Raw genomic sequence first — 63,974 nt, 5'->3', positions numbered from 1 at the left:
CTTTGGGGTGTTTTATTGATTCAAATTTGGGAAGGGTTTGTAGGGCTGCAGACCCCTCTATGCTCTCCTATTTAACTAGAGAATGAGAAACTGTTCATGGGTTTAGTTTACCTGCAGGCAAGAGCATTTGAAGTGGATGCCCACCCCAAGCACATCACTAAGAATGAAAGTTGTCTGCCACCTCCAGGGGCTCCAGGTTTGGCACTGGAGGTTTTTCAACCCCCTCGGCCAGGGCAGCGTTGTCGCCCCGTGTAGCACTGAGAGCAGACCCTGCAGTTACCACCATGGGGAGGATGTAGCTCCGCCACCCTCTCAGAGCAGCTTAAGCACCGTTTTCCTCTGCGGTGCGGCCGCTGCAGACTAACCGTGGCGCTACGTGCAGAACAGCCTGGGATGCTGCAGAGGCAGCAGGTGGAAATGCTTGTGGTGGGGAAACACCATGAGAATTGCTTTGCTTTCAGTTTGCAAGATGACTCAGGCTGGAGTGAGCAGCTGTGATGGAAAAATGAAGTACGTTTGAGAGCGATTCAGACAAATAAATTGAGGGTCTCTTCCTCCTGCATAAGGGCTGGTTTCCTGTCCCACATGCTCTTCTGCCCGTAATCAGGTCTCAGTCGCAGACTTCAGCATTACCTGCCCCTGGCAGGGAACAGCTTCGTGTCTGGTATTTCCTATATTTACGACGAATGTCTGGGGCTGTTATGTGGCAGGTGGGGATCTGTGCTAGTTTTCCAAAGGGAAATGTGACTTCAGACTTGCACTTGGCCAGCCACAACCTCTTAAACATGCTTACCCGGTAACTTTGCTATCTGGTATTGTCTCCGAGTGCTTTGTGCTTTCTGCTGTTGTTAAGGTTCCTTAACTATTTAATTAACCTCTGGCATGTCTGTCTCCTCTCTCAATGCTATAGCAAAGTCTCCCACAGAGATTATCATATCTTTTTTATATTAGCTTGTACTACATCTCACTGTGTTTTTCCTCGTCAAGGAAGCAGGTGTGACATTTGGCAAGTGTATCCTTTTCTCAGGTTTGTACTCATGGGTGCCAGGGGTTGCTGAGCCAACTACCATAGTTTTACTGTGGCTATAAAGGAAAAAGTGTTTTTCTAGAGAAGCTTAATGTAGATGGCAGCTTTCTCCTAGAAAGCAATAGCTGGATGCTGACAGGTCAGTGTTTAAATAAACCAGCGTTTATTCCTCTGCTGTTCTGGGCCATTTAGGCACCTCTGGGGCTGAAGCAGGGACTGAACAACAGCCAGAGTCAGATGGGGCTGATGCCACTGCAGACACGCAGGTGAGCCGCAAAATCGTATACACGTGGCTTTCCCCCACAGGCTTTGCTGTGCGTCTGATTCCAAGCTGGATGAAACTAGAGGCATCCCCATTCTTATTTTGCGTGTATCTTGTTACAAATACTACCCACAGACTTTAAAATAGGCAGCCGTGGAAATTCCTGTCTCTGAACATGATGTGTGTCAGCCAGGAATTATAAACAGGGAGAAGATAGGGTACTGAGTGAGAATGGTGAAATTATTTATATTCTACAAGCCTTTTAGCTACTGAATCCTGCTTTTTGGACAACATAGATAGAAAAAGAGCTAAAGATGTCTTAGTATTATTCCTGATGTTTTCTAAATGTGGTGTTAATTGTTCTATGGGTGGGAGAGAACAGGCAAAAGATGAGTCTGGGACCCTCCACTTAATAGAGAGTAAAATTTGAGATCCTTAGATCCTTTCTCATACCTTTAAACAGAGAAACTGCAGCAAAGTACTTGCTTTGTATTTTTCTCCCTGTCACCATCAGCCCCAGAGAGGCAGAAAACCATGGTGGCACATAGGAAAGGGCGCAGATGCGGGAACTGCTGCGGTCTCACTGCTGCTCTGGCTTGAAATCTGCCTGTCCTCCCTGCCTCATTTTTGGAAGTAGCCAGATGTGGTTGAACTTGTTGCACTTTCCCTTGTTGTGAAGAGCCAGAAGCCCCAGAGCTTGTATAAAGTGCTATATTACTCACTGACCATGTGTACAACACCCCCTTATTTAGGTGTAAGCTTTCCCTTAGCACCTTGCGCCAAGAGCAGCATCTGAGTTTAACGTGAACCACTCCACTCCCTGCTACGTCCCCTTTGCTCCAGGAAGGGCTGGTGGATCTGCCTCTCACCCTGTAGCGCTCCACGAGTTTGAAGCCCACAACGTGCTGCAGCTTCCGAAGGCAGATGGGACACGGCTCCAGGGGCCGCAGCAGAGCTTCCTCCAGGCTCAGGGCCCCCTGCATGATGCACTGCAGCCAGCGGCAGGTCCCCAGCCCCATCAGGTGGCAGATCTCATGACAGGTCACCTTCAGGAAAGCAAAAATTAAGGGTAAACCATTAGTCCTGTTTCCACTGCCCCCTCCTCTGCTGTTCCACATGCCCCACTGCTGAAAAGTCTAACCAGCTCATTGCTCAAACCTGGCAGTTTTCCAGCCTAGGCTTTTCCGAGTTGAAAAGGGAATGTGACTCCCTTCTTCCCAGGTACCCCAACATCCATTTTTGTTCGGTGGAGGAGTGTGTTGTTTTTTAGAAGGAGCTGTGGGAAGGCCCTGTAGACAGCATGATCAGGGTTCTAGGGCAGTGCTGTGATCGCTCTCTTCCCCTAGGACAGCGTTGTGCTTTTTTTAAGGGGAAGACGAGTCCAATGGAGGCTTGAAAAGGGCAGCACGGTCCATGTGAGAAATCTGTAAGAAGCTATTGGCAATAACAGGTCTGTGTCTTTCCAAAGCAGATGCTCTAAACATTTGTGCCAAAGCAAAAACTAAGCAGGAGTCAGATGGCCAAGCGTGATTGTGTTAGGAACTGGCATCTGTGGGAAGGCTGAGGATGGAGGATTTTCCCTCCCTCTCCCATTGCCACCTAACATCATTTGAAATTACTCCAGGAAGAGACCTCACACTAGAAAATCCCAAGCAAATAGCTGGGGAGGCAGACAGAAATGGCTCGACATGGGCTGGCTGTGGGAGAAACGCTCCAAGTAGAGCTGGCAAGAGAGGGGATGCTGGGAGGAGGGAGGGCAGCACTCATGAACTGGCTGTGTTGGAGATGGATGGGGTTTAGGGCATCTGTGTATAAATGTACACACAAACTTGTCGAAGGTATTTTTCACGTTCATCCATGTAAGCAGATCTGGCAAGCAGTCCTCACCCTGTATGGATACTGAAGTCTGAAGAAGACACAAGTACCCCTTCCCTTCTATCGGTTACCACACAACTCTGTGTTGTAAGTACACGATCAGCTAACAGGTTGCTCTGCCCACGCGCTGTCTGAACAGCAAAATACTGGGATGTCCAAAGCATGAGCATGGGAGAGCTGGGCAGGGGTTTTGTCTCAGTTTTCCTGCGTGGCATAAGGCAAATCCTGTAGCCTCACTATACAGGTGGTACTACAGCTCCCTCAGGGGGCAAGGGGAGCAAGAGGTGTCCTATGCAGTGCACTAAAATATAAGCTTTTTAGGACTTTGTGTGGACTTACGTGTGACAGCCTGTGTTTTCTGGGCTCAGAGCCTCATGCCTGCTTCACTGGGCTAAGAGATGTTTTATACCAAAACCCTGAAGTATTTAACCCTATGTGGCAAGAAATATGGGTTTATTGGTCCTACCTTACAGCACTGGACCATCTCGTGGGCACTGAAGGGCATTGTCCGGTCTCTGCTTTCTCTGGTGACTTCACAGGCCCGTTCCGTCTGTGTGAGTGGATTCAAGCTGCTACAAGCAGCCTGAGGGAAATCCCCAGAAAACCTGGCAAAGCTGCAGACTCCCACTTCTGTAAAGAGAAGCACGTACACGTTGGGCATCAGCTCTCTTAGGCCTGTCTCTCAGCTTAGGCAGCATGAAAAGAAAGCTGTTGTAGCCCAGTCCAGCTGAGCACACAGGATGAGATGAGACACTTCCCAAAAGGTCTGTAGCACCTCAGGTACTTTGGTCCAGTTCAGGAGTCCTGACTCTCCTTATTTTAAACTGGGGACCCCTAGTTCCTTTTATCAGGGAGTGATTAAAATATTAAGGATAAAATTTGGCTATTCCAGTCTTCCAGAGAAGACCTTTTGGTGCAGCACTGCCTTATTTGCATCCTGTACAAGGAGATCATGGAATATCAATCCTACCTTGTCCTGGCAGGAATTTGCTGAATGTGAAGCTCCAAGTCTCACATGGGTAGAGGTCCAGCAGAGTGAGTCCAAGGACACACAGAGCATCCATGGGCTTGTTGTTCTTCAGGAAATTCAGGATCCCATCTGGACACATACGAGATGTTCATTAAAATGAAACATCCTTAGAAGGAATACAAGAGCCAGAATTTCTGGAGGAGGATGTAATCCAAGCCACACAGAGACAGAGCTACTGGATTCAGCATCTTGGGTGGAGAACTATGGCTGTGTAGCCCATCTCCTCAAATCAGAGTATGAGCAGACCTGGCTTTTTGAGGGGTGCTGAGTACAGAGTTCAAACAAAGCAGAGCATTTCAGCCCTGAGCTGGAGCAGCCACATCACTGCAGTGCTGGGTCTGTGCTGAGCACGTGCTGCCCACAGTACCTGCAAACAGCTTGTTCCTGATGGATGCTTGTGCAGCATGAGTTTGGCAGCAGACAAACCCATTTCCCTGGGGAGCTGTGTGACACTTGAACTCAAATTTCCTAACATGAAAGGCCCATGAATTCCCCATCTGCACCACCCAGGCCACTAATTTATTTTGGCTCTGGACAAGAGTTGGGAGAACTCGGACTCCACCAAATCTACAGTGTCTCCCCGCGGAGCTGATCTGATCTCTTTGCAGAGCTGGACCTAAACATAATAGCGCAGAAAAATACAAACAGTGGAGGAAAATATGATGAAAGTCACCGTGGGTTTTTTTTCCTGTTTCCAGGCTCAAAGTTCTGGGTTTTCCATGGGAACAGGATTTCTCCCTTTTCACTCCCTTCCTCATCCCCTCCCTGCTCAGGCAAAGAAGAGCTATTTCAGGCGTTTCCTAAGGGAGGGCTTGTGCCCGTGTGCCAAGCTGATGCGTCTCCAGGCTTCCTGTTCCCAGGTTCTCACCTGCATGAAGCTGCACCCTGTCTGTGTCCTGGCTGTGGCGGTAGCAGCAGTGAATGGAAGAGATGGGGATGGAGGGAAGGCACTTGACACGGAGACCCAGGAAGAAAGACTCAACACAGCTCTGGAGGGAATCCAGCAGCGAGAGCCCGGCAGGTCCTTCAATTAAGTCTAAGAAAAGAAACACTGTTATCAGTTCCTTAAAGCTAGGATGAACCATAAAGTCTGAAGGGGTTATGTGGGGCTGGCTACAGCAATCGGGAAGAGGAAGGCTGGTTCATTGTCAAGTTAATTGCTTACTCTGGGATGTGGCAGACACCTCTAGATGCTACTACAGATACAGAGGGGGCTCTTTCCGAGAGGAGGCTTGAGGCACTAGTACACTCTCTCATTAGCAGAGCAGATGTGCCAGGAAGGTTGTCTCCTATTTAGGTTGTATGGAAAGATTACTGTGGGAACGGGTGACTGTTTTTAATGAACCATCATGCATGAAACTCCAGAAATGCTGCTTTACCGAGGATTATTTTACATAACGATGCATATGTATGCATGCACTCATATATTCATAGCAAGTCTCACCCAGGGGCACACACGGCATTTACTTGAGAGTTGTAGTGATGGTTGTCATCACAGCATGTAACTCTGGACTGGGGGCATGGCAGAGCCTTCTGTATTACAGACTTATCTTTGCTATGATAGTTGCATTTTGCAGGTTAGTCCTTAGAAGGAGACGTTAGCGTTCAGCACCACCCGCCTCCCTCCCGTACCTTTCCGGGTGGCTTAGCAAAGGTGCCCACATTACCTATAGGTTGCAGGTAAATGTGCTTTCGATAGTTCTGCTTCCTCCGCAGCATGGCATGATAGAATGTCTCAAAGTCCTCGGGAGCATCGGGGTGGCTGAGGAGCCAGTCGAAAGCCGTCCGGATGAGCAGCGTGCAGAAAAGCGTTCTCTGCGGGTTGTAAGCCTCTGAGAGGAACAGCTTCTCTGCCCTGGAGAAAGCTTTGGCATAGAGCTCCTGCAGGGCTGGGTTGGTGGAGATGAGCGCATCCTTCAGAGCCCGGGGCCCGAAGCTGAATTCCTGAGCGTGTTTGCACTGCAGCATCGCGAGGAGACCCACCAGCTGTGGCACTGCCTGCAGGAGGGGACACAACCATCAGCGCGTGGCCTCGCGAGGGACCCAGAAACTTTCTCAGGCTTTGCTCTTGGAGCAGTTTGCCCTAAGACCCAGCTGTAAGGTTTGACTGCAAGCTTATAAACGTTGTGCCTACTACTGGCCGGGAGCGTTTACAGGGGAGTAGCTGTTATAGGGTGCTCTACATCTGCGTGTATGTCACTGGTTTATGGACAATGTACCAGTAGATGGTGCTCAAGAATGTATAGCCCCATTATTGCTATCAGATATCTAGATTAAATCAGATGGTTTGATTTTTTTATTTTTTTTCTCGTGCTCCTCCAGGGATGGGGCAGCCACAGCTTCCCTGGGCAACCTGTGCCAGTGTCTCACTACTGTCATGGTGAAGGAATTCCTTCTTATGTCCAGTCTAAATCTGCCCCTCTCCAGTTTATACCCATTGCCCCTCGTCCTGTCACCACAAGCCTTTGTGCACAGTCCCTCCCCAGCTCTCTTGTAGCCCCCTCAGGTACTGGAAGCTGCTCTAGCGTCTCCTCGGAGCCTTCTCTTCTCCAGACTGAACAAGCCCAACTCTCTCAGCCTGTCCTCGTATGGAAAGTGCTCCAGCCCTCTGATCATCTTTGCAGCCCTCCTCTGGACTCATTCCAAAAGCTCCATCTCCTTCTTATGCTGAGGATTCTAGAACTGGACTGTCAGGTAAGTGACATTCAGTAGCCCTTGAGGACGGCAATATAACAAGAAAATTCAGTATTTAAACAACAGTGAGCCAAAGTCTTTCCTCAGTTATGCAGCAAAGGCTCTGGTACTTTGCACCGTAAGGGAAATGTGGTAGCCCATTAAAATTAACATTGAATTTCTTTACATCTAACCCTTGGGAAGATATGTGTACGTATAAGCAGTCCTTAAAAAGATTCAGTTTATATGATCTTTCTCAGCCCTAAGGGTACAGCCTAGGAGAGGGAGCGGGTAAGCAGTTTTCTTTTATTTTTGCAAGCTTTGTGTTTCACTAGCATTAAAGGCTGACAGCAGACAGCACGGTGGGATCTGAAGTGGTACAAGGGCTCTAATGCAATGATAGTTTAGAAAAAAAATTTGCAATGCTTCCTCAGCCACCTGCTTTTATTGCCCAAAAATGCACAAATCACTTCTGCTGTTTTTTACAAGTAGCAACAAGAGTTTGTGTGAGGTTTTTCTGTGCTTTGTCACCCAAATCTCTACACTGCTGACTCGCTTCCAGATTTGGGAGGATGAAGTGAGAGTTTGTCTCTATGGAGGTCACCAGGAATTTTGCCTTGGGCTGGGGCCAAGATTTCACTTGTTCTGCACAAACTTTAGATACAGGCATCGTTTTTCTTCAAAACTTACACTTGGAAACTACTAAGAATATTAAAATGACTGAGCATGTGATCCTGTGAGCTACTACTCCCAAGGAAATCAAGGAGAGACTTGGTTCAGGTTGAGAGTGATCTTGTCAAAAAAGGTTTCTGAGAAGCACAAGCCTTTTCCCACAGCGCTTCCTGGCAATAAACGGAGCGTGGGTCTGGGGGAGGAGCGGCTGGGTAGAAAGTGAATGGATTTTTCTTTTCTTACTATGAAGTAGCAAAGAGTGGATGTATGCGACAGCAGATACAATGAGCGCACAGTCTCGTAGTGTGTCCCCCCCCAGGGCCCTCTCATGGAATACAGTGTGTACCCAAAGCTATGGGATATACATTGTTCCCCAAGGCTTCCTAAAAGGGGACATTCACCCAGCTCCAGACATTCCCAGCCATGACCACGGGTGTTTTGCGATGTCCATCATGCCCAAGGATGTCCATGATTATGCTTTAGTGGTTTGAAAGCTCAAGCACAGGCATTCACTCACAACACACAGTCTGGAGCACCGCGTGCCTCCATCTCCTGGAGACTCTAGTTTTGTTTCTGATAGAATAGCAGCTACCCATTACAACCTCCTAATCCAACACAATTACTTCTCTTTACCAAGCTTTTCTAAAATATTGCACTAGACAAAACTAATGCTTCAGAATTTTTTTATGGACAATTTTAGCAGTTTAAAAAAAAAAAAAACCAAACCAAAAGCATTTTAGAACATTAACTATAGTGGATGTTATTTGTGCTGGATCTAATACATGGATATAGCGTTTCATTAACTGAAGTAGTGCAGAAGGGGTTTGTAATTTAAGCTCTTGTGTCAAGGGTGCCTTGTATAACTCCCCGATCCAGTGCTTCAGGAGGGAATGGCTCTTGAGCTTGGGATTGGTTTTTTCCCCTCAGTTTTTAAGATGCTGATATGGTAATGAAGAAGTGGAAGAACCGGTGCATCCTTCTGCCCTTCAGGTATGTAGGCAGGAGACATCATGACTTTAAGGCAAAAAAGGAGCTAATTTGGCTCTTTGTTTAATGACAAGCTATAGGACTTGACTAGCAAGTCCTGAGGAGGAGAAAGTCTGTTTATTTCAGCTCTGTTTATTTAAAACTTGTAGTTGCACTTGAGGAAATGCTTTAAGCAAAATAACCATTTAAAGATCTGCTGCAAGTGGAGACACTTACCACATCCACTGATGTGCCATTCTCTACTTTAACCATCAGAAAAAAATAAGCATCCTATTCCCAATCTGAATTTTGTCATTCCATCTTGCAGCTATTTGCTCATGTTGTATTTTTTCCAAAACAAGGAACACCCAGATTGGATTGTACGAAGGAGCAATACCTGTCTGTGCAGTAGAAAACATGAGCCTATGCACGTAACCCAAAGGTTTTGTCACATTGCTCCTTCCCTGCTGTTGGGGATGGCATTTTCCAATGATGAAACTGGACATCAGAAAAAAAACTGGATATCAGAAAAAAATTTTTCACAGAAAGGGACATTGGGCACTGGAACAGGCTGCCCAGGGAGGTGAGTCCCCATCCCTGGAGGGGTTTAAAAGAGGAGTGGATGAGGTGCTCAGGGACATGGTTTAGTGGTTGGTAGGAATGGTTGGACTCGATGATCCAAGAGGTCTTTCCAACTTAGTGGTTCTGTGATGCTATAGGAACCCGGTTGTGACCTTTCTTCTCGTGGTACATGATGTGAAGTAGGACAACGTGGGCCGTACCCCTGGCTTTTGGTTTCATGCAGACGTTTCAGATCCAATTGGGCATATCGTACAAATCTTCTTGCTATGGAATTGGATGGATTTTTTCATGATGGGCGTTTTCACAAGAAATGCCACCAAACCCTTGTCTCAGCACGTGACAGCTGAGCAGTCAGTACACTCCCTGTCTTACAGTAACCTGTAATGAGCTTTATATGCAGTTCAGGTTACACATAAATTATTCTCTTTGCAAATCAGACACTTATAAATTATTCTCTGTAATTGAAAATTACCTATGAATTATTCTTTTTGTAATTCACAGATATGTCATTTATCCTCTATTATATTGACATTGCTTTCTTGGATAGGAAAGCCTGGGGCTGACGGTAACTGTAATTCTCAAAAGCCAAGGCAATATCATAGAATGCGAGGTCATTTGGGATATTCTGACAAGATAGACATGGTCTTGTGTGCAGAAAATCTCTGTTGTATGCATCCAGAGAAGGGCACTCAGGAGATAATGGATTTATCTGGTATTTTATGGAGTTTGGTCCTAACATTGTACAGATGGTACTTTTATAGACATACCTATTTTTTGACTTTTTTTTAAAGCTGGTCATTCCAAGTTGTTTATTTTATAAGTTAACTCGTGAGTCATTTCTGCCTCTGACTCTCTTACATACACTGCAGCCTGCAGATGCACAGAAGGAGATTCATTCTGTCTCCTTCTCCCCACAGCTCTTGTTTAGTATTTAGAGGCAGACTCACTTATCTGGCCTCTTCGGATGTCAGAGGGACATTAGCAGAGCCTCTTAAAGCTGATTAATTGCTGATGGTAGGTGCTGCACTGTAAACAAGCAGCGATAGTGCAGAAAATTCATAGCCAGTCAACAGAAATTAAAAGCCCAGAGCAAACATAACAAGCATTACCTAATTATCAACACATGCTCTAGTTGCTCGATAGCTCTTTTCCTGAGATGTGCAGTTGATGTCTGCTATTGCTCCTCCAGGGTCAGCCTGTCCTTCCCAGTATCACACAGGTGACAGCTGAAATGCTGTCTCTGTTTATTTGTTGACACGTATAGCAAGAGATTTTTCTTGGCTGAACTCTCAGTGGGCAATAAAGTCCAGCGTGATGGGACAGAGAGAAGACACCAAGGTGTGAGAGCATTTAACTCTGGGCCAAATAAAATTCTCAATAGAATCATAGAATCATCAGGTTGGAAGAGACCCACCGGACCATCGAGTCCAACCATTCCTATCAAACACTAAACCATGCCCCTCAGCACCTCGTCCACCCATCCCTTAAACACCTCCAGGGAAGGGGACTCAACCACTCAACTAGTCCAGCTCTTTCCTTGCAGACCTCAACGCAGCCCCGTGCACAGAGCCAGGCTTCACCTGCTGGATAAGCTCAGCTGCTGGGGTCAAAGCCACCTGGCCGGGTTCAGACCTGAAATGGGGCAACTCCCAGGGGCTGCAGGGGAATTGGAGAACACTCAGCGCTTCTCAGAACTGATCTCCTCTGCTCATGGATAAAATACACTCTGGACCTGATCGTGTCCATATGTGTACCCACAGGGAACAGGGAGGATCTTCTCTTTACTCCACACTAAATGGTAACAAAACACTGATCTTTGTCTGTTCCAGAGCATAAAGTTAGATAAAACCTTCTGGCCTACTGCCAGATCCCAATAATATTTATATGTAATGTCTCTAGAATATGTTTGTGAAAAGGAAACAGATGCTTCATGTGGTCTCTCTGAAAATGAGTCATTCCTGGTGCTGTGGAAACCTTCAGGGATTCACACATACATTTACTGGGAGGAGAATCTACCTGTCGTACTGGAACTGGGATTGATAGGTTACTGCCGCAAGGCTCATTCCTCACATGAATCTTCCTCATTAATTTACTTGGACTGTTGGACAAGTCAGATGCACAACTCTGCTGGAGAAAGGTTTGCTGGATTAAAGACTAAATTTGTAAAGGTCATTAAATACTGAAGATGGAGACAGATTTTTTCCATCTGTCCTTATTTAGTTATTTAAGCGTTCTTAAGTATCTGAGAACACCTCCACATTCACGTTCCTCTTGATTTTGTTTTACATTAAAGCTTGCTCTCTTCGATACACTCTTCCTCATTTGAATATGTATTAAGGACATACATTATCCCTAGTTTCAATCTTCTAAGGGTTTTATTCATGCTATGCTCATACATAATGCTACCCTTTTTTAGTGCCTTCTGTTTGAGGCTCTCTACGTGTCATAGAAACATTCATAAACTTCTCTGTGCTGCCCTTCACAAAGCAAGCTGCCAGAATATGCCTCCCCCCGGCTCCCTTTCATCACCCATTTATTTATCATTTTAAGCACTTCCTCCGTTCCTTTTAGTCTGGTTGAACTCTCTGTGATGCTTCTCCCATGCACACGTGCGATGAAGGGCTGGAGCCTTCCTCCCTGGCTCTTGCAGGAGCCAAACCTCTACAACCTGCTGCCTGGTCCCTGCGCGTTTGCTAACCAGAGACCCCAAACCACCCCCCAGCAGAGCAACATCCTTCAGCGCCGTACAACGAACCTAACGCTGCAGAGATACTTGAGCTCTAATCATTCCCAGCTCCAGGCACTTTGCTCTTCATCATACTTGTCTAGACAGACTAAATGGTTTCTGCAAGACAATCCCAGTGTTAGCCAGGAAAGAGGCTGCATTTTCCATACAGATGAATGCCCGAACAGGTACGGCTACGCTTAGATATTTCCTCAAATACAGGCGTTATCAAAGGGTTCACCCCGCCGTATAAATGCACTGTAATGCTGAGCCTCCTCCCAAGAAATCGAGGGGTTTTTTTAAGTGATGCTGCCAGATAGGGAATGTTTACGTGCATTTTGCAGCCAAGGAGAAGGAAGGGGCTGCAAGGCGACACCAAACCAGGGCAGCCTGCGGAGAGACAAGGACAGACCCCAAGCCCAAGATGTCTAAGTGGGCAGCTGTAGCCTAACCCCAGCGAGCAAAAGGCTCCTTCTGGAAATGCTGCAGGAGCAGGTGCTGCTCCTGGGACACCTGCGCCCACCCAGCCTGCTGGTTTAGAGAAGGGGCAGTGGGAGCCGCTCCCTGGGATGGGGATGGCGGGGAAGGACGCCCCGGGAGCTCGGCATTCCTGAGGGGTGTCCCGGGGCTGGGAATGGGGCGGGGGGGATGCTCCCAGCCCCGCGGCGGGGGATGAGGGATGCGCCCAGCGCGGCGCAGGGGATGCCCTAAGCATCCCCCTCACCCGGGAGGCTGCCCCGAGCTCGCACTCCCCCGCCGCTTTGGGGAAATTGGGGGGGGGGGGCTCCCACCGCACCCCGAGGCCGGACGGACCCCCCGAACCCCGAGATGCCCGGGGAGGGACGCAGGACTCACCGCCCGCCGGGGCTGCGGAGACCGGGGAGGCGCTCGGGGCTGGCGAGGCGGAGCGGAGCCCGGTAGCGGCAGGAGGAGCACGAGGAGGAGGAGGAGGAAGAAAAAGGGGGAGCCAAAGAAGAGGGGGGGCGGGGGGGGGGGGGGGCTCGGCCCCTCCGTCGGGAGCCCGTGGGATTCGCCGAGCAGCCCAGAGCCGCCTCCTGCCGGTCCGAGGGGCAACCGCGAGGGGGCGCCCTGGAGCCGGGGACCCCACAACCTGGGGAGAGGGGGGAGAGGGGACCCCACAAACTGAGGAGATGGGGGAGAGCAGGGACCCTGCAAACTGGGGAGATGGGGAAAAATAGGGACCCCCACAAACTGGGGAGAGCAGGGACCCTGCAAACTGGGGAGATGGGGAAAAATAGGGACCCCACAAACTGGGGAGATGGGGAGGGGGGGACCCCACAAACTGGGGAGATGGGGGAGAGCAGGGACCCTGCAAACTGGGGAGACGGGGAACCCCACAAACTGGGGAGATGGGGAGAGGGGGGATCCCACAAACTGGGGAGATGGGGAAAAATAGGGGACCCCACAAACTGGGGTGATGGGAGAGAGCAGGGACCCCACAAACTGGGGAGATGGGGAGAGGGGACCCCACAAACTGGCGAGATGGGGAAAAATAGGGACCCCCACAAACTGGGGAGGTGGGGGAGAGCAGGGACCCTGCAAACTGGGGAGAGGGGGAACCCCACAAACTGGGGAGATGGGGAGAGGGGGGATCCCACAAACTGGGGAGATGGGGAAGGTCAGGGACCCTGCAAACTGGGGAAATGGAGAGAGAAGGGACCCCACAAACTGAGGTGATGGGGGAGAGAAGGGATCCCGCAAACTGGGGAGGGGGAAGGGGGTCTCTGGGAGCAGCAATGAGTCCCTCCCGGCTCAGTGGGGCCCAGGAGGGAGGAGTGAGGGCAGAGCGAGACCTCATTTTGGGAAGCACATTCCCAACAAGCTTGGGGCTGAGCCACCTGACAGCACTACAAGGATGGGAAACCCTTTAATCTCTGCTCTTAATAAGAAATGAAGGCAGGAGAGGGTGTCTGGAGAGCAGGGCACGGGTTCTGTGGGTCTGCCAGCGACTGATGGATGCCATCTCCTCCACGGGATCCGTGTTTGCATTTTCCTTGATGCCTCACTCAGATCTTTCCCACATGACGAGGATGCATTGCTGCATCCCAGGACGCCCTTTAATTTGGGAATATTATCTGTTCTTGGTAAGGTTAATTTTGTTAGGGGAGTGGATCTCTATTCCCATTTCTTCTTGGCTTCATTTCTTCTGGCTTTCATGTTCTGATCCCTTCAGCGCTTTGATCCTTCCTTTCTGCCTTCCCTAGATGGAATGAAAAAGGAATACCCTGCCTGGGACCCAAGCGTGTCCTTAAGTGGCATAAACTGAAATTAGGCAACAAAATGTGTTTTACAGCTGTAGTGGCCCTGGCAGCCCGAGTGCTGCCTGCGCTCCCAGCACCACCAAGGGCCTCGCGAGGGCCAGCAGACCAGCAGAAATTCCCCACGGGAGCCAAGGTGCCCGCGGGAGTGGACAAGTGACCGTGTGCCGTGCTGCGGGGTCAGCCAGCGCCAGAGCATCCCTGTGCGCTCAGCCTGCGGCCCCGGGGCCTGCGTGGCTCTTCAGGCACCCACAGCACCACTGGTGAAAACTTGCCCTAATTTGCTGCTATCATAATCAAGCTGAGAGGTGAAGCAGCAGCTTCTGGCAGCGGCGGCTGCTCGTGAAGCTTCTGTGGGAACCGTTCCCGAGATTCAGCCCGCGGGGAGGGCAGGAGGAAGCCCTAAGGCCTCGCAGCAGCCGCCTCTTCCACTTCAGCTGCTACCCCAAGCACAGGGGATGCCCTCTGTGCTGTTTTAATTGATTGCTGCTTGTAATTAGAGTTTATTTGTGTTAATTAACTGAAATTATCTATTTGTGAGCTGCTCAAAGTACACAATCACCACGCTCAGAGCCATACAGACCTCAAAGAGTCAGCTCCTGCTCTGAGGAAGCCACGAGCTTCATGGTGCAGCGTGCTACAAAAATGCTTTTCTTTTTTGGCTAAGAAACTTATTGCATTTCAATATAATAATTAACACTTTGCAAGCTGCCAAACTGCTGTCTGATCAGCACAGGTAACCAGGACTGGTGGTGTTACTGAATGTTCATGATGATGCGTTGACTGTGGGTAGGGCTGGGGATTCCTTGCCTTTATTATGGCCTCAAGCTCTGCCAGGGGAGATTTAGGCTGGACATTAGGAAAAAATTTTTCACAGAAAGGGTCATTGGGCACTGGAACAGGCTGCCCAGGGAGGGGGTTGAGTCGCCTTCCCTGGAGGGGTTTAAGGCACGGGTGGACGAGGTGCTGAGGGACATGGTTTAGTGTTTGATAGGAATGGTTGGACTCGATGATCCGATGGGTCTCTTCCAACCTGGTCATTCTATGATTCTATGATTAAGAGAAAATCAGTACAGTGGGAAGGGGAAAGGGAGGAGGAAGAGGTCAAACATCAGACGAGAAAAGGGCTAGGAGTTAGAGAGGGCAAACATGCAGATAATTGGAGAGACAGACTTAGGGCCGGGAAGGAGTAGAAGAGAACCGCGCTCAGCATTAGCTCAGCCGTGACTCGAGCCGGTCGCAGCAGAGACGTGATGCTCACCACAAGTGGCCTTTATCTGCAGTGAGCAGCAGCAATCATTATTCTGCTTCTAAACGCCATTGTTTATGCCAAGTTGCATTTCCTAAAGAGGCCACAAACCATTGCCTTCTTGTAGAAGGATGTAAAATACAGAGACATGTGCCTTGGGTAGATGAGTACAGGAAACTTCACGGAGCAGCGTATCCTCAGGGAAAGTTGAATGAAAAAATCCTTAAACCGACACCTAGGACTGGAACTTAAGCAACTGTAGTTGTTTAGCTAAAGAAAAATCTTAGAGTGATGCACAGATAGCTCCACGAGGAGAAAAGGCAGGTACTCAAGAGCTATTTAAGCCAGAGAGAAGAGACGTGGCCCAAACCCACAGCTGCAGGCTGAAGCCAGACAAAATGAGATGAGAAAATAGGCATTAATTTTTTTCAGAATGAAGTTGATTAGTTGCTGGAAGAAATTACTGGGGAAAGTGAAAGCCTTTCCATATGGTAGTGTTTTCCAATCAAGATAAGATGCCTTTCTACAAGATGAGCTTCAGCCAAGCATGTTTTTCTGGGTTGAGCAGAGCAAGGATGGGCTGAAACACAGTGATCTCTGTTTCCTGTGAAGAGGAAGCTTTGTGGTCCCACCTAGCCCTTAGGAAATTAATTGAAGGCTGTGCTCTTGGTGTGTATTTCTAAATCTCTCTTGGATAGCCACGACGGTGCTGCACTGGGTAGAAGGTAACAGCAACTGGGCAAGGGAGGCAGAGGATTGCTATTTAAAAGTCAGAGTGTTATTTTTGCATCTTTACAATCTCGAGGCACTTTTGAAAGGGCTAAGATGCCTTTTAATTTCAGTTTGTGGTGCCATCATAGAGATTAAATGCACATGGGCAAACTTTATCTTAAAGTTTGGCTATTAGTATCAGTTTAGAGCAAGCAATGTGGGTTCAGCCTTTGTTCTCTCTCTGCTTGGTGAACCACAGAGCACAGCCCAACATTTGGGCAGCACCACAGAGCTACCAGCAGCTGCTTTGCTGTTGGTCCTAGTTCTTTTGCAGCTCCTAGCTGTGCAAGGAGCCGTCTCGCCGTTGGACCGTGCTGTGCGCAAGGAGGAGAACTAGGGAACGCATGCAAAACAAGTAAGGATCTCGTCTTGTGTTGCTGCTTCTACAAAAATAAAGTGGCTGCAAACTTTGCTAGGAGGAATGAGCACAAAAGCCAAAGGGTGAGATCTGCTACGTATTAATGGTGATGGAAAAGTAGAGGAGAAACAGGGCTGACTGGTTTGTGGTGGAGACAGGGAGTTACCATCTGAGGAGTTGCTGGGAGGGTGTAGCATGAGGTGGCCTTGCTGGAGCTTCCTTTGCAGGCTAAAGGTCTGGTGGTCTGCTTCTGGTGGGTAGAGGGTCTGAAGCAGGAGATGATAAATTATTAACGTAGGATCTGATCTGGTGGGTCTTTTCCAACCTGGTGGTTCTATGATTCTATGATTTCACCTTGAATAGGAGAGTCTGAGGGACTATGTCCAACCGGACTACAGGAGCTTCGTGCTTTCTCGCTGCAACCAGTTGGTTTACCTCTCTGTGTACATCAGAGGACATGACTAATGCTCCTTGTCTCTTCTATTTGATACCCTAAAATGCAGTTTATTGTGCTGTTTTTGTGGAAGGCTCTTGCTTTGCCCTGCAGCTGGCCTGGGCAACACCCAAGCCATTTGTGTGCCAGGACGTCCCCCAGGATGCTGCCTCGTGCCTTGTTGCACCATTCCCTGAAGAGCCCTGTGGATCAGCCTCACAGGGATGTGGGTGAAGGACAACATGGGGGACAGTACTCTGGTTTCTCTGTGATTCCCTTGAAAAATCCACATGAAGCAGCTGAGATCAGCAGCAGTGATGGGCAGCTTCCCTCCCTCAGCAGGGAAGAAGAGAAGCAGAGAGCAGCAGGCACCTTCTGGTAGGTGATGGAGTGGAGGCTTTAGTGTCCCTAAGGCAACGCTTGTGCTCTGTCTGGAAAATGCACCAGACCAGCAAAATTGTCACTCTCTGCTGTGTCCTGGCACAGTCCGGGCTCTCTTGGCAAGCCTGGGAGGAACATTAATAAAAACAAGTGTTTGAATGGCGTTACTTTGTTATTTTGACTTTAAGAAACAAGCAAAAAGAACCCAACCCTACTCTGATGAGCAAGTGCAATCTGCTGTCACGGGCTGATGCTAGGGGGAAAGATAAGAGAGAGAAAAAGAGAACAGCTATGGAGAGAAGTGGAAAACACTGCAGGGGAATGAAGGGAAGACATTTATTTGCAAATAAGTTGCTAGATCATGCTTCCATGTGCATCTTGGGCAGCTTCTAATGCTATGGGTTTGTTCAGATTTACGGGTGTTAGAGACCCCTGAGAAGGGGTTGTTGACCCACAGATCTAGGTGATAGCTGGTTCAAATCTGTCTTTGTGCCAGTCTAAGGAAAATTTATTCTATCCCAAGCTGCGCCCATAGGCAGGGTCTTCTTCCCCTTCCACCACTGATTTCATGTTTGAAGTCTCCCTGCAGGAGGTCATTGTGGATGCTCCATGATTCATTCCCATGAGGAAGTGTGATTTCAGGGCCCTGTATGATCACAGAGGAAGGGGCAGGGATATATTTTTGCAGCAAGGAGAGCACAACTGCAGAGTACAACTGCAGAGTACAATTTTGGCCTGGCAGAGGGAACCTGGGGACTGCACAGTGTGGTTCTCCGTTATTATTTAGGTGGTTTTATTAAGTTTTCATGTCTACTTCCTCTTGGTTCCTGATTAGGATTTAGGAACAATGAGGAAGGAGGCTGCTGTCTGAGAAATCTCACCCAGGCTTTAAAGTCAGCCTGGTACCTGCTCTGTGTGTTCCCTGGGGCTCAGCAGAGTCCAGTGATTGAGGCCAGCAGGAATAGCATCTTGCTTCCTGGTTTCAGCTGAGGTGTTAAGTAGGACATAGTTAAATTTGGGATTATTTGTAAGAGGAGTAGCTGTTTCCTTTCTAATGTGTTAGATCTTTGGGCAGAGAGCTGTGAAGAGCTGCCTTTTGTAGAGGGTTAGAGGATTAGATGTTTGAAGTAAGGAAACTCTCTGGTGCAATTGGGCAGAAGTGGATGTCTGGGAGGGTTTCAAGTCGCTATAAATGCAGCCCTGACCGGCACTGGTCCTGCAGTGTTTCATCCCAAAGGGCCAGCAGCTTGTAAAGGGCTGGGGCATGTCCTTAGTCCAGAGGAATCTGGGCATCTCTGTGTGATAGCCCACACGGGAGGTGCTTTTTGATGGCATTACCACTGGAAGTTTTACTGGATTTCCCCTGACACAGGGATAGAGAGACATCAAGTTTCACATGGGCAATAATCTACTTGGAGACAGTCCCCTCTATAGAAACACATGCTCCATGTAGAAGAGCAGAGCCCTGCAATGAGTCTGTGTAATTAAAAAGCTGCAGTGAGGTGAAATACGAGATGGAGAGGAGAGATAGTTGGAGGCGCTGACAAACAGAAACACTTTCAAGTGTTTTACTGCAGAGATGATTGGAGAATTTGCCAGGGGCCTGATTTTCTCCTTGCACCGTCCTTCCTCAGGTGGATCACAGCGTGCAGCCTGGTGGATGCCGTCACTGACCCAGAAACCTCCAAACGCTGGTACCGGTGCAAGCGCTAAACTGGGTTTAGGCATAAAGCAGTGGAGAAGCACAGGGCTGCAGAGCTTTAAGCCAGAGCTAATGTCTATGTCTTGTTGGGCTGTTGCGTGGCTGTGATGCTTTTGCTCGTGGGTAAACTAGAGCCTGCTTTGCTCTGAGCCAGGCGATGATCCATTTGCACCCAGTGATGCTACAAAGGTGGCTAAAGGCTAAGTGCTGTCATTGGAAAACAGCTGAGAATTAATACATGGTGTGTGATTAATGTGCTTTTAAAATGCATTCATGTCCTGCCACACTGGCTGTGGCTCTTGTGTCGCATTCGGTGTTCTTAGAACATTTATTAGCCTTACAGATCCCTTGATTATTGCTTTCTCTTTTATAATTAAGCCATGAAACTCAGCATGGTGCAGCTTATGTGGTATTAATTCATGCTTGGCGTATTCTGCCTGTGCCCTAGGATAAGGCTAAACGCTGGCAGCTGGATTGCTCTCTACACAGTTGCTATTCTGGAATTTTTTAATATGATTATAAAAATCGCATTCTGTGTGCATATGGGCAACTCGGGGCTCACCACAGCCGTAAGCTGTATGTGTTCTGACTTCCAAAGGAGCAGGATCTGCCCCTGGCACTGCTGTGAGATGGGGCTTCTTGCTGCCCCAGGCGCTGGCTGATGCTCTCCAGGTCAGCGCTATTAGCTCTGCTTCAACACCAACACAGCCTCGTGTGCTCTCTGCTCCCTGCTGACCCTTCTTGGGACATGCCTGTGAAAATGTGAGTCTCACAACCGAGTTCTGTCTCACTCCTTTTTGTCCTGGCTTTTCTTCGTGTGAGCTTTAAGCTGAATCCAGGATTCCCTGCAAGGCTGCATCTCCACATCCACTCTCTGTTGGCAGCAGCTGCAGTGGCTCTTCAAGCAGTTTTCCTCCCGGCTGTCCCCAGTACAACAGTTTGCGTGGCCATGTGGTGAGTTGAACAGGGAATGAAAATATCAAACCATGTCTGGTTTTGCTTATTTATTTTTGTTTTTCTTCTCGTGGGAATTAGTTGTAGGAGTCACTGTACTGAAGAAAGTGGAGCTCAGCATTACTGGAAGGGAATGACCCAGCATCAGTGTCCCAGAGGTAACGGTTTGAAAGCAGGATTCATGAAGCCTTTGCTGGGCTGGGTGTTGGTGTTGAGCTGAATGGCTGTTTTTCATGGACCACAAATGCCATGATGTAACGGTGGTTCTGCTCTGCAGTGGGCACGTTTATTTATACACGTATGCATGCTGCTCGATTATTACTAATCAAACCATTTCTGTAAAGCACTGGATGCCGCTCATCTCAAAGCTTCTGTTTCAAAAAAAAACAGTGCCAAAACCTACGTGCGGTTTGTAAAACTGTAGTGCAGAAACCCTTTGAGCTCAGACGTTTCCATGGAGATGGATCTTTGATCTTGTTGTAATAAATAAAGGGTGGAGAAGATGCTCCCAAACTAAGGAGGAAGGCAAGGCTGATCCCTACGGGGCATAAGTTCTCAACGGGAATTAGAGAGATGGAGAGTCTCTTTTTTTTTTTTTCCCCTCCATGATGCTACGTCTGTAGTAACAGCGAGGTTGAGCTGCCTGCCCGCCAGCGCTGTGGCGTATGCAGAGGACGTGCCTTTCATCCATCCAGACAGATGGCGTGTTACACCTTTGAGCTGGCTAGTTTAATGCTGCTGAAAAGTCAGACCTTTGCACAGCAACATTCACCCTCCTATTCACCCAATATTCACTTGTGCTGTGGGATTTAGAGAGTGAGGACGTAGGGCTTTGATACCAGTATAAGAAGTGTTTGTTTTCTTGACTGTATCAAAGCAATCTGAGGAAGAAGAACAGCTAGGAAAAGTGCTGCATTCATGGATAAAATATAGAGGGGAAAAAAATAATCACATTTTACTCTGGCACAATGTGCAAAACATTGGTGTTGAATATGCTGATGTGGAGATAGTGACCAAAAGCAACAGTCAAGTTGGCTTTATCCACGCGGATAAGCTTTGACTGCCCTGGTGACTTGTGTGTTGTTAGAGCTGTTGGCAGGAGCAGGGCTGTTACTCCTGGCACTGAAAATCAAGGCTTGTGCGGATGGAGCCAGGAGAGAATTCATTAGGGAAGAGCATAATGAGCTTCAGTAGTCACCGAGAACTGCTTCTTGGAGCAAATGTGGCCACGTGCTGGCTGGTAGGATGTCTCACACCAAGATGCACTGCACCGGCAGCTGAGGATGCCCTTCGTGTCTGAGCTCCTGGGTATCACAGAATCATAGAATAACCAGGTTGGAAGAGACCCACTGGATCATCGAGTCCAACCATTCCTATCGAACACTAACCCATGCCCCTTAGCACCTCGTCCACCCGTGCCTTAAACACCTCCAGGGAAGGTGAATCAACCGTTGCGCTGCGGTCAGCACGTGTGTGAGCTGAGCTGCGTGCTCCTCTCTGTGCATTTCTCGCTCCGGTTGGCAGCCAGGTGGTGACTTTTCCTGGTCATTTCCAATCTGTTCACAGGACGTTGATAGATCTGTCCCTTTTCCCTCTGCTGCCAGCATGGCCTCAAGCAGGTTCTTCTGCAGCGGGTAGCAGTGCATAAGGTGAACGAGCTGTTGTGCACCACCTGTTGCAACAGGGCTGGGGTTTTTTTTTCCATTTTTTAAAAATGGATGCATAGAGCTGTTGGTTGTGCTAATTAGGATCTCTCTTCTTGAGGGTTTTGCAGGACTTGATCCAGGTAAAATGGTGCTTAAGCACCTCTTAAGGCTTCCCACCCCATCCTACCACTGCTTTCACTGGAGCAAGAGACCCCTTCGTGCCCTGCTGGATCCCAGATTCCTTAACAACTCAACCACCACTTTATGTATTTTCAAAGTTCCAGATTAAATACTTTATTTATAAAGATAAATGTTGTTTGCGGCTCTGAAAATGTTATCATCTCTTCCAGATATTGCAGAAGCCTTCGGTGTTGATCATAGGCCACAGGTTCACTGTAGAAGCCAACAGGTACATATTTTTTTGTTGATTTTGTTGGTGTTGTTTTGAATTACCTTTGCTGAAAGTATTGTCACTGAGCTCCTTGCTTTTCAGAAATACACAATATAGCCAAGAAAGCTGTGTTGTCATCTTATGTACTAGTTCACTGTGAGGAAAGACATTGAAAGAACATGCAATATTAAAGGTATTTTGAGTCAAACTCACTTCCAGTGGTTTCAGTGGAGGTTTTAGCCTTGTTTTTGTGGGCTGCTTTGTCAAAACCTAAAGCATAAAATACTCTGACGTGTCGAAGTTAAGGTTACAAGGTGGTAATAAAAAGAGCATTTTTATCCTCAGTTACATGGACAAGATGGGATTGCTGTTCATCTCGTGGCTGTGACAAGCCTGTATGGATGCTGTCACTTAGCAACCATTGCCATTTGTGTTTTAGCTGCATCTTTTTTTGTTGTTAGCACGTAATGATAGTTGTAATCACAAGATCACTCTCATCAAGGGTGTTTGCTTTTGAGAGCGATGGGCTCTGAGGCTTGCTTGTGCCCCTGCCCAGCCTGTGTGAGGGCTAAATCAGGAGGACTGTACGTGCAATGGCTAATGGGGTGTAACGTGGCTTTATTTTGGAGCTGGCTTGGCTGGGCCAAGTCGTGTTTCCAGATGTACAGCCTGGATTCACCACCTGCCAGGGCAGGCTGTGCAGCTCCTTCATGCTGGCTGGTTACAGCCCAGCCCAGAAGGTGGTTTGAGGCCAAAGCTCTGCGTGTGGCTGAAGCATCACCTCCCTGAGCAGGGCGGTGGTGGTAAGAGGCCAACTGAGGCAAACCTCAGTGTCCCTCTGCACAGCAGTGCAAGCTCCATGATCCTTTACTGACCCAGGAGGGAATGTGTGGACAGCAGAGTCTGGAAATTTGAGGACCAAGAGATAACGAAATGGTAGAACTGAAGGTGTGAAAACTTACCAGTTTCTTAAGGGTAATTTCCACCTATCTCACACTTGAATAGCAGTAAATAGTGGCAGTCCTACCATGGTTCAGGCCCTAATGCTCTACAGGACTGATTTTTAAGGTCATGGTTTTACTTTACACCTGACCTGGTCTAATCGGGCAACGTCCCTCAAGGAGTGGATTCACCTTCTGTCCCAGACATCAGGTTCCTGCCCTTGGATGGAGGTTTAACAACTGGGCAACTGCAGAACAAGCTGGGGAGTAACCTGATTTGGATGGGTTTGTTGTGGAGGCTGCCATGTGAAAGGCATCACGACGGCTCTGTTTTATGTGTACCATAAATACAGAACTTTAACATGTTCAGCCGCTGTGCTCTATGCAGAGACTTGGTGTTGATATTACAGGTAGAAATACTGTTTTCTTTAGTTTTATTCTGCTTTGACTGAAAGAGTTGCCTAATTGCACTTGCAGCACTGCAGGGGCTCTTGATGCCGACTCCTTGTTTCCCTTTCCATCTGGACAGGAGTAAGGAGTGTATCCATGCTGGGCATTTGCAGAGCCCTTGATGCTTTCTTTATAGCTGTACATCACCAGCTTTGTTCCACCTTTTTCAGACAGGTACACAGCTTCTTTGAAAGAAAGTCCTTCCATTTCTCTGTGTGCTGGCTTGCAAGTTTATAGGCAAGACCTGTCTTGTCTGTGGAGGAGAACATCTGATGCAGGCTGAGGTCTGGCCGTGTTAAGTGGTGCTTTATTTCTCAGCAGGGGACAAAACCCACTGCTCTAAAGGGAAATGATGCAGCAGACAGAAGTGTTGCTACTGACAGATTCTTTCCATTGTAAATTAGAACTTCTGCAGTGAAGTTGGTTGATGAGTTTCCTCGTAAACACGTGATGGTTTTTAGAAGCCTTGATGAATATGTATTGAAATATTAGAGACAAGTAAAAGAAATTGCAAAGATATGCATGAGCTGATCTGTAATCACAGTTCACATAGATATATGTGAGGCGGTTGCTTTAGGACATTTATAGCCTATTTTTGACTAAGTTGTGCAATTAGTATAATTAGGCAAACAATATTCTTTGAATTTTAATTGTCCATTGTATTAAAACAGAAAATTAATAGCCATTCTTTTGGCAGCTTTTATAAAGCTGTTTGGCTGAGCCAAAAAAGCTTATTCTCCTGCGGCTGTTTGAGTCTGAGCAGTTACAGGATAAATCCTTTCTTCAGAGCTTTGTTGAAATGTGTTGAAAGCAACTCCAGGAATATCATACCTGCGTACAGATCAGGTGGCAGAACTTACATTGCCCCTGTGCAGCTAAAGAGCTGAAATAAGCTTTAATAACCTTCTTCTTTCAAAGTACCAGCCATCAGAGACAAATTTTTCTAATCTGTGATGTTCTGCATTGATAGCACTTGTGTTGCTACTGCCTGGCCCACATTAAAGCAACTGATAGTCCTGAGCCTCAGCGTTTATTGCACTAAATGAGACCTGTGTCTGGCCGCAGACTTTGCTGAAATCAGCTGTAGTGTTTGTGCTGGAAAAACCCTCGGTGGTGCCTGCCTCCTGCAGGAATCATACACAGCTACAGTGCCAACAGCGTGAAAGCAGCAGTTTCCACAGAAATTCATCCCAAAAAGGCAACTTTGAACTTTCTCCTGCATCCATAATGGAAGGCCAGGCACCCTACCTCCTTTTTTATGCCTTTGGAGTCCTCAGTGTGTGATAGGAGCAAGCTGGATGTGTAGAGATTATGGAGGCATCACTACAGTCAAGTTGCGAAGTGGTTAAGTAGCAATAGCACTTGTTGAAGGGAATGCTCAGTATGCATGTGGGGGTGACAAGTCTGCTGCTCAGGACTGTCTCCTTGAGAGTTAAACCCTTCCCGAGGGGCACCACAACCACAGCTCCTTGGCAAGATGTATTCCATGGTGTAAACTTTTAACCTAGCAGAAAGCTGTGTGGCTGAGAGAAGGATCTTGTGGAGGTGTCAAACTAGCTTTGGTAGGTAAGAAGTCAGTTGAAAAATTATCTAGCAGTGTAAGTAAGAGGGGTAGGGCTTGCAGTATACAAAGACGGGCATCCCAGAGAGGGTAGCCCAGCACAATGGCCAATTCATGTCAGTAGCTGTTGGTGCGCGTTTACAAATTCGGTAGCTAAATTTTCACCTCACAAATCACACTGGCATCACCTGCTGTTGAAAGAACCTTGGGGCTTTTATTTTGCTTTCATCTCCCTTAACCTCTCTACTCCCTGGCATTTGTTCCTCGCACTGCTTGGATGTTCACAATCCTTCATGTTTCTCCCAATTATCAGGTGTGGGATGTCAGTGCAAGCATCTCAGTGTTAATAAGACTCTCCTGTAACTAGAGCAGCAGAGAAAACAAAGAAAGGCAATGCAGAGAGCTCATAAGAGAGTACAAAATTAGCACTAAGTCATCTCACTGCTGGAGGTGGAGACCTGTTTTTAATGAAAGATGAAAGGAGTCCTTAATTCCCTTTCTAAAGATAAGGAGCCCTCCCAGATTGTTGTAAATTTGGTTTTTAGTGCACAAGCATTCTGTGCATGAACAAGACTTTAGACTGCAATTAGGCAAACAGTACAAACTTAACAATGTCACTATCAACCCAGCCGCTATTAAAAAAAAAAAAGTTCCATTAAAAATTAATAAGTCTGGGAGTCAAGAGACTGCAGTAATAAGCAGTGGAGTTTCCCTTCTATATCAAGTCACTTTTTCAATTTGCTGGTATTTGGGTAATTCCTTGGAGTCTCCTAAACTGCACAACCCTGAAATCACAAGAATTCTAGTACTGAACAGGAAGACGTTTAGCAAGCAACCTGCTGTCTCTTTCCCTGGAGCATATCTGACCTATTGCCAACACTGCAACGCTAGTTTTGGAACCGTAAGCTCTTCATCAAACAGGACTGTTAAAACTCCACAAACCACCCATGCTTTTTTAAAAGCAAATCCTTTCTCACTAATGCCTTTGATTTCTGAGGAAAAGAGTGACAGGACAAGGCCTGATTTTTAATATATTCTGCCTTTTGTCAGATACCCTGTTCAGGTAAAATTGTGTATCAGAAGCAGAGCTGCTTTCTTCTAGTAACAGCTGCTGGTAGAACACCCAAGGGCTCTGCCACACATAGAGCTGTGCGCAAGGCAATAGGTAAGTGTGCTGACTTCATTAAAAGGCATTAGTGTAGATCTTCAACCTTAGCAGCAAGAAATTCAAACTACATCTCACCCCCTTCTACTGCTGCAGGGATAATACTGAAAGAGGAGTTGTAGAAGTTCTTCCACTGCATTGGATGCTATAGACTCTGTTAGCCTGAAGTGAATGTGGAGGAGGAGAAAGTGGAACAGCTGGCAAAATGGACTTGCTTCTGGCTTCAAAGAACAAGATCAGCTTTGTAGTCTCACTGCTGAGACCAAACAAGTATGTTATCTTGTTATATTATTTGTTTGTAATGTTAAGAGTGATTAACTTTTGACTCCTTAAATGCCACGTGCTCTAGACCTCAGAATGCAATAGGGAACTTCAAGAAGTCTGTTTTTAGAATAGATACAGACACAGTCAAAACACGTGTCCCTTAAAACCATTGTTCATCAGTTGTAGCTACTCTGGCTCCAAAAGGAGCAAGGAACAACTTAGTTTTAGTCACCGTTATGTTTTTTAAAAATATTTCCCCTGGCACCATGGTCTGGTGCTTTCTGTAAAAGACATAAGACTTTAAAACCCACAGATTTATTTCTTACTGCATTTATTTTGAAAAATCAATCAGAGTTTATTGGAGACTGGTTTCTTAACAAAAAAAGTCATCAGTATTAAAGCAAACATTTTCTAATCCATTTAACAGCTAACAAAACTGTCCTTTTCTCTTCAGTGTTACTACTCTTGTATCCTCTCTCAAGAAAGAAATCATGACTCGTAGCAAAAAAATTCTTCTCCAGAAGAAAACTGCTCAAGCACTGCTCCTTCAGAGCAAAAGGTGTCTTCAGTAACAGTCAGCTTCGTTCTCCTCTGTGGTCCCCACAGTAGCAAGGATGTCCTGTAAGAGGGACTGAGGGCTTTTCTCCACATGGTCGCTACTTTTATTTAGCTCATCGTGCAGCTCTTTTAAGTTTATTGTGCCCAAAGCTAGCATCATGCTCTCTGGATCTTGAAAATCCACCCCATTACCACCATCTATGGGGAAGTTCTGAGCCAGAGAACCCTGCTTTAGTGTCCTTTGTAACCAGGCAATGCCATGTTCTGCAGGTGCATTTCCAGTCTCCTGTGAACCTTTCAGGGTACCAGCGGGATACAAAGAAGTGCTTAAACCCAGCAGTATACAACAGGCTTTCTCAGCTACTGGTTTGTCACAGTCACACACAGATCGAAACAAAAAGCTGAACAGTTTTGCTCGACAAAATACCTGCAGTGGCTCATTCTGATGAGTGGAACTAGTAACTGCAGATGAGACGGGAGCATACGGGCATTCAGGAGGTCCAAGTTGGCAAATTGTGTATCTACAGAAAACTTCGACCAGTTCCAAACTACCAAGTCTGACTTCCCAGTCTGGGTCATGCTCCACGGTTTGGATCACTCTAGAGACAAACTGCTCTGTATCTTCCAGTTGACCTGTGTGGACGCCTCGCAGCCACTCATTGAAGAAGCTGATGACAGCCCTCCTCGGAAAGACATCTGGATCACTGGACAAGATTTCTTGAAGCTTTGTTACAATGTTCTAAATATGAAAAGACACAGAAAACATGATGAGAGTAAGATCATGCAAAGAAAGTAGAAGTAAAAAATTTAGTCTATTTGTTACTGGTTGTGAAATCTGCATGCATGAAATCTGCAGGTAACTTGTGAAGAAATTTATAATTAGTACAGCAATAAACTGATGTGTAGTTCTGCTTGCTTTTGCAGTGGGCTAAACAAAGTAATCATACCTCATTATTATACTGATTCTCTACAACAGGTGACTGTGGAGTAGAGCCATTAATGAAGGCCAAGTGTCCGAAAGCAGTCACAGCACTCGCTCGCACGTAGCTTTCTGGATCCTCAAGAAGATTTTCTATAAGCCCTGGCACCTTCAAAGACAGGAGAAGCTGCCTGAACACGTCACAGCCTGTAAACAAGACAGCAATCCAAAGAAGCAAGGCTTTATTCTCTCAAAACATGAAGCTGTTTCCAATGCAAACAGTTCTTCGCGTCATACAAGGATGCCTACTGACTGCAGGGACAGCTGCCAGTGAGCTGAGCCCCTTCAGGGACCAGGCTGCTGCACACAAGAGCACAGAGAGTCTGTGTCAGGCTCCCCATTTTTCAGCAGCTTGGTGACTTACAGTCAAGCTCTGCTAGACACTACAACTTGGAAAAATTAATTTATAGAGTTGTTCTAGCGACAAGAAAACACTTTCTCCAGGCAAGCAGGGACATGGCTTCAGTCTCATCAAACTCACACCTTTGCTTAAAGCAGGAAAAATAGTCTTCCTTTTTTGTGAAGGCATATGGCAAGAAAGAATGCAACTGCAGCACTGAGAGGGGCTGCAGGGTAAACTGCTAATGCAGCTGAGTGCACTGGATACTTTATTTGTGACCTGGGGATACCAGTAGTCAACAAGATCTCCCTTTCTGCCAACGTCACAGAGCTACTGTAGAATTAACATTGCCTTAGTGTTACTTGCTGCAAAGCCTGAGCTACCAGTAAAGTGGAAAATCAGTAATTAACCCAAAGAATACAAAGCAGATCTAGGCTTTTAGCCTCCTAAATCCCAGCCCCTTTCACTTTTTTGAGTGAAATCAAACAGACTCCACTGCAAACTAAAAAAAGGGAAAGTATTTTCCTCCATTAAGCACCTGCCTTAACAAACATGTCTCAATAAATATGACTATCTCGATATCGCTTAGTTTAACTCACTGAAATTGCCATTACGAGGGCACAGCAATGTGAATTCGACAAAAGGGTAGGATAAGTTTATTAATCTTTTTGTGTGATTTTTGATCATGATCCAAGAGTAAAAATCTTGACGCTTCTTTTCTTAGCCCTCCAGTTACAGGTCAGAGGATGCTTCACAAGCCTGACTGATGTTCGTAACATTAAAAGAAATACTCCTCCAATCTAAACTCTTACACCTCTGCACCTACCCTTCAAGTGTTCAATCAGGTCAGTGATGAACTCCAGAGATGAATCTCTTACTTCCCAGCAAGGACTGCACAAACGCTTCTGCAGTGCCAGAAACACAGCTGTAAAAATCCAAGTGATAAGCTTGAACGGACACGACAGGCAACAAACCTTACCACAGACTGTACAACCTCTGTATCAATCTATCTGATGCAATCCTTTTTGCTGCTGCTGTGTGCTTCTCTCAGAGTTCTTCAAAGCACTATTTGGGCAGTTAAATCTAAATTCAAGATCATTGTAAACAAATGAATCCCACGAGATCAAGATTTCATACAGACAAGAGCAGATTTCATACATGCCATGAGCTATTGTTTGTCCCAACTGGAAAACGCGTTGTTACCTTCAAAAATCTTCTCAGCTTGTTGCCACTGATTGTTGGAGCAGGACCAGTACTGCAATCGCAGCAACCACTCGGAGGTAGCTTTAAATGTTTTCTTTAGAACCTGAAGCAATATAAGGCAAATTTACTTCACTACAGCAGGACACATTGTTGCCTTTATGCTAGATAAAATGTTCTAGCCTCACACTTAGGGAGGAATTCTTCTCAGAGTAAACAAGTACCTATGCTTCCTTACTAAGAAGTAAACCACAAATAAATGGTGCTTATGTAACGTTTTTAACAAACGCCTAGAAAATGCTTGTTCTTAGCTTAGTATTGAAAAGTTCTAGTACCTCCAGCTTTTGATTGCCAGTTGTCATCAGTCACTCAAACAAAGCAAGAAAACAAACTTCCTTACTGCAATGGATTCAATACTTAAGCACAATGTGTGATTGAATATGGTGGCACTATTCGATGTGACGGCTCCTGTCTTTTCAAGAACACTAAATGTATTGGTCAGTTATTCACTTGTCAGAATTTTAGCTATTTCCTGCAAGCCACCCAGAACCAAGACAAGTCTCTTGCATATTCTAATACAAACTGTGCTAAGAAACAACCATTGCCAGACAGTTTCCCAGAACTACATCCCACTGGCACAAGCTAATAGACTTGGATCTTTCCTTAGTTGTATACTCACAGTAGGATTGGTGTTTGGACTCTCCAGATATGCCAGAAGGACATCAAATAGACTAACTATGAGTGAGTCACAGCCTGAAACAAAGAAAACAAAACTAAAGGCCCAATACTGAGAGAAGGAGCAGTTGAATCACAATTCAACTACAGAAATACAGAAATGGGATTGTGGAACCGTTTTGAAGAAGAAAACAAGTGCAGTCCTCAGAGTAAAGAAGAAACATCCAATTTCTCACAACCACTAAAACTTTTTTAATTACAGCATTACCTGCCCTAGCTCATCCACAGAAAGTAAGTTTAGCAGGCACAGTAGAAAGACTGGAAAAAATGAGTAAGTTTCAGAAATGGAAGTGGTACTTTTCATTCTAAAAGATCAGTGAAGGAGAATGAAAAATTCTGCAACGAAAGGTCAGCTAAGTGAAAAATTAAAGCATAAAGATTCACCTCTTTGTTCTGCAAGTGCTGCTAAGACATCAAGAGCTGACCTTTGTACTCTGAAGCAATTGATCAAGATTCTGCTTATAGTGCTTCCCAGAGGAGAAGCTGGACTCAGGAAGCCATTACAGAACTGTAATATTGTCATGACAGAGCGCAGCAAAGCTGTATAGGACAAATCCACTGGCAAAGAGACCTAATGGGAGGGGAGAAAGAAAAAAAGTTTCCACCATGCAAAAAAGTCAAGCATGCAAACAGAACAGGAGTTTTTGGTCAGAAGGCAGCAAAAATTGCCATTTCTAGTGTGTTCTTAAAGTACCACAATGCTAATGACTGCAAACAAACTAGCTTCCTCTCTCCCTAGAACGACTACACAGATGGAAGGAGACTCTTCTTACTGTTCAGGAAAGCAGTTCAATTTATGTTTTTAGACTAGATCAATAACTGCAGTAGGAGTAAGGTATGGTAACAAAGCTTGTGAAGAGGGATTTTAAACTCAGTGCAGTCTCTCTTTACATGCCTCAGCAATTCCTCCATTTTCTTATCTGAAGTTTACTGTGCTAGATTTCTTTAACAGATGGAGGCCCTTGCTGTCAACTCCTCTCCATGTTTTGTTAAGCTCTACTGCAAAAGTTTGCAACCAATCTTAATGCCATCTTTCAAGGCTGAATTTGATCCCCAGGCTTTTTTCCTCCTCTGGACATTACCAAGGAAAGAAGCTCTTCCAGATGAGTGAGGGTCTGACACAGAAGATTAACACAAGATGACTTGGAGGACAGAAGACTTTCAACAGCTGTGGGATCACTAACAGACTCATCCAGCAAACCTAGAGGGCCAAAGGAAGGAAGAGCTCAGTTTGTTAGTGAGTACAAAGGACTGTGCTTTTTAAAGTTAATCAAGATTTTCAGGTGATGCAGTACGAACATTCCCTCAAATGAAACCGACAGCAGGATGCTGCACTTCACCTCAAATACTGCTACTGTCCTTGTCTACTTCTACTCTTTCTCCTCCAGTTTTATCTGCACCAGACATTTTAAACTCTGGCAAGCAGGCTAGCCTCTAACTTTTCTATAGCAACCGTACCTGCGTATTCCAGAGGCTGAGAGGCTGCTCTCAAAATACAGTCCATTGGCTGAAGTAGAACAGTCAGTGCCTTCATATTCACATCTTGTGGGCTTCAAAGAGGAAACAGCAATTACCAAAACAAGGACACTTCAATTCCTTCCCAAACATCTGCCCCCAAATGCTGAGCATAACAATGTTTTTTATGCAGGCTTCTAAATAAGCCAGCAATAAAGGTAGCATAACAATTCAAGTCTTCTTCCAAGCTTCTCTGGCTAACTGAAAGCAGAGGAGAAACAGCTCTGGAATTTAGAAGCAGCCTTACCAAGCTATGCAAACAGAGAGTAGGATTCTGGGTAGGAAGGGGGTTTAGAGAGAGGCATTTATTGTGAACAAAATGGTCTCCTTGTATCATAAGACACTGGTGTTACTTAGCTGTAAATCAGTATCCCTATGTGCTATGTGTTTCTGATGATTACTTGATGCTTTTTTACTACCAAAAGGGAAGCCATGGATAAGATGCAGGCAGATTTCTCAGAGGCGCACAAGAAGAGAGGAATCTTAAATTGCAACAGGGCAAATTCCAACTGGATATAGAGAAAATACTTTTCATAGTGAAATGAAAAAAAATTTGTTGCAGTAAGTCCTACCATTGGTAGAGCTTCAGAATTCCCACTGCCAAAGGACCTGCATGTACTGGGTTTAAGTGCTCCAGAGCAGAAGTCACTAATGCCCAAAAACTGCTGGTGTCACAAAACACAGGGGACCTGCCAAAACAAAGAAGAGTTTAAGTAATATGTCCTATGAGATGGTGGAAAACAGGTATCTCTCACCACTAGACCCAAAGTTGCAGAAAAATTTACCGTGCCACGTTAAGCAAAAGATTTGCCAGCATGTGCTGTGCTTGAACAGTCTTTTCCGTCAAAAAAGATTCTATTTGCTTTGCTATGCCCAACCAAATTGCTTCAGTCCACGTAGCATGACAATTGCGAAACAAAATAGTTAACAGTTTTAATGACTGCTCGATGCAAGAGGCAGAGCTGGACCGCAGAGAATCTTCTATATGCTTTATAATGATCTGGGCACATGCTGGCCAGTCACAGTCCTTTGAACTGAGAGGTTCAGTCGTTTCAGACGTTATAGAGAGGACGAGCATCTGCACCAGAAGAGAACTGGCAACTGAAGCCACAAACAGGCTGGGATCCCCTTGCAGAGCAAAGATCACATCTATGCCTCCTGTGTGAAAACAAAACAAGTCACTTGAGGAAAAAACAACAGCTTTCCTATTGTGAAGCAGAGCCTTGTTGCACTCCAACCACGTATTACTGAAGAATCACACAGCTTTAAATGGTGTCATTGGGAGTTTCTATACTTTTATATTTTGTAGCCTCTATGGCATTTCAAAGTCAGCCAGTCGTTAACGACAAACAAACAAAAACCAAACAGAATAAGAAAGTAAAATTGTTTTCAGATCCTCAGATGTTTTAATAACTCAGGAGCAGAAAAGGACTTCAATAAAACATTAGTAATCCTAGGAGAGTTGACAGCACACTTACTGTGTATTTACAGAGGAAGCCTGTAGCATCTCCAGATACAACTAATAGTAAAAACACGAACAGCAGCAACAGTCCATCACATGCCGCACGTTAATGGCCTTCTGGTCTTTCAGGCCACGTATGTGAGATCTAAAGTTGGTGTTAACAGCAGAATTTATGTGCCTGTGTAACTACTTTGCAACTGCAAATGCGTGCAAGTATTAGGAGACCTGCACTGAAATTATACCAAGATGTACCTTTTACTAGGAGTAATACGTATACAGGAGGTTTTTAATAAGCTATTTTTAACATGTGTTTCCTAAGATGTGCCTTTTCCCCTTCTAAAAAGGGCATCATCTTCAGCATCTGGGGAAAGAAATAATAATAAAATGCACAACTAATTTAACAAAACCCCCACCATCTTTCAATGACTTCAGTGTTTTTGACAAATGGTTTGTTTTTTTCTTAAATAAATAAAACCTCCCGTGTCTTTCATTTGACATCTGAGCAACAGACTGGAACGGAAAAGATACAGAGGATTTGGGGAGTTACCAGTCCTAGAAGTACTCACCACCACTGCAGATGAAGTGGAGGGCAGGCTGGTGGCACATCATGCTGCACACACCCTCCAGCCAGCCGCTTCGCACAGACGCATCTTCCCACTCTGCGCTGCTCAAGGGCCCATCCCTGCCAAAGAGCTTGAGCAGCAGCTTCTCCTGCTGAGGCCAGAGGAGAACGCACAGAGAAAGAGGTAAGCAAAGGGGCTCAAGGGGAGTGGAGAGGCTGCTCTGTCATCCAAGCCAAGAGCATCAATGCCATAGTGAAACCTCCTCTTGCTAGAAGTATCACTAAAATAGAGTACTTTCAGAATCCCATGTTTAAGCTCAACATATGCCTCTTTCATGGACAAAGCAATAGACCAAAACCACTTGTTCTTAAAATGCTAGGGAACACCTTACGTATGTACCAGTTCTATTAGAATGCTTTATGCAGTTGTATGCATTTCTCCCCTGAAGGAAGCCTTTTGAGTTTTGTACTAGAAATGTATTCTGCTGTAGAAAGCAGAGGTTTAAAAAGCTCCCTCATATTTGCAGGGAATCAGAGATTTCCTGTCAACCTACTATGGAGGAAAAACTACATCTGTTATTGCAGCTTAGATCGACAGGATCTGTCTGATAATTTGCAATGACTGATGCGAGACAGCATTATCCTACGTACTGTTTTAAACTGAAAATGAGAGCACTACATATTAGCATTCACAGTACCCCTGTGGCAAGAAAGAAGAAAACAGCAGCTTTACATGAGAACTCAAAAGGAATGGTAGGTCTTTATTAGCATATTACTGTTTGCTGAGTTGTTCAGTGTGTGCCAGAAATGTTCTAAGAAGAATGTTTTCAGGTGTCCCCCACAGAGAGGGGGGGAAACAGACACATAGCAGTAGGTAGCCAACTCACCTGCAAGTGTAGGAAGCAGTTTTTGGAAGCGGCAAGTATTCCAGCTAATCGCAGAGTAAAGGAGAGGATGCATGGACTGGGCTCTGGCAGTGCCAGCATGGAGTTGAAAAACTCTGTCAGGCAGGGGTTGTCCTGTACCAGCTTCAGGGCAGGATCTAGTGAAGAGAAGAGGCCAAAAACCAGAAGGTCACTGGCAGGACTTTTGTCCTCTCCTGTAACTCTGAGGTGCTTGCCTGACCCCTCGCAGCAGTTAGAGCCGAATCTGGCTTCACCCGGAGCCCAAGTCTGGGTACAGGCCCCAATACTGAAGAGCATTTTTAGATGTCACCGAGGGAACAGCAGCTCCAAGGTCCAGGCCTGTGACCCTCCTTCCTTCTCCCCACCTCAAGAAGGGCCCCCTCTCCTCCCTCTCCCTTCCTCCCCCCATCTCAGGGCGCACCCCGCTCCCTCTCCCACCCTCTTCTCCCTCCCTCCTTCCCCCTTTCCCTCCCTCCTTCCCTTCCTCTTCTCCCTCCCTCCTTCCCCCTTTCCCTCCCTCCTTCCTTCTCCTTCTCCCTCCTTCTCCCTCTCCCTCCATCTTTCTCCCTCTCCCTTCCCCCCTTCTCCTTCTCTCCTTCTCCCTCTCCCTTTCCCCCTCTCCCTCCCACCCCTCGGGTCGGGCCCCCGCCCCTCACCGCTTTCCTCGCTCTCGGCCTGTCCCGCCAGGTCGCGGAACCAATCCAGCAGCTTCTCCAGGCAGGTGTCATCGAAGTCGGGCGGCCGCGGCTGGGCCAGGGCGTTGAGGACGCGGGGCAGCAGGGAGCGCTCCCCGGCCATGGCGGGACCGGAGGGGCCGCAAAGCGACTGTCGCGAGGGCGGGGGCGGGGCCAGGCGGGAAGGGCGGAATGAGAACCGGGGAGCGGTTTGGGGTGGAAAGGAGCTTGGATCATAGAGTCACGGAATCACCAGCTTGGAAAAGACCCACGGGGTCATCGAGTGCAACCATTCCCATCAATCACTAACCCATGTCCCTCAGCGCCTCGTCCGCCCGTCCCTTAAACCCCTCCAGGGAAGGTGATTCAACCCCCTCCCTGGGCAGCCTCTGCCAGTGCCCAATGACCCTTTCTGTGATTTTTTTTTTCCTAATGTTCAGCCTAAACCTCCCCTGGGCAGCTTAAGGCCATTCCCTCTCGTCCTGTCCCCTGTCACTTGGGAGAAGAGCCCAGCTCCCTCCTCTCCACAACCTCCTTTCAGGTACTTGGAGAGAGCAATGAGGTCTCCCCTCAGCCTCCTCTTCTCCAGGCTAAACACCCCCAGCTTTCTCAGCCGCTCCTCATAAGGCCTGTTCTCCAGCCCCCTCACCAGCTTTGTTGCTCTTCTCTGGACTCGCTCCAGAGCCTCAACATCCTTCCTGAGGTGAGGGGCCCAGAACCAAACGCAGGATTCGAGGAGCAGTCTCCCCAGTGCTGAGTACAGAGGGAGAAGAACCTCCCTGAACCTGCTGGTCACGCCGTTTCTGATCCAAGCCAAGATGCCATTGGCCTCCCCTCTTTCAGCTTAAACTCGTCGTCCCTCATCCTATCTCTGTCCTCTCTGATCAAGAGCCCCTCCCCAGCTTTCCTGGAGCCCATTTAAGTACTGGAGGCTGCTCTAAGGTCTCCCCAGAGCCTCCTCTTCTCCAGGCTGAACAACCCCAACTCTCCCAGCCTGTCCTCGGATAGGAGGTGCTCCAGCTCTTGGATCATCTCCGTGGCCTCCTCTGGACTCAATCCAAGAGATCCATGTCCTTCCTGTGCTGAGGACTCTAGAACTGGATACAGGGCTCCAGCTGAGGTCTCAGGAGAGCAGAGCAGAGAGGCAGCATCCCCTCCTTCACCTTGCACGTCACGCTTCTTTTGACGCATCCCAGGACCTTGGTTGGCTTTCCGGGCTGCAAGCTCACATCACCACCTCACGCTGAGCTTCTTATCCCCCAACACCTCCAAATCCTTCTCTTCAGGGCTGCTCTCCATCCCTTCTCTGCCCAGCCTGTCTTTGGGATTGCCCTGACCCACGTGCAGCGCCTCGGCCTTGTTGAACTCCACCAGGCTCGCACAGCCCCACCTCTCCAGGTGCCCCCCACTTCCCTCCAGCGCCGCACAGCTCGGTTGCCAGCAAACGTGCAGAGGGTGCCCTCGGTCCCGGTCTCCGGTGCCCGGGAAGGGGCGCCGAACGGCCCCGCCCGCTGCCCCTTCGGCCTCCCCCGTTCTCGCCCCGCCGGGCGCCGTCCTCGCCGCGGCCGCCAGGGGGCGCTCGCGCTCCGCGGCCGGGGAGGGAGGGGGAGGAGCGCCCTGGCCTCGCCTCCCTGCCGCGTGACTCGTTGCCATGGCAGCCGCAACCCGGAAGTGCCGCGCGGCGGAGGCCCGCGCTCGCTGCAGGCCCCGCCGCCGCCGCTCGGCCCGCGGTCCCCGCCGCCCCCGAGGCCTCCCCGCCGCCCTCCCGCCCCTCGAGGCCTCGCACCTGTCCCCTGAGGCCTCCCCGCCGCCCTCCCGCCATGGCCCGGGAGGGGGAGTTGGTAAGGAGCGGGCGGCGGCGGGGATGGCCGGTTCGTCCCCTTCCCCTCGGCAGCCGGGTGGGGGATTTGAGGCCTTTTGCCGGGAGCCTCCCGTGTCCTTTCCTTGCCTGTCGTAGGAGGCTCTTGTTGGGCCTGTTTTGCAGGAACAAAGGGACTGCGAAGGTTTCCAAGGGTTTGAGCGTTTTTGTTATTGCATGTTTATATCCCCGTGAATGTTTCGTTGTCTGGCATGGCTGTAATCTGGAGAGGGGCAGATTTAGACTAGACATAATGAGAAATTTCTTCGCGATGAGGGTGGTGAGGCCCTGGCACGGGTTGCTCAGGGAAGCTGTGGCTGCCCCATCGCTGGAGGTGTTCAAGGCAGGCTGCCCAGGGAGGGGGTTGAGTCACCTTCCCTGGAGGGGTTTAAGGAATAGGTGGACGAGGTGCTGAGGGACATGGTTTAGTGTTTGATAGGAATGGTTGGACTCGATGATCTGGTGGGCCTTTTCCAACCTGGTGATTCTGTGATTCTAAGGCCAGGTTGGATGAGCCTCGAGCAGCCTGAGCTAGTGGGAGGTGTCTCTGGCCGTGGTAGGGGGGTTGGAACTAGATGGCCTTTAAAGGTCCCTTCTGACCCGAACTATTCTATGATTCTGTCTCCTATCAAGACTGGACACTTTCCATATTCTCGGATTCATAGAATCATAGAATAGTTAGGCTTGGAAGAGACCTTAAAGATCATCTAGTTCCAGCCCCCGTGCCATGGGCAGGGTCACATCTCACTAGGTCAGGCTGCCCGAGGCCCATCCAACCTGGCCTTGAACATATCCAGGGATGGGGCAGCCACGACTTCCCTTGGCAACCTATTCCAGTGTCTCACCACTCTCTTGGTGAAGAAACTAACTGATATATCTGCTGTTAGGTAGAGAGATCTCCCTGAGTGATAAAAAGGCCTTCAAAATAACAAAACTAATTAGCATGCTGCAAGGAATAGTTCCTCAGGAAATTAAAAACTATATGGGATGATGTGTGAGATGTCTACCTGCTTGCTGGCACAGAAAGCTCTTTTTCTTGCACTGCTGTTGTCAATCTCTGCTCCTGTTCTGTCAGCCAGGGTTCTCAAACACACTTTGCACGGCTCTGCCTCTCACGGAGGCAAGTTGCATCTTTCCAGGAATGGTGCTGCAGCTGTGAGCTCCAAGTGAAAATGTTCTTTCTCTGAGGGCAACGTATAGTCAGATCACTTGAAAGCAAACTGGTGACTTTCCTTCTGCTGGGGATATGCTTACATTTCAGAAGGAGGGAAAGTTGCTGACTCAGTCTGAGGAAAAGTTAACTGGTTTTGATGCCTTGGTTTCCTTTTTTTTTTCTCAGCCTGATCACTCCTCCAGTTGAGTTTATGGAATGATGCCATAGCAAGGGAGGAACAAAGAAGTATTGAATAGGACAGATAGATGAGTTGCTGTATAGCTCTTACTGGTGAAGAAATTCATGCAGAACGAGCACCAGGGTTGATGGGGCTCCTGAAGGTTCAGCTGTTGTAGTGCCATGCGCTGAAGTGCATAATTCTTTGTGGCTTGAGTCTGCAGTGACTTGCACTTCTATCATGCAGAACGTTTGTCTTCAAGCAAATGGTGCTGGTTTTTGCAACGATGGTGATGGATTTACCCTTTGCGCCTAAACTTTATTCTGATAGTAATAGGGTGCAAAGTTTTCTGGACTTGCACCAATTACTTAGTAGCAAATGTCATAATTGATGTCTCTGTTTCCCAGGGAGATGAGAGCCTGTCTGTGATAACCTGTGAATCGGATGCAGAAATGGTGAGTTATTATTAACTGCACACTGTGGGTGAATGCCTTGAAAGGCCTCTCAGTGTGTTCTTGCGCCCAGCACATCCACGTGATGCCTCCTGATCAGTAAGATGCTCTTCAGAGAGGAGAGCTGACAATATTATTGCAACTCAGTTTGATTCAAAACCCTCCTTTAGGTTCAGATGCATTTCTGGCTTCTAAATTCACGGTACTGGGGGATGTAAATGATATTTGACTTCATTTTGCTGTTCTGTCAAGTTACAGGCCTCAGTAATCCCTGTACAGAGTTTTAATAAAGTTAAGAAAGTATTCCTTTTAGCTGAAAAGTTTTACAGATCAGGCTCTACTCTGTGATCATCTTAAATTTGCTGCTACTCATATTTAATACTGATGGGAATGGTCCTGGTGTTCTGAGCATAGACTACTTTTTATCTGTAGCATAAAGCTTAGGTAGGCACCACTTGAGTTCTGGTGAACATTGCTGTGGCCAAATCTGCGTATACTTAATGCTGCTATTTTTCTTTCTTACACAGAATATTTTGTGTTGTTAGAACAAATGATCTTCTCACAAAACGGAAATTGAAGCAAATTTTGAGATTACATGCTGAAATCTTTGAAGAGTGGAATCTTTTAAATACATAAAAAAATCTTTTTCTCTTCCAGAAGCTAAAGAAGAAAATCCTTCACAAGCCTCCAAAGTCACCAAGTAAGTGTTTCAAATTTTTCTCTTCTGCTTCTGTTATTGCAGAACAAGACAGATTTTTGGGACACAGGAACTGGGAGATTTACTTGAAACAACATCTTTTTCTGTGTAGAGTTATGCACTGGTGTGTACAGAGCACACCTATCTGAGATTTGTTTTGTAACTTGTGACATTAGACTCTTATAAGCTCAATATTGAAGTTTATGGCTTAGCTGTAAGTCTGAATTCTCCAGCATTAACTACTTTCTTCTCATGTTATCCCTTCTAACGGCAAGCATTCTGAGTTTCTCTTTGTCTTTTTCTTTATTGTGGGGATTTTTTTTCCTAGGTGAATGTCCCATTGCTCCATATGAGCCAGTATGTTCTATGCTGTTAAATTCTTATAAACCATAGGACTTTATCTGGGAGTACTGAAGCACATGACAGAAAGTATTTTTGTGACCTTGAGCATTTAAGGCAAGGCTGAATTTTTTTCTTTTATTATAGAGTCTCCGTACAGCTCTAGCACACAACTGTATCCTAAAAAAGCTGCAGTTTGGCGATCTCTGCAGGGAACAGGCAGTGCACATCTTGAGGGTGCAGCTGTGAAAAATCCAAGGCAGATGTGGTTGGGTTCAATCAAACAAGGTACTGGTATAGAAACTTTATCTGCATATATGGATAAAATTCAGTGTTGTGGGCAGCCTAAAACATATAAACTCTTAAAGATAGATTTGTCTTTGTTTATAGGCTACATAGGAAGTCATTTCACTATTATTTAATTTGGTGGTTGGAGTTATCTGATCTCGAGCATTGGAATTTATAGAGGGAATAATTAACAGCATCTGGAGCTTTCTATGTTGCATTTGCTCAGAATAAATCCACAAATATAATTCACAATTATCCCTGATTTTTGCACTTTTGCTCCTTTTTTGTTGGCAGGAATGAGCCATCCTCTAAAATCAGAAGCTGACATCAGCCATATGCGAACTAACATTTCTAGTAGCACTCCAGAATATTTGAAGGAAGCTCTAGGAATGAAGAAGCCAAAACATTCTCGTTCTTCCAGTAATGGTAAATATGTAATGGTGTGGTAGATAAAAGTTAATGATCTTGTTTCCATGTAAAAATGCACATTGCTTAAGATCTTGGCTTTAGTAAAGCAAGAGCCATTTCAGTTTAGCTTCTATTGAAATATACGTGTCAAAATATGATGCATGAGATTTCTGAGTTTTCTAAATTGAATACAGTTGGGGTTTCAGATTTGTAGGCAATGAATCAGTATTAGCTTTCAGAACTTTTTGCAAATTGCCATGCATTTGCAGCTGAAAACGTTGCAAATATAATATGGTTTAGTGGGCCAGCTGTAGACAATTTATTGTGACTTTGGAAAATGTAGTTTAGAAACCATTGATAGAAACCATCTGCTTGCCTGAAATTCTGTGTAATTGACTCCTTTTACTTCTTCTCTAGAAAGTGTTTTATCACGTGGTTGTGATAATAAAATCAGTTGAGTTTTATGAGAAAAGCAAAACTTAGAACTCTTACCCTGTTTTTCCTGAAGGAGAACTGTAAACTTAAAAATCCCACTTCCATCTAAAATTACACCTATACTGTTACTGGTAATACACAGTTTCTGGCAACTTTAAAAGATGATAGGGTTTTATACATCAGACATAAATAGAAAAATGTATCCTGGACATCTTTTTGAAATGTTTTGTAAACAATTTCTTTGTTGGGATGCGAAGACTGCAGTCTTCTGTCAAGTATGTTTCTTGAGATGGGTATTTCAATCTGGCACCAGAGAAAAGTAATTAGGAGAAGTTTGCTGTAAAATCTGGCAGAAATTTCATACAGTAACATTTCCATTTTGCCTCCATTTCTAAAATTAATTTCTTTGCCTTGTTTCCAATTTGGTGCTGTTCTAGATATTTTTCTTTAAATTTTTTAGCTCTTTCTGGTGAGCTAAAAACATCTCTTTCAGATCTGCTTATTTTATCTACTTTTTTTTTTGTAGGCTACATTCCTGGAACTCCTGACTACAAAGAAAAAGAAGATATGTATGATGAAATTATAGAACTTAAAAAGGTACAGTCTCTCCAATATTTACATACGAAGTCATAGTGTCACTCCTTCCACCTGCAGATGCCCAGGCCTTATTGGTTCAGAATTCTTTAGCATCTACAACTGGGACATCCACCAATTTTATTTTTTGCATTTGTACTGTAAGGCTTAACTATACTTGTGTCTGTTTAAGGCAATTTCATTGTTCTTATGGTGTGATAGATACTTCTGAGTGCTGGATGTGGAAGCCTTGAAGCATACCCAGTCCTGAGCCCCAGCCATGACCCTAGCTGGACACTGAAAAGGTTCATTGTATTTGGTTTCTTTGTTCCTCCACCTGCTGGTTTTTTTGTTGTTGTTTTTTGCCCTCCCCTGGCTGCTACCCATCACATTTTAACAATTTGTCAGTTGAGTTTAGTGCAGTTTATGAAAGATGAGGACTGGGCACGTTGAACACTAGGGATACCTATAGGCAGATATCTTGGTTGGTGAAGATTGTGTGAAGTTGCCTTTCTGTTAAACCTTTTCATTTTATCTATGGCCTGTCACCTCCGTTATGTAAGCCCTGGTGCAATGTGGTGGTGTTTTTCTTTTCTTTTGCTTCATCCTGATCATCATAATTGGATTGTTATTGACATCTAAACATGTTTCCATGTGAAAACTCAGTGTGTTTCTGTTTCTGAAATGTGGTTACAATTTTTCTCCCCTCTATTAGACAATACAAGCTCAGAAAAATGAGGGAGATCTAATGAAAACTAAGCTCCGTCGACTTGAAGAAGAGAACAATAGAAAGAATAAACAGATTGAACAACTGTTGGATCCTTTCAGGGTGACTATTTCTTGGGAGGATAAAAGTGGGGCAAAAGAGTGCTAAGCAGCGTGATCCTTCTCTTGTCTCTCTAGATTTCAGAACTCTGTGTAGCGTGATTGGCTTCTGAGAATGATGAGTTTGAATATGAGAGGTAGTTGGCTGGTGTGAAGGGATTTCAGTTTTGTGCTCACCATTCCAGCTCAGTTCAAAGAAAGATCACATCATGCTTTGCAAATAAGCTTATTTAGCGAAGATACTTTTAATTTCTGAATTAAAATTAAAATGCTGTCTCTTTAGAAGCCCACTTCCTGAATATTTTGCCTGAGAGTAGAAGAGAGTTGACCTCTTGCATGGTGACCAATGTGTGCAATCCTTACACCTGAACCAGGGAGCAAAAGATAAGCCTTATTGTCAGATCATACAGCTAAGAAGCATTTAGGGTCAGAATTAGAAGACCTGAATTTCACCAGATTCCTTATGGCTGTCATTTTCTGTGTGAAGATCTACATCTTGGGAGAAGTGTGCTAATATAAAAGAATGAGCTTAAGGACTTCAGAACTTAAGCTGTTGGACTGTGAAATGACTGTGGAGATGACTAGGTTAGGAAGTTCTGTGGAAAGAGCCAGCAGAATAAAGAAGCAAGGTGGGTCATTTGCTTTATCTGTCTTACCTTGCAGGGATCTGAGCTGGCACGAGCTTTGTCAGAAAAGAAGACTGATAATGGATGGGTAATAGTTTCTTCTTTACCTTTTACCTTCACATTTCCTGTTTTGCTTCTGCCAAGCTGAAACATTATGGGTTAAGCAAATAAAATTAAGAATGACTAAGCAATTGGGGAGTCACATATAACTGTTACTTTAGTCAGGTTAAATAAAACAGTAACAAAGATCTGGAGTTAACATTATTGTAGGGAGCCTTTGTCACTATATTGAATCTGCTTTGGGAGTATTTTCTCTATTGGCTGCTTTGAGTTTAGCAGGGTAATAGGCAGACTGGTTGTTATTTAATGATTGTACATAAATTAAGCTGGTTATGTTACCACAGATATAACTTAGGGATCTGATTTCATTAGTATTCTCTTTGTTACAGGATTGCATACATGCGTATGATTTACTAATTACCAAAAAATGGAGGAATAAGTATATCTGGTTAGGTACAATTTATAATGACAGGGCAAAATTATGGAGAAATACAACTTCTGCGAAGAGAGGGATTGTTCTAGGACTCATGAGCTCTTTGTTCTTTCTGTAGGTGGTTAGTGGACTAAAGCAGAAGATTCTCAAGCTAGAAGAACAGTGCAAGGAGAAAGACAACACTATTAAGTAAGAGCTTCTGGGGGTGAAGGCTTATATTGAATGAAATAACAAAGGGTATTTGAAATCTGTGATATTTTTCATCTGTATTCTTCTGTTCCTTAAAACATTTTAATGAACTCTGAAAATTTATTAGCAATTATGTCACCTGCCCATAAATTGTAAGCCAACAAGTACTTGTGTCTTTGCTGGTGTGACTGGATTATTTGTTTGTATTATTCTTTTTTCAGCAAATTCCAGGCAGACATGAAGAACACTAATTTGGAAGAAATGAGGATATCCTTGGAAACCTGCTATGAAGAGGTATGTCTGAGAGGTTCCTCAGTGCACGTAAGAGGAAGTTGCTCAGTTGTTGAGTCAAAGTATAAATGTATAAATGGAATGTTTTACATTTCGTAGAGCCTAGCTGCACCTGTCATTGGAATCCCATTTTCATAGATATTCTCATACCTCTAACTGTATGTACTGAAACCCCTTTTCTTTTCCTCTATGAGCTGTGTTAACCAAAAAGGGGAAATAAAGCAGCTAGCCTAAGTGTAATGTCTAGGTGTAAGGCAGTGTGACAGTAGCTGATTGTCAGTGATGGCATCATTGACTCTGCTACTCCCCAAAAGATCTTGTTTTTTTTTTTCACCTCATGGACTAGTGTGTTGTATTAGCAATGTCAGCTTCCACAACCAACTCCTTAATGGAATCTATATTTCGTATTTCACAGATTCATCGTCTCCAACTCCTCCTGGCAAAATCTGAGACTATGAGGAAAAAGTATGTTTAATTCTTTGAAGGCAAATGTTTGTGTGTACATGTTTGATAAATCACTCATATACTACTTTAACTGGTGGAAAACAGCTACATGGGAACAATTTATTTTGTCATTTAGTTTGCTGAATTTGCTTTTTGGTACTACTCTGATTAGCTTCACAGCTTTGGCATGTGTCTTATTCACACTTTCCCTTGTAGATAGATCATTTTGTGGATGTGGAAAAAATACTACAGCTATTTATAAAGTACCTGAAAGCTCTGAAAATGTACCTCTGTTAAATAAAATCCATCTTCCCCCACAATCGCACCTATTTTGACATCACTGGTGATTGAAACAAACTCACTAGATGTTTGGCGCTTTAATCTTGAGTCAGTTGGGTGTATTCTGCAAAGAAGGCATTTTGGAGTAAACATATTATTGTTCTGCAGTACAGAGGGGCAGATCCACAAGTCGGTAGCTTTTGTGAGCTATCCATGAGTGGCGCTACTAAGGCACTGTAAGAGAAGCTCGTACTAGTGCTTGTCACTAGCATGTGGGCATACTTGTATACATGGTTATGGGGTAGATGGTCTATAAAGGAAATAAAAATTAAAGTCAAAAGGTAAAGCTCCAGTAAGAGAGCAAAGTAAAAGCATCTTTGCAAGTGATTGTTCATCATGCTGAGAAGAGGGTGATAGTCTTGTGGGACTGGAAAATTTGTTACCAAACCACTTCAAAATGTGCTTGCCCTCCTAGCGTTAAGTAGAAGTAACTGTCTTAGTTTTGGATGTGATTATTTAGATTGATAGAAACATAGGAGAACTCTTTGTGGGTCATTATGTATACTAGTTGTGTTTCCCTAGTTCACCCTCTCTTGTGGATTGAAAACAGCAATTTGTTTTGTCGCTGTTTTAAAACAACCCATCTCTTTTGTCTCAGACACGTAGTGGCTGGCCTGTCAGAGCTGTAAGCCATCACAACCAATTTATTTACAGGTGAAAGGGAGTCATCAGGCCTCTTCCTTGTCCTTATTTATTCATAGCCTCAAAAAAGTGATGTGCAGTCTCTCTCCATTATGTTGCTGTCAGTCTCTACTTGAGAGGCTGAGCACTGAAATGATAAAGGATGTTGAAGGTCATGACTCTGGCACACAGAAAGAGTTATAGGATAGTGTTTCTTTCACAATGCTTATCTACATTATTTCTGGCTGAAGTGACTGGGATGTAGCTCCTCTTTTTCTGTGTTAATGCTGAATTCTTATTTATATGTTGAGCTGTAGTATCTAATTGTAGCTAGGAACTAGGCAACTTTTCAAGTCCTCTAAATGGTCTGTAATTCTTTCATTTAAGTTTTGATGAGCCTGAAATAATGGCACTCAATGATATGGTTGTGTTTTCTATAATTTCTGTTATTTCCCATTTTTGGTGGTGTGCTGTGTTTTATTTTTTTACTTTTTTTCTTCTCCCTCCTGCCTGGGACAGCTGTATGAGTAGTCATCAATGACATCTGGACAGCCTTATTTGTTTGGTTTTATGTCTTTATTTCCTCTTAATTTCCAAAAGGTAGATTAGATTCAGCTTTTCACTCTGATACCCTAATTGTAGACTTTGTATCCACCTTTACCTTGTAATTGGTGGGTGGGATGTAAGATTCCTTCACAAACTGTTCAGCAATTGTCATTGGCAGTGGCATTTGTCCAAAAGTAGAACCGTCAGTTACCTCAAAACTTTGTTTCCAGAACTAAGTTTTTAAGAATTTTCTCATAGCAATAAAGAACAAGTATTTAATCTCACTAGAAATCTGTTTTGTGAACAATCTTCACAACTCTGCACATCTAGAAGCTTAGATTTCTTCCCCCTTCTTTTAGAAAAATTAAAAAGGCAAAATCACTGTAATATATTTAAAAGTTTTAACACATAGCAGGCTGTCCCTTTTCTGATGCCTTTTATTCCCATCGCATCAATGTTAGCTGTATTCTTCAAATCTGTTTCAAATCTCATATTGATTGAAATGTTTCTTAAATGAAGAAAGAAATTTCTCTGGGGTTTACTTTCACAGGAGTAGATTCTTTTACATTAGAGCAGCGTTCTGTGTTGGATTTGTTTGAGAGTTATTCCATCTGTGTATAGCCCTCTCTTGCTCTCAATCTCCCATCTGTTTGTTAAGTGGAAGAAAGCAATTCAGAGCACGCAGGTTGGCTTTCTGTGCTGAACAGTTTTTTGATGGAGTCTCCCAACTGACTGAAGATAAGTGTTTTTGACTCAGAGGTCCATAGAGTGCTAGTAAAGCTTTATAAAGTTGGTTAACAAAACAGGTAGAAAACCAAATAAGTAAAACTCCTACAAGTGACCTTGTTGATGCATTAATGAAATAGAGTGGGGTAGGAAGTAAAAGTAATAAATGAACTTTCAGAGTCTCAATGTATCTTCTTTCCTTGACTCAAAGCAATTGTGAAAGTGTTGCGCAAGAAGGTCTTTGCATTTTTCCTTCCCCTAAAAGAATAGGTGACTCCTCAAGTAAAAATGTTGAAAAATGCTACTGGGGGAGTTGAGAGAGTTAACTTAGCTGACTTGAATAGGTGAGGCTCTTCCGCTCTTTTTAATACTGCTTCTTTGATCTCTGCCTTTAAGTTAACTTTCTGTCTTCACCCGATTTCCAAGTACAGAGGGCAGAGATACCCAAAAACGACTAAAGGCACTGAATGCTGCTGTCCTGAAATTATCCAGGAACATCAAGGAATTGCAGAATGAGAATCGGAGGCTGAAAGAAGATCTAGATCACGTGCTGAGCGATTCTTCTCCTTCCACTAAAAGAAAAAGTATGTGCTGACAAGTTGGTGAACCTGGGGCAAGGGATTTAGGTATGTTTGAAAGATGTGTTTGAGAGCAGGACCCTACCATGGTAGAAATAAGGAAGGTGAAGATTCAGGAAGGGCAAAGGTTAGACTGATAACTGTCTAATAGGAGTCTCTCTTTATGGCTTCTGGGTATGTTGCTCCAATCAGACCTGTTTCCTTTATTATTGCCCTTGAGAATTCTGGACTGGAATCACCTAAGGATTTAATGTTTCGCTGGAAAACTACTTTTCAGTTCTTGAAAACTGATGAATGTGAATGGTTCATGTTGATTTCTGAGCTAATTGGTCAGAAGTCAGATATTTAAAGATCATTCTCATCTTTTAATTGCTGCGTATTTTAAAGTTGGGGTTCAGAGGTCTTTAGACTTCAAAAAGCAAGAACAATGTTGACTCACTGATCTAGTTTGATGTTTAAATCTTCATTATTGTATTTAGATTATAATGAATGGAGCAAACAGAGGCTGCTGAGGCGGATTTCGGAATTAGAAAAAGTAAGTATTCATAATCATGTGGCCATTTTACCTGTCTTTGAGCAGAAAATGCAGAACCACTGGCTTGTGCTCAGGGCGTGTAGTGCTTCAGCCTTTTGCATTCTGGCTCATATGTGTAAACTGGTGTCTGTACCATGTGCCTTTCCTTCCTTTTTTCTTTTTCTCTTACTTGTTACCTATAGATGCATATTTTATAATTAACTTCCATTTGATCTGTTCTCATGGCCTATGTAAAATAATTCCATGCTAAATTTAATTTTCTTCTTTTTTCTTCTGTATTTTTTGTGTAAATTTATCCTGCTTAGAAAGTATGTGCCATAGAGAACACCAGGGCATCATCAGCAGAGAGTGAGTCATCACAGTTACTTGCTGTGTCGTCTTCACCTTCTGCAGACCTGGGTCATCCGGCCTCTCAAGAGGTAGACCACGTTGAGGAATGTCATCGCCTCCGAGGACTAGTGAAGAAACTAAGGAGTGATAGGAAGGCACTTCAAAATCTCCTACTCAATAAAGAGTAAGTGTGACTCATGTTTGAGATGATGTTCTTTTGCAGATGTGAATTATTTGTTTCCTATCGCATTGTGAAATGATGTAATAAGTCCTTCACGCTTCCAGCAAGAAAATGAATTTTGAGAATCCCTTCAGCTTGTATTTCAGAAGCTGCTTCAAGTCCTACTAGTGTTGTGAAATCACATTGCACAAAAAAAGTTAGTTGAGAGGATGGAAAATTAAAATATCTGCTTGTTTGTTACACATTTTTCAAGGCATATTTTTTTGCCAGCCACACTGAAAAGCCTTTGAAAGGTTATATGTCACTTTAGACAGCACTTCTTGCAGAATTTTGCCTTAAAAATTTGTCTTGTTTTTTTCAGCATGATGTGTTCTGATCTACCGCTTTTTGCATTTAAGCCTCCTTTCTGCCGTGTGAGGCACTGTGACTTCTTTTCTCCACAGTAGACAGTTGATTTGAAGTTTGTATGGCTTGGACTTGTTTGGTGTGTTGGTGCATAAGGGCAGGCAGGTTAATCTGATCATGAGCAGAGATGTGCACACAACTATGTGTTTTTGATAAGACACTGCCTCCTGTGTCAACTCGCCTCTGAACAAACACGAGAGCATGTGAAGGAGGCTTTTCTTTCTGGACAATGTATGCTGGCATTTTGTTTAAAAGGAAAAATTAAACACTTAGTTACATTGCAAATCTGAGTAAAGCAATTTTATTTAGAAGTTTAAACAAAAATCCCCTACTTTGTTAAAGTATGAATGTCAAGTATTGCTCAGATTTTCTTATACTCTTGTAGGTTAGATATCAAGCAGTTACTGCAGGCAAAGGCTGAAGTGGAGCTGGAGCTGCAGAAGTGGCAGAATAAGGTGGAAGAAAAGAGTACAGAAGATCAGACTTTAAGGTATCATATTTTGTATTAGTAGATCTTTCAGTGCCAAAAAAAGTTTTCTTTTCAAGAGGCTCAAAATCCATAGGAATTCATTTGAACTACAGGAGGCTGGGAATTCATTGGAGCAGAAACGTTTTATAGGGACGGAGTGAGTTACTGGGAGAAGAATTCTATAGAGTTGATTTAGAGGAAGTGGAAGACTAAGAAGTATAGTAAAAATAAGGATGAAATTGTAATGAAAATTAATAAGATAAATGGAAAAAGAAAGCTCAGAGGTATTTTTGACTTTTTACGAAAAATATTTAGTATCTTTACCTTACCTTAGCTCTTACTTCTAGACTATTGCCAATGTCATTCCGTTTACTTCATGTATTCTGTATAACTGTTGCTAATAACCCTGTGCAAGAGTTGTGAACGAAAAGTGATTTCATTATTTCTTTGTAAGAAAGAACTTTGCTACAGTTACATGTTTGTCACTCATCAGATCTAGATGCATTGTTAATGGTATCAAGGGCACCACTGTAACCTTAGGAGTGTTTGGGTGGTTCTTTTATTTTTCAGTTTTAACGTAAGGCTACACTATCACAACTTGAGAATTTTTTACATGTCTGTGCTATATGTATCATGTTATCCTGAGCAGTTTCCCACTTCAGCCTTTCAAAAAAGCAAACCAACCAAATCTTTTCAAATAGGTTCAGTATTTTCAAAGCAGGAAAACCATAAAATTTCTAGCTATAAATATCTTTGCTTTTCCAACCGTAGTGAAGAAATCCAGAATTTGACACAGAAAGTAGGGAACATGGAGTCAAAACTGGAGGAGGAGAAGACACAGATGACAGAAGATACAATGGAAAAGCTTAATGAGGTACAGACACGTTTTTGTTGGTGCATCTAACTTGCAAATGGAGCTGACAGTCTAAATAGCTTTGTCTTTTCAGAGAGGCATCAAATCTTGTAGAGATTCTAAGTGATTCAGAATCAACTTATTGCTAAGTTGTTTCAATAATTACCACTGCACTTTGGGGTTTGTTTTTGGAGCTGTTCTCCATGATTATCTGCCTCAACATCACTTTTTTCTTGTTTGGTGTAGAATGTTGCAGAAAGCTTACACTCTTAGGTGGTTGGGGTTTTTTTTGTCTTACTTTCTAAGAAAAAGAAGGGATTTGTGATTTTGCTTATTTCTTTTTAGAACATCTGAAAACATTAGCTAATTTCAGTCCAATTTTGTAGAGGGAGGAGGTCTTGTAGGAGTTGACAGCTAAAGGATAGAATCATGGGTAATTGTGCTCACTAGCAGAGAGGCAAAAGACAAAAACCCCTTTTCAATGATATTTATGCCGATTAGGTGACAACATATTTGAGTAAAGAATCAGAGAAAATGAAGTTTTTCTAGAGTTGAGGTATCCATAACCTCCTCTTTCTGGATTTTCCAGTAGCTAATAAATATAATTGTACATGTGTTAAACCTATACAGTCTTCAGTGGGGCTCTGTAATCAGTTGGGGCTTTTTTTCTGTGAAATATGACTGAGCTTGATTTCTTTGCAATCTTCCATCCCTCTGCCAAGTGTTTTTGTAACTGGCCAGTGAAGATGGATGGGCACTGCCAGATATGCTTTCAGATGCAATGTGGTAATGTTAATCTCATTTTACTAAAAACTAGTTTAAAAATATTACTGGGGATTTTGATAATTTGTACTTAAAAATAAATAGACCCTGAAATACTTGTAGTGAAAATATGAATAAAAATGTCCACTAGCTTAAGAGGGTGCTGGTTTTTGATACATTGTGCAATTCTTTAGATTTGTTTTTTGTGTGTTCTAGGCTGATGGATACTAGATGATGTTTTGAATACCAAATAACTTGAGTCTTTAAAAACAGCCAACAAATAGCTCCTTTTTTTCCTCTGCAGGCTATATATATACATTCTTGGCCAGTAACCATCCATTTATTGAAATGTTCCTATTATTTGTAATTATCGCTAAGTTCCTACCAATTTTTCGTTTTAATAACAGGTTGTCATTTTTAATATAACATGATCAGTTTGCTGAACTTAAGCCTGTAACTTAGCATTTTTAGGTTATAAATAAATCCTTTTCACAGAATCAAGAGGATTTTTTCAGAGTATGAAATATCTTGTTCTTCTGTGTAAAAATTTTACACCAACAAATTAAATTAGTCTTTTAAAATTGCTGTTAACTTTTGTTTGGCAAATGAGGTATGACAATTAATATGGGATAACTAGGAATCGAAAGGATCAGATGGTGAGAGGTGGAATATGCAGCCGCACCTCAGAAGAACTAACTGGAGCAAAATCTTGTTTTGTTTTTGGTTTCTTTCATTTTCCTGTAATGGATTTCTTCAAGATGGTAGAGTAGAGTTACACTAATTTACACAAGCTTTCCATCTTGTCAGTGTTGTGTGATGGCCAGCTCATTAGTAAACGTAAGGAGGTGATTATAAGGCCACAGTTGCCAGGATAAGACATTAGAGAGCTCCCTGGTTAATTAATACTAGTCTTTACTTAACAGTTGCAAAATTAGGTATCTTGACATTTATCCTCAGTCTGTCAACAACATTAAAACCATTTCTGATCAACAAAGCAGTAGGTTCCACTTTTGGAGCTTTTATTTCTCTATGCAGTGCTATAGCAATGGAAGTATGCGTAAACGAAAACCTTTCCATTCCCATGCTCTGCTAACAGCTAAAACGGAGACAGGAATGTGTTTCAGTGTAACAGTCATCTAGATGGTGATGATGAATTTGAACGTGACTAATATTCAGAACAGAGTTTCCTCTTTAACTTCCCTCCAACCTGCAGGTAGGACGAGCAACTCTGGTGTTGATTTTTCTGAGTCATTTGTAGCCTGTTTCCCTCACAGAATTCCAGCTTGCATCTTTAGTGTACTAAATGAAAGAATCTCTTTTGCAGTCATCACCAGTCTGCGCAGTTAAGGGCAAAGAAGATCACACGAAGGAACGAGCAGCCAAAATCATCCAGCGACACTGGAAGACGTATCGAAACAAGGTGAGATTGTCCTGTCAGGGAGCAGTGAGAACATCCTTCTCTGAGTCTTACTCTTGTTTTAGCATCTACAGTAAACTGCTGCCAGGCTCCCAGGAGCTGTAACAGGCCTCCCAGTATGATTCCTTACCACTATCTTCTCTTACACTGCTTTTTTTCAAGTCCTCCTTGCTGCTTCTTTTGCCTTTACTCCCTCCTACCGTGTTGTTTCTGCTGCAGGACAGCCAGTTCCTGAATGAGGGAGCCTGGGTGAGCAGAGTAACCGAGGAAGCGCAAAGCACTGCTTGAAGCAGCACTGCTGCTGTTGCCTCCTTGGAGTATGATTGAGAAGTTAAATTCCACTTGCAGAAATCCTCCAAATAATACGGAATGTGTTGAGTTACACTCAACTAGGACAAAATTATCTAGAAAAAAAGCATTGAGCTTCAATTTTGTTCTGTGGGCAACAGCATAATGCTGCTTTTTCCACATGTAAGATACATGGTGTGAGGTGGGTCTTCTAATAGCTTCTTAGGAAACTAAAGACAAAAGAACCATCCACGCATCTCTCAAAGATTAAAAGCTTTTTTTGCCTTAAATTTGTTGTTTGAGCCTTCAAAGGGAAGTTGCAACAGATATTTTCTGTGTATTTTAATTGTTCGATAAATTTGAAAAATCTTTATTAGATAAAGCTTGTATATATATGTGGTATTAATTTAGGGTTTTTTTTGTTTCAGAAAGAAGAAATTGCTCTGGATGAGGTGAGTGTCTTTTATGACATCCAACAAAAAAGTAACAGAGATTTAATTTGTATCAAAGCACAAATAAATAACTTCTATGTTTGAAGAGGATTTTATTGTGATATAAACTGTTGTACCAAGATCACGTGTGTTCTTGAGGTTGGCTCATGATCTTACTTCTGACGTCCTGGGCTTTGTTTGACATGTCTTGTCAAATAGTTCCCCCTTTGGTTTTATATTTTCTGTACGTGGTACCCTCTGCAAGACGAATATATTTGTAAATTTTGAACAAAATTTGATACAAATAGACAGGAAGCTTTATCTATATTAGATAATAATAATAATGCTTTCTTTTTCATTATGATGAGTCTTTGAAGAAGGAATTTGGAGACTTCACTCAGGAGAAACATTTGACTATTATGATGAAATTGATTTAGACAAACTTGTTGCTTTTCCATAAATGTTCTGCATGAAGATTTTTGTTTCTTATATTTGTTTCTTCCAGAACATTAAAAATCCTACTTTCAGAAAGCAGAACAAATTCTAATTGTGTGGCACAAACGTCTGCTCATCTAGTCTCTTTTTGTTGATTACCTTTTGGTAAAATACTGTAGGGAGGAGAGATCACCACAATGTGATCACCACAGTAGTCTGCCAGACTTGGCTTGAATTCTGATTGTACCAGAGCATCACAGAGCATACTGAATAGCCAGAATCTAACCTTGGAATAGAAGTATGTTGCTCTATTTGTGAAATAGAGGCTAGTGTTGGCAGCTAGAGCTTCACTGCATTTGATAGGATCAATCATGCACACCTCTTAGGTTGAATTTAAACCGTGGGGGTGTACGTCTTTGGATTGTCACAGACCGGGGATTCTCTGAGCTGCAGCAGAGGACCTGTGAAGTAATGAGGATGTGTGCGTAACTCCTAAATGTTAGAAAATATCAACACATCAAAGAGTTTCCATTGCACAGGGAACAGTTATTTTCCTTGTGTGCTTCTTCCCCCTGGACTTGTGTTTTAATTTATAACTGGCACCTTTCAAAGGAGCTAACATCTACTTATTTCTTCTTATGCCAGGGAGTTGTTATGCTTCAGGCAGCTTTCAGAGGACATTTAGCTCGACAGAAAGTGTTACTGAATAACAGGATGCGTGATGCAAAATCTCACAACAAGGTAATTGTTGGGGCAAATGAGTGTGCAGGCATCCCGTTTTGTTTAGTTTGCTGTGTAAAATACTGTACTTCTAGACTTAATTCTCTGAATCACACAGTGATGTTTTAATGCGTGATTTGGCTGCACCACTGTAATTCTAGAAAGATATTGAGCTCATTCCCTAACCTTCGTTTCCATCTTCTTTAGTTCAGTTGTTCTTAAAAGTAAACCTGTAACATCTCTGGATTATGGACTGCAATTAGGTCTCATCTGTTTTTCTGGTTCTTCGATCAGCTACTAACGTACCTTTTAGCTCTTTAATTTGGAGTGCTTTGGAACACTATACTTGAGAGCAACTGTTCACTGAATCATTGTAGTAATAGATGAACCTGTGTCACTGAAGTTCAGAAATATGACTTTGGAAAGCATCTTTGATGGATTGGATTGAAAAGTAAAGGAATCTTGCATGTGCCATGCTCAGCCAAAGACTTGTAGTCCTCTGTCATGTCAAATTTGCTCCACATTCCTTTGTTGTGAATTTCTCTAAATAATTTGCCAACTCATAGGAACGTTCTTTGAACCTTTAGCTAAATTTTAGTTAGTAATTCTCCATCAAGATTGTCCATCTGATTGCACTTTGCATGCACTTCTATTTCAGTAAACTGGCCCAGGTCTGAGTACTTGATACAAGAAGAAGATATATCCATCAGAAAAGCTGCTTTCCTCCTTTGACTTCGAAAGGTTTCTTTTGAAGGAAACCTTTCAAAGGAAAATAAATGAGCTTTCCTTGCAGGTGTCTACTCTTTCATTAATAGGATACAGATGCTTCAAAGCTTGTGTGATGAACAGATTTGTATTTCCTGCTTTAGTATTTTATTTAGTTTTATAGAACCTTAAAGGTGGCAGACCAAAAGGTGGAAATATTTGCTCTACTACCTTCTGTCAAGTTTCTGGGCAATCTGTGAAAGGTCAGTTTTCTTTAATCTGATGCTTTGCAGATCTCCTGCACGTCTCCTGTGTTGAACTCCTTGAACTTGTCTTCTGATTGTGGGGAGAAAGATGAGCCTGTGACATTCATCCAGTCCATTTTCAGGGCTCATTTAGCACGCACAGCACTGCTTGAGGAGAGGTAAGTGAAAAATAGATATTTCTGCAACTTGCAGTAGCAAAATTGTTTTTATTACAGGAGAGGAGTCACACTTTCTAGAGTTCTAGTGTGGATTCCTTGGCAGAAAAGGAGGATAAGGCCATTGTTCCAACAAAGGCAAAGGAGAGTTTGCTCATGAGAAAATCCAAAGGGTTTCTTTTTGCAGCAGTAGTCTTCCCATATCCAGTTTCATGTTCTGTTCCATAGCAATGGAGAAAAGCAAAGTAAAGTAATCACTCTTTGGAAAAAAAAAAATTAAATTGCAGTTGCTGTCAAACTTGATTGCTGGTTCACTCACTTAATGTAATAGAATCTCAAGCACTGACACGTAAAAGTTAAGGTTTTTGTGGATGAAGAACAGGGAAGAGGTAGATTACCACTTTGCATGCAGCCTAGTAACTTAGCTCAGGAGGAACACAGTGATTTGCTTACTGCCTAGGTTTATGGTGACTGTCTGGAAAAATACTTCCTTTCTCTCCAGGGTTTAGTGCTCTGACAGTCTTTAATATTGGCTGTCATGGTTACAGGGAGAGTTACATAGTTGTTGCCTCGCTTTAGTGTCTGAGTTCACTTCTACAGGCGATAAGCTTTTACCTCTTGGAGGCTAGCAACACAGGAAACTTCTGCATGCCCTCTGAAGACAGACCACGATTCCCAGTCCGTGCTTCATGCTGTGCAGTATGTCTTTTTGCAGGCCATCTGTGTCCAGCGCACCAAGTGAGAAAGCAGATTCTGCAGGTTACCTTACAGAGAAGAAACCGGTCTCAGCAGCACTCCAGAGACTTCCTTCAGTCTTCATGTCATCTCTTCCCGGTAATTTCGCTTCCCTCGGTGTTCAAAAGTATGTCAGTTTTTGGGTGGGTGCGCACAGAGTTTTGTAGAGATCGTCTACACACACAGAGACATCTGTAAATGTATACTTGTACTCTGTGTGTGTGTCTTCTTTTAAATTGATGACATGCTGCTTATACTGGCAAATGCAACCCCTTAAATAAAAACTAAAAGCTTTGGCACTATTGGTACCAGTTTCCCCACAGTGCTTTGCCTGTCTGTCACAGCTGTGGTTTGGAAGGTCTCTCTCTGGTGTGAGCAGTAATTATTCAAGGAACATGGAGTTCCCCTGCATTGACTCTCTACTTCATTTTCAGTCCCCCCAGCCCTGTAGCTGCAGTATGGTACTTTCCACTACATTTTGGGCCCAAAGCCATAGACAAGCCAAGATCGTTTTCACTGTCCTGACTTATTTTCTGAAGGGGGCAGACATCTGGTAAAAAGAAGCATCCTAGCCAGCCGTGTGTATTTAGTCACGTTTTTTCAGCAGTCTTCAGCTGCTGCAGTAAGGGGAAAAATGAAGTCCTGGATAAACTTGCCAACTAGTACTGCTATAACGCAAACTTGAAGAATGTCCGCCTGCCCTTTATGGCTCTTACACCCTTTGGTTTCCTTCTTGAGTTCTTCACTGTTGCCTGTGAGAAGAAGAGCGAAAGCCAAAGAGGCTTTTAAAAGTATCTTAGAAGTACTGAGTAGGAAAGGCAAAACAACGATGCAGATAAGACAGCCCTAAACATGTGGCTTTGAAGGAGTTAAAAATTAACTGAAAAAGATTTGTTCTATGCAGAGTGGGATATTTTAGGCTTTTGTGGGCCAGCTGGAAAAAGAAGAGCAACTTTGAGTGTGACCTCAGAAACACTTGTTTTTTGTCAGTGAAAAGCTGACACTCTCTGTGGACTTACTCAGCTTGCTGTGAGCAGCTGAGGCCGTTTCTCGAAGATATGATGTGGGGAATGAGCCAGATTTGCAAGGGCTGTGAATACAGATTCTACGGTTCTGTGATTCTATAATACTGCTCTAGTCACTCTGGATACAATTGTTAGCTTAATTTGAGGCTTTTTTTAAATCATAATGAATTTACATATAACCCTTAAGTCCAGTCAGTGCCTACCCCTTCACAAGCACAAAGAAAGCTGTCACTCTGAAGATGAAGACAAGAAAATCTCAGACATCAAACACAGGATATAATCAAGAGTAATTTAGACAATACTAAGCTATTTCATATATAGTGTCTGTTTATTGTTGGAGTGGTGTCTTCTAGATATCATGCCTGCTTTTAGAAGTTCTCTTTGCTCATCATTATCACCAGAATTACTGGCTCATAAATCTTCCTGCAAAACTCTTATGTTATTTTACTGATGCCGACAGTTTACTGACATCTTACTGATGCCGAGAAGAATTTCACTGAAGTAGAAAGTCATGTGTGTGTGTTTGCTTCTGTAGGTTGAGGTCAATGTAATGGCCTCCCTGCATTCCTCCTCTCCATTCACAGCCTCTCTGTCACTCACTTTCTGTTTCTGGACTGGTTGTGGTCCCCTTTCTTTGTTCCACATTCCAGTTGCTGTGTTGCTCTTGCATACCAGGAGGTTTTTTTCAGTTGTTTTACTGAGATCTATGGCATGTCTGTTCTTCTCCCCAAATAATATTCTCTGTGCACCCTCCATTTTCCCTTTCATTTTGGTGCTAAAGTCTCAGCGTATGGCTTCTTATTTGTCTGCTTCCTCTTTCAGCCACAGGTCATCTTGATTTGTTTTCTTCTCTGGGAGACAGTGTTTTCAGATAATTGATATTTTAAACTGAAAAATAAGCAGACCTGAGGGGAGAATATTGTGCTAGAAGTATTAATAGCTGAGGAGAGGATATTGTGCTAGAAGGTATTAATAGCTGTTATCATTTAGTTCATATATCTCTTGCAAAGGGGATACAGACTGATGGTTCTCTTCATCAGATGTTAGGAGCCTTGTATGTATCCATTTTGTCCCTCTGATTTTCCAGTATTTACTGGAATCATTATTTGTCTACCTGTTCATGCCCTGAATATTTCTTCAAATGTTGGAATCCATGGGATGCGTAGAACTACGCACCCAGAAAAAGAGCAAAGAAGCAACGAAAGGAAAAAACCAAACCATGGTGTAGTCACCAGTTTTATTGTCATTAAGTAGGGTAGTACAGCATGTGAATAGTATTTATGCTGCTTTACAGATCTAAGGATGAAAGACAGTCACTGAGAGCTTTCAGTCTTTTTTTCATTCCTGATTTCCATTTCCTGCCTCTATGTCTGACTGAAGCTCTCATTCTGGCTTTTTTTGCTTAGCGTAAGCTAGCTTGAGTCTGTTTTTCCTTTACTGGCCATCTAATAATATTTATTTTTATGACCTGAGATGACTTCAGTATTGAATTGCTTTACTTTGTGGTGTGTAACCTCTTGCAAAGGTTTAAAGACAGTAAGACAAATCATGTGTTGTCAGTATGTCAACTCAACGCTTGCCATGCATGCTCTTTCATTAAAGAGGAACAGGAATATTTATATGGAGGGAAAGATAGGCCAGAGGTATTCATAACTGTAGGTAATTCTGCAAGCTTAATGGCTTAGAGAATATTACACTTCCCACGAGGGCTTGTTGTTGTCAATGTTGTTTATTGATGACCTTGTTTCCTTTGTAATTATTTCAGCCAGGTCCTCTGAGAAGCAATCGCAGCTTACTCCTTCTCTGTCTGTGGATGAAGCTCACTCAGACGACTCTGATGATATTGTCATTGTCTCTCCTTTGTTGCAGATGAAGAAAAACTACGCTCGCTTTTAAGTTTTGATAACAGGTCGTGGTGATCTCGAGTTATTCGATTCACAAACAAAATAGAAAAAAGAGGGGAATATCAGCCCCTTTTTAGTGACAGTTGTCATTATTTCAGCTATGAATGAGTAGTTGTCTGATAAGCTGTCTCTGCAGACTGTGGCTAACGCCACTGACTGTTAGCCTTATCCTCCTGTTACGCAGACAGAGTATGGATTTAAAAACTAAAACAAAATACTTTATTGTTTGGTCTCACAATGAGAATTGTAAATTCAGTTGCCACATTTAAATGAAAGTGATAAGGCCTTAAGCTATTTCATGTCAAACAAGGTTTTGTTTCAGGTCAACTAAAATACTTCATTTAATCGGAAAGTGATTAATGATGTGGCTCTGATTTTCAGCCTGTGTATTTGAAGAGGAACAGCTTGTATTTGTTACCAGGACCTCTCTACTTAAAAATTTTACTGTATCACATTTTAATATGTTTTGTTTATTTTTAAACCAAATGTTTAGAGTCTGTGCAGTCCTCGTAAAGGCCATTTCTTTATTGTAGGGCTACTCTAGGCCTACTGTATCAGCAGGTTTTTGTTATTTATTGCTTTTTCCAAGTATACTTGCTGTCACATGCATAGTATCATTTTGTATTTGCAATGTCCAATCACGTAATCAATTTTTTGTGTTTGTCAGAGAAGGTGCGTAATAGTAGGAGTGCTCTGTGAAGAGTGTCCGTGTGACTGCTTTTCCTGCTAATGTATCACAAATATGAGTGGATTATGCAAGGTTGTCACTAATACATGAACATGTTTGATGTAGATGATGCATGGCTTCATGTCCTGTTTTAGCCTAACTGTCTGAAAATTTCACCCAGCTAGATTGCTCATACACTGAGCTCTAAGGGGTTTCAAGTCTAATGCTGCTTTGCTGTTGTTGATCTCTCTTCTCAGTACTAGTTCCCATGTGCACATATTATATATATACACCATGAGTGCACATTAAGTATAGTCACAGGCTGTGAGAGGGATCACAATATAGAGCCATCGTCTGTCATTAGGTAAAACTACAGGGATGACTGCTGGAAAGCACGTGCACTCCCAGTTCTGTTCCAAGGGATAGGGATTTGGATACAGAAAACCTAACCCATGCACTTTGGTTTGGGAACAGAAGTGGTAGGTTGGATTATAATATCCAAAAATAACACTTGAGAATATTGTTGTTCATAGAAGGACCAAAGACACAATGGGCTGAGGAGAATACAGTCAGAGGGGTCCTTTACGCACTGTACCCTGGAAGGGAGGACGTTGTAGGTCCTGCTATCATGCCGACGTTCTTTATAGGCATTACAATGTGTGGGGGTTTTTAAGGTGAACCAGATAAATTATATGATATTTACTGAAAGAAAAATTTAATTTTACAACCACACAGTGAATTCTTTGTGAAGACTCTAATGGTTTCTTGGTCATCAAGGAGTAATAAGGACTCCTGTAAACAGAAAGCACACTTTTAAATATAAGATTTTTATCACTTTTTTGCTCTTCTTTTTTAAATTAAAAATCAGTCACCACTGTTTCACAGAATACTAATAAGTCAGAGCTGTCTCGGTTCTCTGATTTCAATGAAGCACTATCTGAGGCTTATCGTAGTTCATGCCAGTACTTGCAGCCAAAGAGAAACTGGATGGCTGCAGCACAATGCAGCTGATTTCATTTAATCCCATCAGTGGAAATGCTGCCTGTGCTATTTCCAAAGGCAGTTTTGGGAGCTCTCCATACCCAAAGCAGTCTGAAGAATGTCATTTACACTCCCATGGGGTAAATTTTTCCTGCTGGTACTTCAGTCACGTGCCTGTCATCTGCAGAAAGAATAAAAAAATATATAAAATAAAGGAATAAAAGGGATGGCTTCTTGGCAGAAGCTGAGACCTGCTTCCCACGTTTTCTGGAGGTCGTGTTATTAAAGAGTCATTTTGACAAACAGAAGCAGAGCCATAGTGAGTTGTTTATGTATAATATTTCCAGTCTGTAACTGTGATCCTGTCATGGATACCTCCAGGGAGTAACTAGAGCTGAGAACTCTAACTCATTAAGGGGAGAGTAGGTAGTGTGCCAGGACAAAGACTGATATAAAATACCTACCTAGCTGTTATCCTATAAGGAAACACTTGGACAGCAAATATATTGAAGACTGCATTCTTTTACTTTCCTGTGCTGTAATAATCAATATGAAAGTATTAGGAAGTAAATAAAGACCAGAAAGATTTGTGTTGTAGCTGAGCACGTGACTAGCAGTGGCACACAAATAGGCAGGTTCTGGGACAAAGGAAAGATAGTATCTTGGTATGACCTAAAGGCACAGACAGAAATCGGAGTGAAAATGGGCAAACGTTTTCTGGGACAAGTGAAAATGCATCTAAACAATTCTGTGATTCTATGAGAGGAGCTGTAGTTGGCACTGGGTTTCATTCTGTGGTTATCTGTCTGAATGCCAGCACCTGTAAATCTGGGAAGTATGGAATAGTGATGGAAGAAAAAAATTAATTTTGGAATCAATTGCGTTTTTCCTTAACAAGGAGCAGAGGACGGTAAAAATCAGTGTGGCTCAAGCTTGAGAATATAGAACGAAAAGAAACATATTCAGTGTCTGAAATATCAGTCTTCTGCAGAAAGAAAATACATTTTCTGTAGTAACCTTGTGGAGGCGTCAAGGTCTTGAATGAAAATTAAACTCCACTGTAACCTGCATAATCTACCAGCACACTTCCCATTCTGCTGATACGGGTTAATGTTGCCTGCTTTAAAACCTTTTGCAATTTACAGTAGAGATCATGTGTGAATAGAGGGTTCTGACTTTCATGGGGTGTTATCACTCTTGATCTCCTTTTGCCCTTAAGTGCCTATGCCTGTAAATCTTTGCTGAGGCATCAGGACCTGAAAACTGTATTGTTTTCTGGGTAGCTATAAAAATAATCCCTGCACAAGCAACTTTTAATATAGTTGAAATGGAAAAGGATTAATCCTGCTATCTGAAAGTGCCATTAATTTTAATGATCTTTTTAATATTTAGAACTGTGCAAGTTTCTTATGTAATTTATTTTGGGATCTTTTAAAAGTGTGCAGTGTGTTTTCTCCTAGTTGTTGAAATTTCAAATAAAGTTGAAATTTGCAAATGATTTGTTCGTGCATTCCTGCTGCAGGTGCTGTGTTTGTGTTCCTGCTCTGGCCTCTGCTCCCTGCCCTTCATGTTTTCCTTTTGCACCTAGGCTGACCCATTACTTCTGACTCTTTTCCTGAGCTGATGGCAACAAGGCAGCTCTTAAAAATGTGGAACTGAAAGAGGTGATGGGTTTTCGCTTTCAGTCTTGGCTTCAGGTGTTTTATTCAGAAATGAAAACTTGTTATGCAGTTCTATAATGAAAAGTTGTGCCTTTTTCTCAAAAGTAACTGGTTTTGTGCAGAGTACAGCAAATTTCATTTATGCCTTTTCATCTGTTGTTGTGCTCTGTGCTTGTTGGTTGCACCAGTCATGCTTCCCAACCCAGTGAAATTCAGATAAAAGATGCAAAATGAGTAATTGTAGTAATTGTTCATGCCTAAATACATTATTGATGAATACTTCTCAGAAACCTTTTGTAGGAATGGTGTGGAATGGATAACCAGCATTTGAACTTGCTAGGGCCACAGAGCTCTCCCTGTGTGAGGGTTTGGTGGTGCTGCAGATAGGCAGAGGATTGAGTGTGTATCTTTTCTGGTCTCCAGGAAAGCATTCACGTTCCTCCCATTGAATCTGTGTATAAAGAAAACCTCCCCTCTCACGATGTTGCTCCGGCTGCAACAGCTCCACTAATACTTGATAGGGGTTTTGCCAATGTGCTGCAAAGACACTTTGCGCTCCGTGCCACATAAGCCCCTTTAGGGCTTCTGTTCTTGGTAGTGCAAATAAATGTATCATAAAATCTTGATGCTCAAAATGGTCTGGGAAGAACTATGAGGGGCACCGTGCTGTTGTAAAGGGCTGTCTTATCTCCCTTGCTGTCAGCCAGATAATATCACACTTGGATCTTGCTCCTCTGCCCCTCCTCAGTCCATCGGCTCTGCAGAGAAGAGACTTTGCCTCTAGTTATATGCACAGAAAATTAGAACAGCTTTTACTACATGAGGATTGACCGTGGATGCCTGTAGTACAAGTTACAATATTCTGTGCAAACATTACTTAGCATTGTCATTACCTAGCAAAAATCTTATTTGTATATTATACAAATTGTGGCAGAACCTTCTGTTTATCTAACCTGGATTTTTTTTCTGAACAGGCTTTCTATAATTTACACACAGAATTGGCAGTTTTCTTCCTTCTCCAACAGATATTTAATAGTCATGTATTGCATTTCTATGCTGGTAAGCCTTCGTTATTATACAAAGTGTACTAGAATGTTGTGAAGAAATATCTTAAATAATTAAACAGAAACTATGAGTGACAAAACAAACGAACGAAGTGCAATTTGAGCTCTGTTATTCTTTCCTTTTTGTATTCACTTATTTGCTAATTTGCTGAACTGACTGAACTGCAATGAGTCTGTCTGTGATTAGAGAGAATTTGCCAAGTTCCTTTGTAATTGTTTCTTTGCAATTAACTAAATAATAGAATGTTCTGTGTGTTGCTCTCTGGGGAAGGGAAAGTAGCGGGCAGGTGCTTTTGCAGTAGGATTTCCACATCTCCCACCCATTTCCCTGGAACTCGCCAAGCATAAAAAGACCGGTAGAACATGAGGGAGAGGGAGGGAGAGAGAATGTTGCCTCAGGACTGGAAATGACGGCATTAACCTTTTCATGTAATTTCTCTGAGTTTCCTTAAAGCTTTTTATGCTGGCCCTGGTTGTGGCTATTCTTCGTTTAAACCAAAAAGTCCCTAGGAGGACTTTAGAGGAAAGGGATGAAGACCTTGATGTGTGTTCACGTCACCTCCACTCAAGGGAAATCTTTCAAGCTGGGAGAAGTCACCTGAGAAAAGCCCCCACAATGTGGCTTTGCTGGGAAAGCGC

General features: G+C 43.8%; 3 protein-coding genes and 1 long non-coding RNA gene across 7 annotated transcripts in view; 2 read left to right on the top strand and 2 right to left on the bottom strand.

Annotated features, from left to right (window-relative positions):
- Positions 1 to 6,295, bottom strand: part of AMZ1 (archaelysin family metallopeptidase 1) — an 8,508-nt gene extending 2,213 nt beyond the window's left edge. Inside the window, exons 1-5 of the mRNA XM_069869782.1 lie at positions 5,862 to 6,295; positions 5,063 to 5,230; positions 4,135 to 4,263; positions 3,631 to 3,794; positions 2,159 to 2,335 (exon numbers count right to left, since the gene is read on the bottom strand). Coding sequence (XP_069725883.1) covers positions 2,159 to 2,335; positions 3,631 to 3,794; positions 4,135 to 4,263; positions 5,063 to 5,230; positions 5,862 to 6,162 — 939 coding nt within the window. The 5' untranslated portion in view covers positions 6,163 to 6,295. The remainder of the gene's footprint in view (positions 1 to 2,158; positions 2,336 to 3,630; positions 3,795 to 4,134; positions 4,264 to 5,062; positions 5,231 to 5,861) is intronic.
- A 4,362-nt stretch (positions 6,296 to 10,657) lies between these two features.
- LOC138727647 (uncharacterized) lies at positions 10,658 to 11,394 on the top strand. Its single transcript, XR_011338582.1, has 2 exons — positions 10,658 to 10,885; positions 10,987 to 11,394. It is a non-coding gene; the product is annotated as an uncharacterized lncRNA (long non-coding RNA).
- A 15,292-nt stretch (positions 11,395 to 26,686) lies between these two features.
- On the bottom strand, positions 26,687 to 35,421 carry BRAT1 (BRCA1 associated ATM activator 1). Of its 2 annotated transcripts, none has more exons than XM_069869785.1 (13): positions 35,270 to 35,421; positions 34,596 to 34,750; positions 33,713 to 33,860; positions 32,470 to 32,842; positions 32,257 to 32,373; positions 31,628 to 31,719; positions 31,252 to 31,370; positions 30,554 to 30,740; positions 30,114 to 30,187; positions 29,438 to 29,540; positions 29,061 to 29,159; positions 27,863 to 28,041; positions 26,687 to 27,654 (listed from the first exon to the last, which is right to left on the bottom strand). In XM_069869785.1, the coding sequence occupies exons 1-13, from the start codon at positions 35,409 to 35,411 to the stop codon at positions 26,923 to 26,925; spliced, it is 2,520 nt and encodes an 839-aa protein (XP_069725886.1). In that variant the 5' UTR covers positions 35,412 to 35,421; the 3' UTR covers positions 26,687 to 26,922. The 2 variants fall into 2 exon arrangements, with proteins under 2 accessions (XP_069725886.1, XP_069725887.1); XM_069869786.1 differs by having other exon boundaries at positions 33,713 to 33,857.
- Positions 35,422 to 37,063: 1,642 nt separating this feature from the next.
- On the top strand, positions 37,064 to 63,579 carry IQCE (IQ motif containing E). Of its 3 annotated transcripts, XR_011338610.1 has the most exons (23): positions 37,064 to 37,128; positions 38,884 to 38,931; positions 39,586 to 39,628; positions 40,112 to 40,252; positions 40,547 to 40,678; positions 41,622 to 41,692; positions 42,384 to 42,497; positions 43,157 to 43,207; positions 43,731 to 43,801; positions 44,023 to 44,095; positions 44,508 to 44,557; positions 47,195 to 47,352; positions 47,826 to 47,881; positions 48,187 to 48,395; positions 49,183 to 49,287; positions 50,038 to 50,140; positions 52,206 to 52,301; positions 53,015 to 53,038; positions 54,098 to 54,193; positions 55,171 to 55,301; positions 55,999 to 56,132; positions 58,824 to 62,274; positions 63,246 to 63,579. XR_011338610.1 is itself a non-coding variant. In XM_069870456.1 (22 exons), the coding sequence occupies exons 1-22, from the start codon at positions 37,108 to 37,110 to the stop codon at positions 58,952 to 58,954; spliced, it is 2,043 nt and encodes a 680-aa protein (XP_069726557.1). In that variant the 5' UTR covers positions 37,064 to 37,107; the 3' UTR covers positions 58,955 to 63,579. The 3 variants fall into 3 exon arrangements, 2 of the variants coding, with proteins under 2 accessions (XP_069726557.1, XP_069726556.1); XM_069870456.1 differs by having other exon boundaries at positions 56,014 to 56,132; positions 58,824 to 63,579; XM_069870455.1 differs by having other exon boundaries at positions 58,824 to 63,579.
- Positions 63,580 to 63,974: the final 395 nt, after the last annotated feature.

The sequence above is a fragment of the Phaenicophaeus curvirostris genome, chromosome 16, assembly GCF_032191515.1.
Source record: "Phaenicophaeus curvirostris isolate KB17595 chromosome 16, BPBGC_Pcur_1.0, whole genome shotgun sequence".
In the NCBI taxonomy this organism is placed as follows: domain Eukaryota; kingdom Metazoa; phylum Chordata; class Aves; order Cuculiformes; family Cuculidae; genus Phaenicophaeus; species Phaenicophaeus curvirostris.
This window is presented reverse-complemented; position numbering and strand designations above follow the sequence as displayed.

Coding starts and splice junctions, on each gene's coding strand:
- IQCE (XM_069870455.1), top strand. CDS start 37,108: ATGGCCCGGGAGGGGGAGTTG. Junction 47,353..47,825: donor TCCTTCCACTAAAAGAAAAA/GTATGTGCTGAC, acceptor TATTGTATTTAG/ATTATAATGAATGGAGCAAA. Junction 52,302..53,014: donor GGAAGACGTATCGAAACAAG/GTGAGATTGTCC, acceptor TTTTTGTTTCAG/AAAGAAGAAATTGCTCTGGA.
- BRAT1 (XM_069869785.1), bottom strand. CDS start 35,411: ATGGCCGGGGAGCGCTCCCTGCTGCCCCGCGTCCTCAACGCCCTGGCC. Junction 31,371..31,627: donor TCAGCCTCTGGAATACGCAG/GTACGGTTGCTA, acceptor TTGGCCCTCTAG/GTTTGCTGGATGAGTCTGTT. Junction 30,741..31,251: donor TGGAAGAGCTTCTTTCCTTG/GTAATGTCCAGA, acceptor CCCTCCCATTAG/GTCTCTTTGCCAGTGGATTT.